General features: G+C 40.8%; 1 protein-coding gene across 1 annotated transcript; it reads right to left on the reverse strand.

The window, feature by feature from the left end:
• Window positions 1–13,986: 13,986 nt before the first annotated feature.
• LOC124612580 (solute carrier family 66 member 3) lies at window positions 13,987–43,518 on the reverse strand. The gene is made up of 4 exons (XM_047140865.1): window positions 43,171–43,518; window positions 42,870–43,092; window positions 42,493–42,613; window positions 13,987–18,482 (listed from the first exon to the last, which is right to left on the reverse strand). Exons 1-4 carry the CDS (start codon window positions 43,317–43,319, stop codon window positions 18,355–18,357), a joined length of 621 nt encoding a protein of 206 aa, XP_046996821.1. The 5' UTR covers window positions 43,320–43,518; the 3' UTR covers window positions 13,987–18,354.
• Window positions 43,519–60,948: the final 17,430 nt, after the last annotated feature.

Below are 60,948 nucleotides of genomic sequence, written 5' to 3' on the forward strand. Positions count from 1 at the left end.
GTGATCCCTGTGTTGTCAAGGGGCTACCAGCAAATGGGTACATTATGACCCCACCACAACAGACTGGCTGCTGTTCTGGATGTTGGGTACCGAGAAATCCAATACTGTCTTAAGCTAAAGAGGGCAGCGGACTATGGAAGTAGATGATGTACCCTGTAATGCGTCCCTGCCCACATAACGGGACTGCAGGAGGAGGTGCTGATCCAGGACAATATGAGGTGCAAAAGATCTAACCGCACACTGGATATACGGCACACCACGTAAGGCTTCCATCCCCAAATGGCCTGCACTTCAGATAATTTTGAATGAGGTGTAGATCAAATCCTGAAAAGCAACCATAACTGTGTCAGCCGAAAAGCGTGATACTCCTTTTAGTCGCCTCTTACGACAGGCAGGAATAACTTGCGCCTACTCTAACCCCCGGACCCGCAAAGCAAAGTACAGCGTGTGTTTGTAGCACCATCTCCCCTTATTATACCTCCGTGCCTGGAATTCCTCTGCAGCAATAATTATCCCATGTCAATGTGAGTGGTGCAGCACTGTTATGACTACCTGCTTGATGGCATGCAAAACAGAGATGGCTTGGAGATCCACTGATCAGTGACTGAGGTGAACACTTGTGAAAAGGCTCAGCTTGATTCTAGCAAAAACAGTACCATGAAAAAGCAAGTGACATTGTAGAAATAATTTTCTTAAGCTGGCTTTCTTGGGTTTCACAGACATTGTTGGGAGGGGCACAATTTTTGGAGCATATGCTCACTTCCTATGGAACCAACAGCAAACTTCAAGCCGATTTTTCACATACCTAGACTACTTTATTACGAGTTGTCAGTTTTCTGTATGGCAGCGAGCTCAGAGTGGAAGAAGATGACAATTGTTATCATTAGCTGATTAATGGGAACAATAATGACTATCAGCCTTTAAATGTAGCTGACTCCATTAAGACTGTCCTAGCCGCCTACAATACTTCGAACAAGTGAATTATTTGACATATGCATATTTCTTCATCTAAAGCCCGTCTTTTCAGAAGTTTTGTAGTCTTAAGCATTGATAAGCTGAAATATAACATTTTAGGATGCTAATAAGAGGTTTTCGCATTATCTTGAATTTATTTTTCGTAAATGTTGAAGTTAATAACACTGGTCTGCGTCATTTTTGTCAAGCTATTATATGCCAATTCTTTACATTTTGTGCACACTGAATTCAGAAATGCAGCTCACCTTGTTGAGTCAGGCCAGGCTTAGTTGGTATTTCACTTTAATACAATATATATGTTGATTATGGTTTGGATACAATATATATGCTGATTATGGTTTGGATACAACATACACTACTGGCCATTAAAATTGCTACACCACAAAGATGACATGCTACAGACGCGAAATTTAACCACTGTGATATGCAAATGATTAGCTTTTCAGCGCATTCATACAAGGTTGGCGCCGGTGGCGACACCTACAACGTGCTGACATGACGAAAGTTTCCAACCGATTTCTCATACACTAACAGCAGTTGACCGGCGTTGCCTGGTGAAACATTGTTGCGATGCCTCGTGTAAGGAGGAGAAATGCATATCACCACGTTTCCAACTTTGATAAAGGTCGGATTGTAGCCTATCGCGATTGCGGTTTGTCGTATCGCGACACTGCTACTCGTGTTGGCTGAGATCCAATGACTGTTAGCAGAATATGGAATAGGTGGGTTCAGGAGGGTAATACGGAACGCCGTGCTGGATCCCAACGTCCTCGTATCACTAGCAGTCGAGATGACAGGCATCTTATCCGCATGGCTGTAACGGATCGTGCAGCCACGTCTCGATCCCTGAGTCAACAGACGGGGACGTTTCCTAGACAACAACCATCTGCACGAACAGTTCGACGACGTTTGCAGCAGCATGGGCTATCAGCTCGGAGACCATGGCTGCGGTTACCCTTTTCGCTGCTTCGCAGACAGGAGCGCCTGCGATGGTGTACTCAACGACGAACCTGGATGCACGAATGGCAAAACGTAATTTTTTTCAGATGAATCCAGCTTCTGTTTACAGCATCGTGATGGTCGCATCCGTGTTTGGCGACATCGCGGTGAACGAACATTGGCAGTGTGTATTTGTCATCGCCATACTCTCGTATCACCTGGCATGATGGTATGGAGTGCCATTGCTTACACGTCTCGGTCACCTCTTCTTCGCATTGACGGCACTTTGAACAGTGGATGTTACATTTCAGATGTGTTACGACCAGTGGCTCTACCCTTCATTCGATCCCTGCGAAACCCTACATTTCAGAAGGATATTGCACGGCCGCATGTTGCAGGTCCTGTACGGGCCTTTCTGGATACAGAAAATGTTCGACTGCTGCCCTGGTCAGCACATTCTCCAGATCTCTCACCAATTGAAAACGTCTGGTCAATGGTGGCCGAGCAACTGGCTCGTCACAATACGCCAGTCACTACTCTTGATGAACTGTGGTATCACGTTGAATCTGCATGGGCAGCTGTACCTGTATACGCCATCCTAGCTCTGTTTGAGTCAATGCCCAGGCGTATCAAGGCCGTTATTATGGCCAGAGGTGGTTGTTCTGGGTACTGATTTCTCAGTATCCATGCACCCAAATTGTGCGAAAATGTTATCACATGTCAGTTCTAGTGTAATATATGTATTCAATGAATACCCGTTTATCATCTGCATTTCTTCTTGGTGTAGCGATTTTAATGGCCGGTAATATATATGCTGACTGATTTGAAAACAGTTTTGCATTTGCATGAAGTCAAAATTATGTTTATAAGATCACACATTAACTTCGTTTTATGGAAGAAACAATCTTTTCAAGGACTTTTGTGTGCGTTCTGCATCTGGAAACTCTGATTGAGGCACTAACAATAGTCCGCAAGCATGTTCACGTCCCAACAAGCAAGATACTTATCCTCCATTACACTAATATCTCTATGAAAGTGCTCATCCTGCTCCTTGCTGTAATCTTCTCAGTGGTCAGGGAGATAACCTATAAGAGGGCTGAGTTTGTGACTTAACATTATGCGGACCTGGTATCAGGGCAGATCATGCTTCCATAAGCATTGTAAGTACTGCTTCTTATCTGCCTGACTGTCCCATAGGCATAGGAAGCAAGGATATTTGGCACAGTCACCTTGTAGACCCTGCAGTATGATCACAACCTTTAAAAATAGTGATAATGTGTATCTGTGTATGGTATGACATACTTACCAAACTAACACATTAAGTATATAGTGTATTAAGTTCAAAAATATACCTTTAACTCTCCATATACCTTACTGTTGTGATGTTCATATTTCACAGCAGTTAACAAATGTTTCACATGACTGTAAATTTTACTCACCTGTACTGGAACTGGAGCAGTCGTATTCCATATGTGGAGCAGCACGCCTTTCAAACTTTTGCTTGATGAAACCCCAGATCACATAAGAAACAGATTGCCCGATCGCTTGGTCTAGTTGGCAACCCTTGTCAGGGAACGGCCACCAGGCGACAACAGCGTCACACCCTTACTTCTGGAATCAACCACTAGATGGCACTCCGTTCTGTGAAATATGTGGCAACATCGGCCGAATGCGTGCAGCTTTCCACTATTTAGCGTCTGTGAAGTACAGCTGTTTCTGACATACCGGTGGTAGTGGATTGAGTCGTCATACCGAGGACCTACGAGTATATCAACTGTGGAGGGAGTAGACGAACAAATCCTGCACTAAAAATGTTCAGATTTCACGTCAAAGATAAAGAAAGGTTACGCGAATGGATTTTAAATTCAGGTAAATCAATAAATTAGTTACGAGTAAGACTTAATAAAGAGCCATATGCATTCGATCCTCTTTAAATTTTGTCGATGTTATATTCGATATAACGTGGCAGCCTTTCCTGTACAAGAATCATATCATATAATTTTTAAATGAAATCTTTGCTGCAATTTGGACTTTTTAAAACTGTTTATTCACTTCACCACTGTGATTTTGGGTGTAGAGGCATTTTTGTGTTCAATGTGAAAACTGAAACCAATATAACATATGGATAACAAGATGCAAAGAATAGTGTGGTAACATTTGGTAAACAATTTAAGAAGCATTACCTTACAAGACCTTTCCCTTGGTACTTGAAAATGGCTCTAGAGCCGAAATCGCAACAGTGAAAGAAATGAATAATAGCCGTCATCTAACTGCTAGATCATCGGTCCCTCTAAATCCTCGTATATACTAGAGCGAACGAAGTGAACAAGTGTAAAACCTCGTTTACACTGCTGCAAACGAGTATTCATAGATAATTCGCCAATGTTCACTGCCATTCATTTATACTTGTGAACAAGCGTTTATACTGGAATGAAGGGAGGAGAATAGAACGAGCATAACATGCAAACTATAGACGCTGCCTATTCTATTTTTTTTTTCTGTGCGCTAATAATCCTCACACAGCTTTCACTTGAAAACAACACTACTTATAGTAACAGGTCTGCGCGAATGCGGATATCCCCAGTAATAACTATGTTGCAGATAAAAGCGTACGTCTGTTACGAATATTTGCGGGTTATCTTTAAACTGTACAAAGTAAATTTTTAACATAATTAATGGTTTGCCGTCTGTGGCTCTTCAAAGTTGACACCGCCAGAATATGCTTGAAAACCACGCTTTCACTTGTATATTACTGCGTTGGCAGCCCCCTTTCAACAACAATCCAAAATTCATCGTTTTGTGCCACTCTTGTATCATTTACGCTAAGTTACATGCAAAGTAAAAGAATTTAAATTTGAAATGACTGTCACTGAAATATGTCCAGCCTTAATTCGCATCATAACCGAGTGCGGATATTGAAAACTTTCTAGTGTTAACCTGCATGTGGAGATCTTTTTTACCACCATAATCCGTATCAGAAGAGCTGTATAGCAAAGAGAAAAAGACGGCATGGAAGGCGAGTGTAACACCCTTGCGACTGCAATACAGTCTGCATTTAAACAGTAACTCACGAGAAATGTTTGTGTGTTACTTTTCATTTCGCATATGATTGTGAGAAATAAACTTGGTTTGTGGAATTACAGGAGCTAATCTACATTCTTAGATTGAAAATTCGGGAAAAACCACAGCCGATCATGAGCTACAGTCACCAGTGTGACGAATGCATTTCGCGCGCAGCGCTCTAGCCGAATGCAAATCAGCGTCATTCACGTCACCGAAGATACAGCGTTGCCAATTCCGCGACATGGACAGGTCAGTTAGCATTGTAGCGTCACTTGTGACATCTGTTGACCGACGGGAAAACTATTTTTATGGTTGCCTGTTCCGCCGTAAGGGCGGTCAATCTGTTTCTTACGTGATCTGAGATGAAACTATGAGAAGCCGCCATTCAGTAGGGATATATGTTATACCCACAGCTACAATGAGACCACCAATTTCATGCCAGTATACCAGACTAGCTGCTTCATCACTTCATGACAGTATATCAGAATAGCTTCTTCAATCTTTCTTAAATACTGTTGAAACTCTTCTTTACGATTGTGGTACCAATAGAAGGTTGTTACCGGACCTAACAATCTACTTTCCCAAAGATATTATCTGAGTAACTGGGCAGAGTGTTTGGATAAGCACAAATCTCATGTCAAATTATTCAATTCGGCTAGTGTTACAGGTTTTGGGTGGCATTAGTCTAAGGTGGCTTGATATAACCAACATTCCTGTTATTCTCTTCATACACATCATCATCATCTGGGCCATAAAAGCCACTCTAGTTATCTGGAGGGTTTTGGAAACGGAATTTCTGGTCCATGAAGCACTGTCTTGGTATTTTACACTCTCTATGTTCTTTTGGTTTACATCTGAAAGAAAAGGGGGATATACTCATTAAATTAATTCTGTTATAATGCTTACCCTAATTACTTTAAAAGGAATAAAGAGACATATTAAGCTTGTGAGAATAAAAATCATTAACTTACCCTGAAAATTTGTCATGCAAAAATAAGAGTCAGCAGTATAATCTCTTGTTTCCCACCAAGACCGAGACACTTCTGTTGCTTTTTGCTCCAGCACCGCAGACTTCAGGGCATGATTTGCAGCATACATGTGGTGCGAAGGGCTTGACCTCATCACCAATTTTAACTCCAAATTTTTAACTTCCTATGTGGCGTGATGACCTTACCACAAATGCAGCGAAAGCGTTCAGGGTGATTCTTGAACTTTCAATTCATTTTGTAACCATGTTGTTTTCACTCAGAGAGCTCAAGCCATACTACCCTGCAGATCGCTACAAGCTAGAAGCAAGGCCAGCTCAATTCCCATGTCTCTCTCCTACATAGTTGCCACCTCCATCTGACTGTACCTCTAGAGTCATTTCAAGATCTTAAATAAAGCACAGATAATTTGAAGTATCTGTTTATCCTTGTTAACTACATTTATTTGAATATCATATATTTAATGTAGCTATATGATACAGAAATAATTCTGTGTGCAATAATAAACTTAAAAATAATTTACATACTTAATAGGCTAATACCTACATATAAGGTACAGAAGAAATGTGACCTGATTGAGCACAGCGAGTAACATTTTTGAATTCAACATGCACTACATATAGATCACCTAAAGATCCATGACCTCAGAAAAAAGTTTTAAATGCAGACCCAGTAAAAAATATACAAGTGCAGGGTACTTAATTGTTGTAAGCAATATAAAAATCATAGTTTTTAAAATAAAAATAATGCTTTTGCAGAAAAAAAACAGATTGTTTGCAATTATATACACTCCTGGAAATTGAAATAAGAACACCGTGAATTCATTGTCCCAGGAAGGGGAAACTTTATTGACACATTCCTGGGGTCAGATACATCACATGATCACACTGACAGAACCACAGGCACATAGACACAGGCAACAGAGCATGCACAATGTCGGCACTAGTACAGTGTATATCCATCTTTCGCAGCAATGCAGGTTGCTATTCTCCCATGGAGACGATCGTAGAGATGCCGGATGTAGTCCTGTGGAACGGCTTGCCATGCCATTTCCACCTGGCGCCTCAGTTGGACCAGCGTTCGTGCTGGACGTGCAGACCGCGTGAGACGACGCTTCAGCCAGTCCCAAACATGCTCAATGAGGGACAGATCGGGAGATCTTGCTGGCCAGGGTAGTTGACGTACACCTTCTAGAGCACGTTGGGTGGCACGGGATACATGCGGACGTGCATTGTCCTGTTGGAACAGCAAGTTCCCTTGCCGGTCTAGGAATGGTAGAACGATGGGTTCGATGACGGTTTGGATGTACCGTGCACTATTCAGTGTCCCCTCGACGATCACCAGTGGTGTACGGCCAGTGTAGGAGATCGCTCCCCACACCATGATGCCGGGTGTTGGCCCTGTGTGCCTCGGTCGTATGCAGTCCTGATTGTGGCGCTCACCTGCATGGCGCCAAACACGCATACGACCATCATTGGCACCAAGGCAGAAGCGACTCTCATCGCTGAAGACGACACGTCTCCATTCGTCCCTCCATTCACGCCTGTCGCGACACCACTGGAGGCGGGCTGCACGATGTTGGGGCGTGAGCGGAAGACGGCCTAACGGTGTGCGGGACCATAGCCCAGCTTCATGGAGACGGTTGCGAATGGTCCTTGCCGATACCCCAGGAGCAACAGTGTCCCTAATTTGCTGGGAAGTGGCGGTGCGGTCCCCTACGGCACTGCGTAGGATCCTACGGTCTTGGCGTGCATCCGTGCGTCGCTGCGGTCCGGTCCCAGGTCGACGGGCACGTGCACCTTCCGCCGACCACTGGCGACAACATCGATGTACTGTGGAGACCTCACGCCCCACGTGTTGAGCAACTCGGCGGTACGTCCACCCGGCCTCCCGCATGCCCACTATACGCCCTCGCTCAAAGTCCGTCAACTGCACATACGGTTCACGTCCACGCTGTCGCGGCATGCTACCAGTGTTAAAGACTGCGATGGAGCTCCGTATGCCACGGCAAACTGGCTGACACTGACGGCGGCGGTGCACAAATGCTGCGCAGCTAGCGCCATTCGACGGCCAACACCGCGGTTCCTGGTGTGTCCGCTGTGCCGTGCGTGTGATCATTGCTTGTACAGCCCTCTCGCAGTGTCCGGAGCAAGTATGGTGGGTCTGACACACCGGTGTCAATGTGTTCTTTTTTCCATTTCCAGGAGTGTATGATGAATATGTATGTGCAATTACTAACACACAATGTAAGTAAACAAGTGTGTACAATAAATGTAAACTGTAACTCGTGTGAAAAAAATCACATACTTTTATTATGAGATCAGATTTACAAAATTTTACAGTATTATTATTTATAAAAGAAATATGAAAATGTAGTACACAAGAACCTTTTCAAAACTTTTCCAATGTAATGAATTAATTGTAGTGGCTTTTATAATAGTGAAAAAAATAGGTGAGAGTCATTTAGAAAATATAAATACTTGCGTGGCACTGGCTGCGTGGTTGTTGTCTTTGTGTCTCAGTGTCCTTGTGGTTTTTATATTGCATGATATTTGAAGATTTTTAACAAATTTATAGTTAGCTGGAGGTTGATTTAGCAATCTTAAACACTTTGGTAAGTCATGAGACAGTATCCATTCAGTTTAATTGATCTTCCAAGTCCTTTGCTGCTTCTGGCAGAACTACAATGACATTGGCAAGTCTCAACATTTTTATTTCTTTTACTTGAACACTTATCACCTTCCCAAATTCCTCCATGGTTTCCTATAGTGCTTCTTCTATTTACATTATGAACAATATAGTAGAGGGGCTGCAACTGTTACTCGCTTCTCAACAAGCACTTCCCTTTCTTATCCTTTGACTCTTAGAACTGTTGCCTGGTTTCTGTTCAAATTGTAAATAATTTTCCAAGCACAGTATTTTATTTTCACTACCCTCAGAATATGAAAGTGTATGTGGGCTTATTAAAAGAAAGTTACAAGTATGCATCAATTTTACATAACATAAGGTTGCTGAAATCTATTACCAAAGAGGGCTTTACAATCCACTGCCAGAAATAATAGCTAGTATCTCATTAGTTACAGTAAACACATTCCTTCCTCTAAGAACAATACAGTTATCATATAGAAGTCACATGAATCCATTATCCAACTGAATAAAATACACAGAACTGTTATGAACAATGGAAGGAACAAGGGTAGATCTGAGTGAATTCAAATGTATACTACTTAAAGCAAACCATATCACTAACTGAATATATTTGTTAAGCACACACAAATTTACATTAATGTGCAACACATGTATGTAGCAGAAAATTCAACTAAAAAAAATTCCGTCTGAATAGGCCCTGGAATGCCCAATGGTACTGACCAACTACCTTGTCATCCTCAGCCAATAGGTGTCACTCGACGCGGATATGGAGGGGTATGTGGGTCAACACACTCCTCTCCTGGCTATTGTCAGTTTTCGTGACCAGACCACCACTTCTCTATCAAGAAGCTCAACTGGCCTCACCACAGCTGAGTGACTCCTCATGCCCAAAGTGCTCAGCAGACTCGATCACCCATCCAAGCACAAGCCAAGCCTGACAGAACTTAACTTTGGTGATCTTTCGGGGACCACCACAGCAAGGCCATTAGCACCATGTGTATAGAACTTTAAAATAAACTTTGTTGAAAGAGATGCAAAACTACTTTCTGCAAGCAGTACTCTACAGCTCATAAGTATTTGGAAAAAAAGTCGTATCTCAAAACTGTCAAAAGGTACTAATAAAATAATTCTTTTTTCACTACCTGTTTCATTCTTCTGGTCATATTCACATAGCCTGAATAGCAACAGAGAGAACACATGAGATACATTTAAACAACTACCAATGCAACATTATGTATTGTACATCCTTACGAAAACTGCCATAACACAGTCACACACTCACATAAAATTATTCACAACAGCCTACATTGCAGGATCCTTACTGTGATTCCAAATGAAATAAAAGCCACTCTGCATCACAGAAGCAAGATAGAGAATGGAATTGACAATATGTACATTTGTATAGTGTTACCTGCCATAAAAATGTACTATCATGCTACTGACTGTATAAGAAAAATGAAAATTCCTGAATGGGACAATTCGTTAAATAAGGGAAAAGCAACTGCTCACTTATAGCAGACTGATGGTTGGTGCACTGACACAAGTAACAGAAAACAGAATTCACACAGTAGCTTACCCCCCCCCCCCCCCCCTCCTCCAGCTGCAGCAAGACTTAGCATGTAACATTGTGTTATGACAGTTTTCATGAGCATGTACAATACATGCAGTTACATTGATAGTTAAATATTAAATGTATCTCATGTTTTCTCTCTGTTGCTATTAAGGATAACTGAAGATGACTTGAAGATTGACACATGTGGTAGGTGATGCACATAGTCAATCACAGTAACTTTTTACCAGTCAGGGTATCTTTGTACCACTTGTTACTTTTGTTTCAAATGACTGGTGTTCCAAGTATTTGCAACATTTTGTATTAAATGAAATAGTTTTATTACCTATGTCATTTATAGTTAGTATTTCAATTGTCTTTCCTCCATCCTGCAAGCTCTTAGGCTTGTAATTGGTCTTTAATTGCAATGGCTGTGAAGGAAGCTTCTGACAACAGTGAATTGATTTTCAAAGTAAACCTGCACTGTTTGTTTTTAGTTTTTTATTAATATTTGATTTCCTTTCTGCATGATGTATATTTACTCAGAGCATTAGTTATAAGAAAATTATTGTTTTTTACAACTGGTTTAAAGTTAACCAGAATGACAGTGTATCTTTTTGTACCAGTATTAAAATCAAAATTTTACTTTAATAAGGCATAATTAATATACATTTTCACTTTCCCAAGCACTCAGTGGCTATAAAGGTACAATGTTATTAAGTCTGTTGCAATGTGTAATTTATTGTGTGTCCAGTATTTTCAAAAAATGGTAAGAAGTGGTACAAAATTATCCCAGTTGACTGTAGCAATTACAAAATAGCTATATGAAAATTAATTTAAATATGTTAGTAAGTTTTGTCAGTAAAAGTAACAACTCACTGAATAGTGGAGGTGTTGGGTCATTGACAAGCTCATAAACAAGGCTGACAGCTTTCCTAGCTGTGGAATGAATCCGGGACTGCAGTTCTCTATGTAGAATGGGGCGAGCGGGTAGTGTCAGATAGAGTGCGCAAAGGAAGAAAGGAGGTGGAGAATGAGATGGTTTGGTTTGGTGAAGGGCAGCTAATGGCTCAGAGGGACACAGCAGGTGTGTGAGATAGGGAGACAGGAAGGAAAGGTAGCAGGTACATAGGATAGGAAAGTGACAAATAGTGACACACACACACACACACACACACACACACACACACACACACACACACACACACACACACAGAGAGAGAGAGAGAGAGAGAGAGAGAGAGAGAGAGAGAGAGAGATGCAAGACCTGTCCAATTCACACACCCAGCACATCCTACTCCAATTTACCACCAGTGGTAGGGCCATATGTAAAAGCAGTCATGTCATATGCAGACCTGCTGCAATTTCTGGACCGCATGTTATATGAGCATGACCACCAATCAAGTCCACCAAAATGAATGGTCAGCAGCAAACTGTGGCCAAATACACAGTTGACCACCCAGTGGCATAATACACTGATGAGCACAATGTGCTCAGTTTCAGTGTCTGCTTGAACTACATAGATGGGAGTTATTTTCGTTCCCATAATCTTCCAGGCCTCAATCTCTGCTAACCCCTACCCCACACCCACCTCCACTCTACCACAGGATCCTAACTTCATTCATCCTGCATCCACACCCTCTTCCTTACAGTCTCCCCCTTCCTCTGTTTTGCCATTCCCTTCCAATTCACTCCTCATCACACACTGCATGAACTCACTGGTGCCAGTGTCCATGCGGCGTGCCTGTTCCATGCACCTTCTGTCTCTCCCCCCCCCCCCCCCCCCCCTTACACTTTCATCCACATTAATTTTCGATACTAATTGTGATATGCACTATATACAAATCTCAGCTGGGTACCCCAAGTGGCTGCAACTAACTATGATACATTCGGTATAGAAATCTTGCAGTTGTGGCATGTCTCTCCGCTAGGTGCCCCAAGTGCCACTTGTGTCGCTTAGATCTTAAATCAGTTCTGGTCATACACTTACTGCTGCACTCTTGAGTGGTCAGCCACCATTCCCCAAACCTCTTTCCCATTCCCTGGTTCCTTTTTCCCCTTGTCCACTCCACCTGACATAATCCCACCACACCATCCTACCTGCAGTGCCAGCACTGAGTATTCGGGCAGCACCACACAGGTGGGTGTGTATGAAAATTAATTTAGACACCCCTGAAGTACTGAATCAAAGGCCACATACTGGTTTTCAGTTACGTAGAAAATTTTTCATTGTATATACAGTGTCAAAAGTAAACAAAACAAATTCAAATCTGAGAGAATCATTCAAGTTCACCACTTCCATTTATGTTTTTGGTAAATGAGTTGAAGTACTTCGATTCACTGTCATTTCCGGGGCAGCTCTGTCTCCACTAAAAATAATGTTATGACAGCAACTTCAGTACCACTATTGTTCGTCCAACATTTACTCTCAAACTGCACAGTTCCCTGCAGTGACTGACAGAAGGAAATGTCCACAAATTTACAGAGATTTTCTGCAAGCATATCTCCAATTATATTACACTCCTTTATTATTCTCTTTGCTCTCAGCTACACAAACACACCTGCATACAGGTTGCAGTTACATGGCAACAAGCAGATCACTGTGTCCTTTGCTTGTAGCCAATGCATTGACAGTGTGTCACTTCTTGGCATGTTCTTTCAATCAAATTAAGAAGCAAAGAGCTTCCTTCCTCACACTGTCATCACATTGGATGTTTACTTTTTATTGTTACCTTTGAACTGCAAAATGCTGGAGGCTGTTTGACCTGTCTATTGTGACAGGGCACATTCTCTAGCAAAGTAAGTTGAATGAGAAGGAAGATTGAGTAAAATCAGTTCTTTCAAACATTTTTCAAAATTAGTCATGTTCAGCTGACCACGGTAATGTCCTTGGGTCAATTTGGCCTAGAACTGGAACTTAATTTCCTCAAAAATCCAGTCTTCAACCTGCCAATTGGCACTGTTAATCATTCGGCAGCATGTCCCCAGATTGTCACACCCACTACATATTCACATTGTCTGCATTTTCCACACATTAGATTACTACCGAGCAAAGCTCTGATTTTCCTCTTCCCTAATAGATTTCATGTGCAAAAGAAATCGACATCACCGTTCCACAGAATATTCCCACATTCAACTAAAACTGATCTCTGGTTTTGAATCTTTTTGTATGTGCAGCCCATTGATTTCAACCTTTTTCTCAGCAAGGTAGCACCCACCTTTTATCTTTCATGGCAAAACTGGTAGCAGTTCCTTACACTGGTTACAGCTTTCTGCACTGCATAAAAATCACCTATAGTATTTAGAATGACATTAATCATCATAATCCATCTCCAGTTCAATTTTTTCAATTATCCTATTAAGGGAAGGAAAGAGAAGTAAAATTGCATAGAAACTTTGGCCACATTCTGCAGTGACTTTTTTTTAAGTAAAGTAATTTAATGAGCCTTGTTATACTGGACAAGCTTTTACCACTATAAGCAGCAGCTCCTTTCCCCAGCAATGTAAGTTAATGTTACTGCTTTTCCACATCACATGAATCAGTCTAGTCTTGGCTCCATATAATTTATATTCCACTTATGGACAGAAGTGCTCATAGTTACTAACTCCCTAAAATGACTAGGCGGACACACACACACACACACACACACACACACACACACACACACACACACACACACAGGGGGAGGCAGGGGAGAGAGGAGGGGAGACGGGGGAGAGAGGAGGGGAGACGGGGGAGAGAGGGGGAGACAGGGGAGAGAGGGGGAGAATGATAATCCCCTATTTGTGATCTCTTTACCATATCGATTACTGGCAGTAGTACTAACATTTTTTTGCATTTCCTCTTTATTATTTGCCTTAAAATCAGGAAATTATATGATCTTTTTAATGATTTCTTTTGTCATACATCTCAATTCTTCCTTTAATCTAGTCAGTATATTATTCCCAATGCCCAGTTAAAATCAGAGTACAGAAAGCACCTTTCATAGTCTATAAACAACACAGTGAGGGTTATTTGGCGTAAAAGAGCATTTTTTTATTATTGTATAACAGGTACATATTGTCTTCACAAAAACAAATTCTTATGGAACTTGTTATAAAAAGGCAGGTACAGTGATAGGTTTAGCCTATCAATATATCTGATTGAAATCAAAGTTCATGATCATTAAAACTTGAAACATACATAAATTTAAAATTACAATAATTATCATGGAATCAGTTACTGTTCAACATTTCAGAAACAGTTCAAAAAATTGACAGACATTAAAAATTTGGCATTTAGTGGTAATGCTATGAAACTTTCGTTAAAACATTTTTTTGTTGTGAACATGCTATAAATTTTACAATATGATAATTAAGACTTTGAAAATTATTTATTTTCAGTGAACATAATCTTAAAGCCTTAATGCTCTTGTTCTTATGTTAAATAATGAGGTATGTGAAAACAAATAAATGATGACAAAAATAAAGATATTTTTCTTTCATTATGTACAAATGCAAAGTTCTAAAACAATTCTCTAAGTTCTTCAATAATGGCACAGGAGATTATTTATACACCATTTTCAGCTGAGGTAACGTAAGTTTAAATAAAACAAAGTAATCTATGACAACAATATGGGAAGTATTGACTATCCTTTCCATACTGTTATTCCATTCTAAACTTTCTACTGTTTGAAAGTACCCTATGAAATATAGGACAGAATAAAATCACCCATTTTGCCAACAAATTGTCTCGTACAATTTCTTGTTCAGCTACTGAATATGTGACCCAACAAAAATTCCACTGACCATTACATCATACAAATGATCACATTTTTAATATATAATGTAGCAAAAATTAAATGAAATAAAATGAACAATACCGAAGCATTACAATGCAAAGACACACAAAATCAGAAAAACAAGACGGAACATTAAACACTAATGTCCCAGTGACAATCAGGTCATTAGAGACAGCTGAAGCTAATAATTTTCAACTTAAAGTCTAAAATAAAACAAATTTTTGCAAACATAGGTTTGCAGCTGAAGTAAATTCTTAAAATAAGGACCATTCGACAAGCAACATTTCGAAGAGAGCATGACTAATTGTTGACTATACTAATAAAGTTGAAATGTGCAAATAGAAGATGATGTGTGCACGTTTTCTTGACTCCTCGTGGGAGAAGTGGGGGGATTAGAGGAAATAAACTCATTCTTCCATAAACACTGTCATAGGGGAGTCCAGGGATGTTCTGACAGGAGTAAGGTCCACCTTCTCCATGCAGTGCAGCAATAAAATAAAATGGGCTAATCTTTTGCATCATATCAAGCACACTCTGGAGGTAAAATTAACAGTGGTAATGAATGCTTCAGTATTTCATGTAATAAACAAAATAAAATTGCCTAATACATTGACAACATAAGCACAGATTAATGAAAGAAAAAGAAATAAATTTTCCACCTACGGCTACTACTACATTATACTGTTACAGCAAAGACTGATAACTGAAGAAAAGATTTTAACCGCACAACGTCTGTTTCTTGCCATTGATTACTATGGAGCCAAAGAGTTAAGAAACACACCACCATTTGAAGAAAATACTGTTTATAAAGCAGTACAGCCTGTCACAGCCATAATATCCCCTGGAGTGATCATTATAATAGCTACCTGACAACATGAAAACATGAACCTCATGGTCAACAAACTACTTTCTAAAAAGGAAACTGCATATCAGAATCTTGTGTGGTGTACTCTTTGGTATTGTCCAAGTGCTGTTAGTCTGTATTAGGTGAAAATAACAAGACGAGCACAATGTTAGTGTAATCTACGACCTACATGTCTATGTGGCATGAGCATGGAGTGTTAATGAGAGCACATTAATATACAAACTAGTTTCCAATCTTCTGTTTGCATAGGGAAATGAAGTCATTTGAATATTATTTGAACTTTTTATCTTTTATCAAATACTGCACAATTCTCTGAAGAGAATCAGGGTATAAATCTAGCTCCAGGCAGAAACATTTTGGTACCTTACACACACACACACACACACACACACACACACACACACACACACACACACAGAGAGAGAGAGAGAGAGAGAGAGAGAGAGAGAGAGAGGTGTCATTCCCAAATACAGAAATGAATCTACTTGATTGCATGCTATGGTGCGTACTTCTTCATTAATCCATTAGCCCCCTCAGCTTAAATGTGAAATTGTAAAGAAAAATAGAATGATTCCCTAGTATCATAATGATGCAATATGCCTTAAAATCAATGTTAACGTATAAGGAGATTCATAAAACACCTTATCAAATGGGCTGATTATACAAAAATATCATACAGTAAAATCTAAACAGCACAGCCTATCAAATGTCTTTTTATGGAGTTCTTGAGTGAACAGATGCTGCTTTATTACACTGCAAATTCTGCTTCGAGTTGACTGACATATTGCCAATGAGAATAACTTACTATGTGCACACTGTAACTTGTCACTTCTCACAGGTATACTCAGAGGTGAGGAACCAGTTAAAGTCCACCAATACTTAACAGTTTCTGATCAGTGCTAACCTTACACAGGTAACCCAGTGGCAGCTCGGGAAAAATTTTACCAATATGATACAATATTACAAAAATAAACAGAGTGTGTTTCACTATGTTGTCATGATAGGTGTGATTTGATATTGCTGTGACATTAGCTGTACCTAATGCTCTAAGATTAAGTATTTAATGATTCCCGCTATGTTTTCTTATTAATGCATTAGTACGTCCTATGCCTTTTACTCCCCTTGCACCCAATCCATCACTGTACCCAAATAAGAACCATGGAAAGCAAAAAGAGTGCATTATGAACATCACACCCAAAGATCCAACTCTTTTCATACAAATTCATATGAAATTTCTACATATTCTCGTTTTTAACAACTCCTGTAGCCTTTTGACTTACAAGGGTAATCATAACTGAACTGAATACATTAATTTTACTTATATAAATTGAACTGCACAAATATATTTAAATTATATAATTAATAGTTTAATGTTACGAGGAATGTGATAAAACAAAAAAAATGGTAGCAGTGGGAATCAAACCCGAGCTGACAAATTGTCAGTCAGTGTGCTTGTCCACTGCGCCACGGCACTGATATGACAGCCATTGCCCAGAAATCCCTCATACTGTAGTTGTCAATCTTTAGACACTGTTTACCCTTTCCTACATCCCATTCAGGTGAAATAGTTTAGAACTTTAAAGAGGCATCTACTGACTTCTATTCATGTAGTTTGAGCCAAATCAGTGACCTCCATCCCATGCCCTCCCCTTGTTAGATTTAAATTTGGAGTAGGCCTACCTAACTCATTCTCTCTCACTTTCTACTCAAAAGACCTACAGAAAAATTTCCTCTTTTAGCAGATCACCTATACAATTTGCCATGTTTCTTGCACAAGATTTTACATGCACTTTCAAAGAAAAATACTGACCTGGTGCTGTGAGCAATGAGACACCCTTAGTGGATGATGTCACATCAGAGAATGCACAGTCAAAAACACACAGCTGTATCCCCCTTCTCCGAGTTTATTGTAGTGCAACTGACCATCATTTCAACTTTTGACACTGGTTTCTGTTTACAGTTATCATGGAGAGTGTGCCTCGAAACATGGTTTTGTCCATTTCATTAGCAGACCGGCAAGCATTTGAAGAGAAAAGGCATAATTTTAGTGTGATGTTTAGTGTGCTGTAGCACATTAGCACATGATCACCAGCTGCCACTGTGTATGGAAGTACTTTGTAAACTGTAGCAATTACACTTGAGGCGCATGTTTGTTTCACATGCTGCCTGTACAGGAAAAGTAGTCCATCTATGAGACAGGGATCATTTACATCTACTTCTAGCAGCCCCCTCCTTCATGAAGTAAGTATCAAGTTACAGCATACATACATAATACAGCAAGAGCTAGAAAAACAGGAGAAAGGAACTCATTCTTCCTCAGGAAGTGGAGTCCTTCCTAAAATGGCAATGCTAAGGAAGCATTATACATCATTACTATCAGTCAGGCAGTGTGTTATTGCCAAATTGCTTTGACTCTGGTGATGTCCAGTCAGCACCGAGTTGGTAACCGATTCTTAGATAATTTACCTACAAAAGCTTATAGCAAATCCATATGGCAGGAATTAAGATTGTTCAAAACAGCACACTACATAGAAAAATTACTACTGTCTAAGATGTCTTTGGCTTCTTGTACACAATAGCAGCTACCATAACAGAACTGCTTAGTATCACAGATATAATAAAATTCGACAAAAGTGTAATGTCTGCCGAATCTAGGAAGATGGTGTATACACGTGCTGAAACAAGAAATTGTTGTTCAGTATATTACAAAATCATAAATATACGAATAATAGTATTAGCATGTAATGTTCCCATGATAATGACGACAACACAGAAAACTTCACCAACAGGAAATTTAGAAATAATAAAACTTAGTTATATAAATTTGTGTTTGTCACATAATTAAAGGTTTAATAATATTATGGAACTTGTTATCTAAGAACAACTTAGAAAAGAGTAACTGGGCTAACATCAGTAATTAAACCGCAAGGGGCAAAAACTGATGCCTACAGCTGCTGACATTCAGAATCATTGTCTTCATTTTTTACTTCTCTTCCTAAGCATAAGATGCAGTTCATCCTGTTGCCAACTGTTATTCTGACCACAATACATAAGTGGAAAACGAACTGTGTGTGTGTGTGTGTATTGTTTAGCATTTCTTTTATTCAACTTGCTATATAAATACAAAAGCTATTAATTGTTTAGCAAACATTTTGATGCTAACTCAAGGAGTACATGTTACCTAAGCTCATTAATGGTTCAGTAGTATAAATAATGTTCCTCTGTGAAAGACATTATTTGAATGGATACACACACTTTCACCATGTCCCCAGCTGTTGTCCTGTGACTTCTTCAACGTGGAAAACGCAAACATAGTATTCCCTGCTTACGGTTGCTTCTAGTACAGGAATTTCAACAGTGTCATACAGCCTAAAGTGAGATATCTCTGAACATGCACCAAAAAACTTCCAAAACAGCATTTGACACTCATTACACACCTACACGCATTACTGAAACTATGATTGTATTTATGACTGGACTGAGCATTTCTTGGTAGGGAGGACCCAGCATGTGATATTGGATGGAGAATCATAAACAGGAGTCAAAGCAACTTCAGAGATGTCTGACAGAAGTGTTTTGGACCTTTGACGTTTACATTGCACAATAATGACAATGCAGACTTCTCACACATGATGTAGTTCTCTATACTGATGTACTATCTGAAAAGATTCAGTCAAATCTTGTAAAGTTGTGCAAATACTCAGATGTGTATAAAGCTGTTTACTTTACACAAAAAAAAGCATAGCACCCTACAACTACAATATCGAAATTGCTTTAGTCAACTCATACAAATACCTGGGTGTAACAGTTTATAAGTCAGTTTATAAGCCAGTGGCATATTTTGCTTCTTGGTGAATATTAGGGGAATGCAATCAATCTACAAAGGAGATTGAATATAATAGAGGGAAACATACCACATGGGAAAAATATATCTAAAAACAAAGATCATGTAACTTACCAAACGAAAGTGTTGGTATGTTGATAGACACACAAACAAACACAAACACACACACAAAATTCAAGCCTTCGCAACCCACGGTTGCTTCATCAGGAAAGAAGCAACCTGATGAAGCAACCGTGGGTTGCGAAAGCTTGAATTTTGTGTGTGTGTTTGTGTGTCTATCAACATACCAACGCTTTCGTTTGGTAAGTTACATCACCTTTGTTTTTACATATACAAAGGAGATTGTTTACACAACACTAAAATTTCATTACATCTTAGGGTCAGTCCGTTGACCAATAGAATGACACAATTGTAATGTTACGCTCACCATTAACACTGAGTCCTGTCTAAACAATTTTAATAAAATTTCACTTTCTGTCTCTCTGGGTTTGAGTTTTTGTCTATTGTGATAAAAATATCACATCCACTTCCTATTTGCCTATATTTTTGATATATCTAATATTATATGAAAATGTCAATTTCTTAAACTATAATATGACTGGGTAGAGAGAAAAATCTACTCACCAAGCCGCAGCACAAGGAAACACATTTAAAAGTTATGGATCCTGCCATCCCTTGGTGAGTAGATTTTTTTTAAAATCTATCCAATTATATATAATATTATATGAGCTACATTACTATCTAGCACTACTCCACTCTTGGAGGCATTCTTCTTTGGTTATCACATTAATACTTCCGGCAGCTATCGTAAACTGCATTAGATGGAAAGTCGCCTCAGTGCAAAAAGAAAGAAAGAAAATCCTTTTTTTTCATTAAAAAAGACCTGAGTACTTGCCACACACAGCCAGCCACTTGGGTAGCAGCCTCTGATGCATAGTGCATCCCAGATTTACTCAGACAGACCCTCCAGTGCCACGTCTTTACAGCATAAGTACACTAGTTTGTCAGTGAACCTTCGACTTCCCTTGTTCAAGCATTCTACCTGGCTCAGAAGCAGAGAGCCACAATTAGTTTTAGGGTAATGTTGCAGACAGAGATTTGTTGGAACTCCAAGAACAAGGGTGGCCTTCTTCATCTACTCTGTCAGTCATTGTAATGAACCAAATACGACATCGAAGCCAAGACAGAAGTTGTCTGTTCCAATGAGCACAACATTCTACAACTAGTTACATTCTGTTCTCCCAATGGCTGCCAGAACAGACTCCTCCGCATGTTGACTGAGGCCTGAGAACAGCATTCACAATGGGGCTGAATTCTGATTGGCTTGGGATGTTATTATAGCCCTTGCAAGTGTACAGTACACTTTAAGAGGAAACCTCATCAAAGCGGCCAATAGATCACTGTTTTTTACAATCAGTTGCATCAACATCGACATGTATATTCTACAAATCACCATGAAGCGCATAGCACAGGGAACTTTCCCATTTCCCAGTTATAAGGGCTTCTTCCCATTCCATTCATGTATGGGGCATGGGAAGAATAGCTCTGTATGTGCTGTAATTTGTCTACTCTCTTCTCTGTGAGCCTGATGGGAGTGTTATGATGGAATCTGTAGCATAATCCTAAGTTCATCACTTGGAAACTGTTCTTGAAACTTTGTAAGTAGGCCGCCTTGTGACAGTTTTAGTCTACCTTGAAATATCTGCCAATTCATTTTTTAAGCAAGTCTGTGACGCTCTACCATGGGCCATACAAACCAGTGTCCATTTCAGTGGCCTTTCTTTGCAAATATTCAATATCCCCTGTCAGTTTTCCTTTGTACAGGTCCCACACACTGGTGCAATATTCTAGAATGGGTCACAGAAAACTGTTTGTAAGCAATCCACTTGCTTTACCTATTAGTAGCCCGTGTGATCATTACAGTTTCTATGCACACAAATTATTACACCCCGGTACCAGTACAGGTTGACTGATGCCAATTGTGACTCCGATTTTACAATCATAGAATATTACTTAATTCAGGATTTTTTATGAAGTGCATAACTTAACATTTCTGTACATTTAAAACAAGTTGCCAATCCTTGTACCTCTTTCAAATCTTGCTAAGAACTGACTTACTGTTTGTGCAGCTGTTTTTAGACGATAGGGTAGTTCATCACAGACAACTCCACCATCTGCCAAAAGTCTGAGATTAATTTTAATATTGTCTATCAGGACATCAATATACAACAAGAACAGTGTGGGTCCCAACACACTTCCAAGGAAAACGCGTGGATTTACTTCCACATCTATCAATAACCCTTATCCAAAGGTGACATGTTGTGTCCTCTGTAGCAATAAATTCTCAATCCAGTCATATATTTAGCTTGATACCGCCATATGATAAGTGTCGGTGAGAGACGGTGTCAAATGCTTTACGGAAGCCAAAAAATGCTGTATCTATTTGGTTGCTTTGATCCATAGCTTTCTGAATGTTTTATGAGGAAAGTGTGTGCTGTGTTTCACACGTCCATTCTTCTCATTCTTCTCACAACCCGTACTGTCTGACATGGATCAGGTCTTACTGTTTGATATTGTCATTGGCTGCAACTTGATTCCCAGTAGGCATAACTTATTTCTGCATAGAGTGGGCATTTCAACTCAGCTTAAGGAAGTGTTTCCAATGACTGAACAGACCAACCCTGACATAAAATATGTGCCCACACAAATTACACTGAGTGGTTGGAGGAGGGAGGGCTGTAATTGACAGAGCTTTCTTGCTTCTCACTTGGCCCCTTTGTGGCAGCAGCGTTGTTCTTCAAACAAATGGACAGCTGTGGATGTCGTGTTCCTCCACAGTAAACAGTCCACAGCACATGGTTCCATGTTCATATATTTATATCAGCTGTTTCACGATGTGTTTCAGAAGGTCCTTAAAATGCTTCAGAGGGGTTCCATGAGGTCTACTGCCATAGCAGAGTTCGTCATACAGCATTTATGCGGTGAAGACAGCGTAACCACTCAGTTGATGAGTGAAGATGGTTGCCTCATTTCTGTTTGGATGCGCTTTCTCAAGGAACACGCTGTTGGTCACATGGTCCTCCTACTTAATGTTCAAGACGTATCCAATTTCGTGTTGGCAGAAGCACTCAAGTTCTTTGATACTACAGTGATAGCGTGCCCAAATTCACAGTCATTCAAGAATGTGCATGTGATAATACCATGTATACAAGTTTGGTGTGCAGTTTCAGGTCTTTATTCATGAAGACTATGCATTCACTGTCCAAATGCTGCATGGATTGCCCCAATTCTTTTATGAACATCCTGTTCACAGGTACATGTTTGACATACCTCAATGCGTGTGAGATCAGAATATGTGTGAAGAGTCTACAGCAAATGGATGTCAATGATATCGGGCAGTAGTTTTGTGGATCACTTCTGCTACCCTTGTTGTACACATGACGACCTGTGCTTTTGTACATTCACTATGTCCAAGTTTTTTGTTTGATGGGTCTGTGGTATATCAGGGTTAAAATACGAGTTAACTCAGCTGCAGTTTCTGTATGGGATGTTACAGGAATTCTGCTAGATCCTGGAGCTTTGCTTAATGTTAGCAATTTCAGCTTTTATTAAAAGGAAAGTTGCCACTCACCATACAGTGGAGATGCTGAATCACAGATAGGCACAACAAAAAGACTGTCACAAATAAAGTTTTCAGCCAGTAAGACCTTTGTAAAAAATAGACGGCACACAGACACACGCACACGCACACGCACACACACACACACACACACACACACACAAACACACACACAAATGCTTCAGTTGCCTGAGACTGCAGTCGTGTGTGTGTGTGTGTGTGTGTGTGTGTGTGTGTGTGTGTGTGTGTGTGTGTGCACACACACGCGCGTGCGCACGGGAGCGGGGTCATCAATTTTTGACGGAGGCCTTACTGGGTGAAAGCTTTATTTGTGACAGTCTTTTTGTTGTGCCTATCTGTGACTCAGCATCTCTGCTATATGGTGAGTGGCAACTTTCCTTTTCATAAAAATGTTACATTCGATCCTGAATTTTTCCAGTGTTCAATTTCAGCTTTTAGTTGATGAATGGTATTGGCTATTTCAACTAAAATTGCTACTGGTGGATGTAAGCTAATTGCTTCATTTCAAGACCAGAAAAAGACAGGAATAGTTCATCACTAACCAAGCTTTTGAACATCAATATTGAGCAAGTACAGAGTTCAACACGCTGCTGAACACTCACAAGAGATGCAACTCTTGCATACAGTATATGTGCCACAGTGTGGTGTACGCGATCCAAGCGTGCTCCAGTGGCAGTTGTCTTGCAAATCACACAGGTTAAGAAATGGATGGTTGGCAAATTCCTATGTTCACTTTATCTGAGCGTAAAACTTTATAGGGATATGAAATGGAATGCTCACATAGGCTCCAATGCCAGACTTCAGTTCACTGGTAGAATACTGGGGAAGTGCAAGTGCAATCAGTCAACAAAGAAAACTGCTTACAAATCACTCGTGAGACCCATTCTAGTATACTGCTCAAGCATATAGGACCCATACTAAATAGAGCTAACAGATGATATTGAACATATACAGGGAAGGGCAGCATGAATAGTCACAGGTTTTTTGACCTGTTGGACAGCGTCAGAGACGCTGAAGTGGCAGATTCTTGAAGACAGATGTAATATATCCTGAGAAAGTCTACTAACAAAGTTCCAATAATCAGTTTTATATGATAGCTCTAGGAATATACTACAACTCCCTGTGTGTTGCTCACATAGGGATCAAGAGGACAAGACTAGAATAACAAAGCATGCACAGAGGCATTCCAGTGATCATTCTTTCTGCTCTCCGTATGTTAATGAAACTGAAAGAAACCCTGACAACTTCTAGCATGGGACGTACCCTCCACTGCCATGCACTTCATGGTGGTTTGTAGAGTACAGCTGTACATGCAGATGTACATATTACAACACATTTTGTCCCTTGTCCATATGCTAGTCATTTTGTTCTGTCTATAGCATGTATAAATAAAAACTTCAATATCCATGAACAGGTTACAAGGCAAAAAGTAAAGTACCATGTCCAGTTAATAAGGACATCAGCTCATAAAAGTTCCATTTCAAACAGTGTATACAAATTTATAATGGTTCTCCACCTAAGGTAAAAAGTATTTCATCTTTCTCACGTTTTAGTAAAACCATAAGGTCATCCTTACTTGATCACTATTCCTATTCAGGAGCAGAATCTTTATTACATGTGAAATACAATACTTTAAACAAGAATGAGCAAAATATCTTACTCCAAGTAGTGCAAACTGCCTTGCAGATAAAACTAACCGACAAACTCAATACTCAGAAAGAACGCACTTATTTACATAACATCAATCATTATTGCCCTCTGCTAGGCACTTTATTGAGAATAGCACAGTAATCACATTGATGTAGATCATAGAATATATTTCTATTAAACTGATAGAATGGTATCAGAACCTACTAGAAAATGTAAAGGTTAGTACAAAAATATCTGAATCCAGAGAGGCACAAACCACCAACACATAACCCATTATCTTCAATTCTGCGTCTCCAGCCATCATGCTATATCGACTATGAATGAGCTACAACCATACTTTGCGTCTTATCTCCTCCTCAAAGCTTTATTCGTTGATATGTTGTTATCTGGCATTTAATCATAATGTACTGTACCAAGAACAATGTGCTGTTGCCTTGAAACAGCATACTTTCACAATATGCAAATACAGAAACTCTTTAACCATTAATATGGCATTATATATTGTTTTACTGCAATAGATCATATAATTAACAACAGGTTTTTGAGAGATCCTCCATTTGCTCTGTACGGATGAGAGTTGGTGTTACGACATAGGTGGAGTTCTTCCACCTGACTGGCCTATGTTCAAACACGTTCACAATCTCTGACCTGCTAAATATTGTTTTGCAAGTTCTGAAAGACTATACAACTTTTTTTTTCCCATGCTATGATGTCAGAAACTCTAGTCTATATTTGAATACATGGCCCATGTGCCAATGACTGAAGGACCACAAAAACAAGTTGTTGTTGTGGTCTTCAGTCCTGAGACTGGTTTGATGCAGCTCTCCATACTACTCTATCCTGTGCAAGCTTCTTCATCTCCCAGTACCTACTGCAGCCTACATCCTTCTGAATCTGTTTAGTGTATTCATCTCTTGGTCTCCCTCTTCGATTTTTACCCTCCACGCTGCCCTCCAATACTACATTGGTGATCCCTTGATGCCTCAGAACATGTCCTACCAACCGATCCCTTCTTCTAGTCAAGTTGTGCCACAAACTTCTCTTCTCCCCAATTCTATTCAATACCTCCTCATTAGTTATGTGATCTACCCATCTAATCTTCAGCATTTTTCTGTAGCACCACATTTCGAAAGCTTCTATTCTCTTCTTGTCTAAACTATTTATCGTCCACGTTTCACTTCCATACATGGCTACACTCCATACAAATACTTTCAGAAACAACTTCCTGACATTTAAATCTACACTCAATGTTAACAAATTTTTCTTCTTCAGAAACGCTTTCCTTGCCATTGCCAGTCTACATTTTATATCCTTTCTACTTCGACCATCATCAGTTATTTTGCTCCCCAAATAGCAAAACTCCTTTACTACTTCAAGTGCCTCATTTCCTAATCTAATTCCCTCAGCATCACCCGATTTAATTCGACTACATTCCATTATCCTCGTTTTGCTTTTGTTGATGTTCATCTTATACCCTCCTTTCAAGACACTGTCCATTGCGTTCAACTGCTCTTCCAAGTCCTTTGCTGTCTCTGACAGATTTACAATGTCATCGGCGAACCTCAATGTTTTTATTTCTTCTCCCTGGATTTTAATACCTACTCCGAATTTTTCTTTTGTTTTCTTTACTGCTTGCTCAATATACAGATTGAACAACATTGGGGAGAGGCTACAACCCTGTCTCACTCCCTTCCCAACCACTGCTTCCCTTTCATGTCCCTCGACTCTTATCATTAGATTCAGCAATTCTCATTGCTATAGTATACTATCACCCAACCAGCCAACAACCAAAGTCAACAAAGTGCTAACATCAGCTTACAAATCAAAAGCCACAGGCAGCAGAAGTACACTTTAGCAGCCTCAGAAATATCAACATTCGTGTCAAAACATTTACTACCTAATGGCAATTATTGTTGCTAATAAAAAATAATTTAGGATGAATGGTGAAATTCACAACCACTACATTAAAGTAAAAATAATTTTCACATCTACTTAGCCCCCTCCATAAACCATGGACCTTGCTGTTGGTGGGGAGGCTTGCGCACCTCAACGATACAGATAGCCGTACCGTAGATGCAACCAAAACGGAGGGGTATCTGTTGAGAGGTCAGACAAACGTGTCGTTCCTGAAGAGGGGCAGCAGCCTTTTCGGTAGTTGCAGGGACAACAGTCTGGATGATTGACTGATCTGGCCTTGTAACACTAACCAAAACAGCCTTGCTGTGCTGGTACTACGAACGGCTGAAAGCAAGGGGAAACTACAGACGTGATTTTTCCCGAGGGCATGCAGCTTTACTGTATGGTTAAATGGTGATGGCATCCTCTTGGGTAAAATATTCCAGAGGTAAAATAGTCCCCCATTCGGATCTCCGGGCAAGGACTACTCAAGAGGACATCGTTATCAGGAGAAAGAAAACTGGCATTCTGCGGATCGGAGCGTGGAATGTCAGATCCCTTAACTGGGCAGGTAGGTTAGAAAATTTAAAAAGGGAAATGGATAGGTTAAAGTTAGATATAGTGGGAATTAGTGAAGTTTGGTGGCAGGAGGAACAAGACGTCTAGTCAGGTGACTACAGGGTTATAAATACAAAATCAAATACGGGTAAAGCAGGAGTAAGTTTAATAATGAATAAAAAATAGGAGTGCGAGTAAGCTGCTATAAACAGCATAGTGAACGTATTATCGTGGCCAAGATAGACATGAAGCCCACGCCTACTACAGTAGTACAAGTTTATATGCCAACTAGCTCTGCAGATGACGAAGAAATTGAAGAAATGTATGATGAGATAAAAGAAATTATTCAGGTAGTGAAGGGAGATGAAAATTTAATAGTCATGGGTGACTGGAATTCAAGAGTAGGAAAAGGGAGAGAAGGAAACGTAGTAGGTGAATATGGATTGGGGGTAAGAAATGAAAGAGGAAGCCGTGTGGCAGAATTTTGCACAGAGCATAACTTAATCATATCCGAACTAAGTTAATAATTGGCTCCTTCTACCGACCCCCAGACTCCGATGATATAGTTGCTGAACAGTTCAGAGAAAATTTGAGACTCAACAAATAAATACCCCATTCATACGGTTATAGTTGGTGGGGACTTCAACCTTCCCTCGATATGTTGGCAATAATACTGGTTCAAAACCAGTGGTAGGCAGAAAACATCTTCCGAGATTGTCTTAAATGCTTTCTCCGAAAATTATTTCGAGTAGTTAGTCCACGAACCCACGCGAATTGTAAATGGTTGCGAAAACACACTTGACCTCTTAGCCACAAACAATCTAGAGCTAATAGAGAGCATCATGACTGACACAGGGATTAGTGATCACAAGGTCGTTGTAGCCAGGGCTCAATACCGTTTCTTCCAAATCCACCAGAAACAAACGCAAAATAATTTTATTTAAAAAAGCAGATAAAGTGTCACTAGAAGCCTTCCTAAGAGACAATCTCCATTCCTTCCGAACTGACTATGCAAATGTAGACGAGATGTGGCTCAAATTCAAAGGTATAGTAGCTACAGCAACTGAGAGATTCATACCTCATAAATTGGTAAGAGATGGAACTGATCCCCCATGGTACACAAAACAGGTCCGAACGCTGTTGCAAAGGCAACAGAAAAAGCATGCTAAGTTCAGAAGAACGCGAAATCTTGAAGATTGGCTAAAATTTACAGACGCGCGAAATTTGACACGGACTTCAATGCGAGATGCCTTTAATAGGTTCCACAACGAAACATTCTCTCGAAATTTGGTAGAAAATCCGAAAAAATTCTGGTCGTATGTAAAGTACACAAGCAGCAAGACGCAGTCAACACCTTCGCTGCACAGTGCCAATGGTACTGTTACCGACGACTGTGCCGCTAAAACGGAGTTACTGAACGCAGTTTTCCGAAATTCCTCCACCAGGGAAGACGAATGGAATATTCCAGAATTTGAAACACGAACAGCTGCTAGCATGAGTTTCTTTGAAGTAGATACCTTAGGGGTTGCGAAGCAAGTCAAATCGCTTGATACGGGAAAGTCTTCAGGTCCAGATTGTATACCGATTAGGTTCCTTTCAGATTACGCTGATACAATAACTCCCTACTTAGCAATCATATACAACCGCTCGCTCACCGATAGATCTGTACCTACAGATTGGAAAATTGCGCAGGTTGCACCAGTGTTTAAGAAGGGTAGTAGGAGTAATCCATCTAACTACAGACCTATATCATTGACGTCGGTTTGCAGTAGGGTTTTGGAGCATATACTGTATTCAAAGATTATGAATCACCTCGAAGGGAACGATCTATTGATACGTCATCAGCATGGTTTCAGAAAACATCGTTCTTGTGTAACGCAGCTAGCTCTTTATTCACATGAAGTAATGGCCACTATCGACAGTGTATCTCAAGTTGATTCCGTATTTCTAGATTTCCGGAAAGCTTTTGACACCATTCCTCACAAGCGACTTCTAATCAAGCTGTGGGCCTATGGGGTATCATCTCAGTTGTGCGACTGGATTCGTGATTTCCTGTCAGGAAGGTCGCAGTTCGTAGTAATAGAAGGCAAATCATAGAGTAAAACTGAAACAATATCAGGTGTTCCCCAGGGAAGCATCCTGGGACCTCTGCTGTTTCTGATCTATATAAATGACCTGGGCGACAATCTGAGCAGTTCTCTTAGGTTGTTCGCAGATGATGCTGTAATTTACCACCTAGTAAGGTCATCCGAAGACCAGTATCAGTTGCAAAGCGATTTAGAAAAGATTGCTGTATGGTGTGGCAGGTGGCAGTTGATGCTAAATAACGAAAAGTGTGAGGTGATCCACACGAGTTCCAAAAGAAATCCGTTGGAATTCGATTACTCCATAAATAGTACAATTCTCAAGGCTGTCAATTCAACTAAGAACCTGGGTGTAAAAATTACGAACAACTTCAGTTGGAAAGGCCACATAGATAATATTGTGGGGAAGGCGAACCAAAGGTTGCGTTTCATTGGCAGGACACTTAGAAGATGCAACAAGTCCACTAAAGAGACAGCTTACACTACACTCGTTCATCCTCTGTTAGAATATTGCTGTGCGGTGTGGGATCCTTACCAGGTGGGATTGATGGAGGACATTGAAAGGGTGCAAAAAAAAGGGCAGCTCGTTTTGTATTATCACGTAATAGGGGAGCAGAGTGTAGCAGATATGATACGCGAGTTGGGATGGAAGTCATTAAAGCAAAGACGTTTTTTGTCAAGGCGAGATCTATTTACAAAATTTCAGTCACCAACTTTCTCTTCCGAATGCGAAAATATTTTGTTGAGTCCAACCTATATAGGTAGGAATGATCATCAAAATAAAATAAGAGAAATCAGAGCTCGAACAGAAAGGTTTAGGTGTTTGTTTTTCCCTCGCGCTGTTCGGGAGTGGAATGGTAGGGAGATAGTATGATTGTGGTTCAATGAACCTTCTGCCAAGCACTTAAATGTGAACTGCAGAGTAATCATGTAGATGTAGATGTAGGTGTAGAACACTTGGTTCAAGAAACATAAAAGAAGGTTGTATACATGGAAGAATCCTGGAGATAATAAAAGGTATCAGATAGATTATATAATGGTAAGACAGAGATTTAGGAACCAGGTTTTGAATTGTAAGACATTTCCAGGGGTAGATGTGGATTCTGACCACACTCTATTGGTTATGAACTGTAGATTAAAACTGAAGAAATTGCAAAAAGGTGGGAATTTAAGGAGATGGAACCTGGATAAACTGACTAAACCAGAGGTTGTACAGAGTTTCAGGGAGAGCATAAGGGAACAATTGACAGGAATGGGGGAAAGAAATACAGTAGAAGAAGAATGGGTAGCTCTGAGGGATGAAGTAGTGAAGGCAGCAGAGGATCAAGTAGGTAAAAAGACGAGGGCTAGTAGAAATCCTTGGGTAACACAAGAATTATTGAATTTAATTGATGAAAGGCGAAAATATAAAAATGCAGTAAATGAAGCAGGCAAAAAGGAATACAAAGGTCTCAAAAATGAGATCGACAGAAAGTGCAAAATGGCTAAGCAGGCATGGCTAGAGGACAAATTTAAGGATGTAGAGGCTTATCTCACTAGGGGTAAGATAGATACCGCCTACAGGAAAATTAAAGACACGTTTGGAGAAAAGAGAGCCACTTGTATGAATATCAAGAACGCTGATGGAAACCCAGTTCTAAGCAAAGAAGGGAAAGCAGAAAGGTAGAAGGAGTATATAGAGGGTCTATACAAGGGCGATGTACTTGAGGACAATGTTATGGAAATGGAAGAGGATGTAGATGAAGATGAAATGGGAGATACAATACTGCGTGAAGAGTTTGACAGAGCACTGAAAGAACTGAGTCGAAACAAGGCCCTGGGAGTAGACAACATTCCATTAGAACTACTGACGGCCTTGGGAGAGCCAGTCCTGACAAAACTCTACCATCTGGTGAGCAAGATGCATGAGACAGGCGAAATACCCTCAGACTTCAAGAAGAATATAAGAATTCCAATCCAAAAGTAAGCACGTGTTGACAGATGTGAAAATTACCGAACTATCAGTTTAATAAGTCACAGCTGGAAAATACTTACGCGAATTCTTTACAGACGAATGGAAAAACTGGTAGAAGCAGACCTAGGGGAAGATCAGTTTGGATTCCGTAGAAATGTTGGGACACGTGAGGCAGTACTGACCTTACGACTTATCTTAGAAGAAAGATTAAGGAAAGGCACACCTACGTTTCTAGCATTTGTAGACTTAGAGAAATCTTTTGACAATGTTGACTGGAATACTCTCTTTCAAATTCTAAAGGTGGCAGGGGTAAAATACAAGGAGCGAAAGGCTATTTACAATTTGTACAGAAACCAGATAGCAGTTATAAGAGTCGAGGGGCATGAAAGGGAAGCAGTGGTTGGGAAGGGAGTGAGACAGGGTTGTAGCCTCTCCCTAATGTTATTCAATCTGTATATTGAACAAGCGATAAAGGAAACAAAAGAAAAATTTGGAGTAGGTATTAAAATCTAGAGAGAAGAAATAAAAACTTTGAGGTTCGCCGATGACATTGTAATTCTGTCAGAGACAGCAAAGCACTTGGAAGAGCAGTTGAACGCAATGGACAGTGTCTTGAAAGGAGGATACAAGATGAACATCAACAAAAGCAAAACGAGGATAAAGGAATGTAGTCTAATTAAGTCGGGTGATGCTGAGGGAATTAGATTAGGAAATGAGACACTTAAAGCAGTAAAGGAGTTCTGCTGTTTGGGAAGCAAAATAACTGATGATGGTCAAAGTAGAGAGGATATAAAATGTAGACTGGCAATGGCAAGGAAAGCGTTTCTGAAGAAGAGAAATTTGTTAACATCGAGTATAGATTAAAGTGTCAGGAAGTCGTTTCTGAAAGTATTTGTATGGAGTGTAGCCATGTATGGAAGTGAAACGTGGACGATAAATAGTTTAGACAAGAAGAGAATAGAAGCTTTCGAAATGTGTTGCTACAGAAAAATGCTGAGGATTAGATGGGTAGATCACATAACTAATGAGGAGGTATTGAATAGAATTGGGGAGAAGAAGAGCTTGTGGCACAACTTGACTAGAAGAAGAGATCAGTTGGTAGGACATGTTCTGAGGCATCAAATGATCACAAAATTAGCATTGGAGGGCAGCGTGGAGGGTAAAAACCATAGAGGGAGACCAAGAGATGAATACACTAAGCAGATTCAGAAGGACGTAGGTTGCAGTAGGTACTGGGAGAGCTTGCACAGGATAGAGTAGCATGGAGAGCCGCATCAAACCAGTCTCAGGACTGAAGACCACCACCACCACCACCACCACCACCACCACCACAACAACAACAACAACAACAACAACAACAACATCTACTTAGCTTAACCATGTTTTACGATAGAGTTTATATTCTTGTACGAAAGTCTCAAAGTTACATCTGCTTCTACATCCATATTCTACAAACCACAATGAAAAGCATCGGGAGGGTACTTCTTCCTATTCCGTTCACATATGGAGTGTGGGGGGAATGACTGTTTGAACACCTCTGCATGATCTGTGTTCGCAATCCCTACAAAGAGCATTTTTGGATGATTTTGAAACTTTGTAAGTAACTTTTCATGGGATAGTTTGCATCTCTCAGGATAGTTTTCATCTGTCTTCAAGTATTTGCCACTCCAATTTTTTCATCACTTCCATGGCAACTATCTCATGTGTCAAGCAAACCTTTGACCATTTGTGTTGTTCTTCCTTTTATATTTTTAATACACCCCATTTGTCCTACTTGGTACGGGTCCCACAAACTTGGGTGGCACAAATGCTTTGTAGTCAATCTGCATTGTGGACTAATGGCATAGCTCTAGTGTTCTACCAATGAACCAAAGTCTGCCACCTGCTTTACCTACAACTGAGCCTATGTGATTATTCCATTTCATACCCTTACAATTTGCTACGCCCAGGTTTTTGTTTGAGTTCACCAATTCCAACTGTGACTCACCGATCCTGTACTCTTAGGAAGCACATTTCTTCATTTTGTGAATTGCACAATTTTACATTTCCGTACATCAGAAGCAAGTTGGCACACTTTTCACTATTCTGAAATCTTATCAAGAACCGACTGAATATTTATGCAACTATTTTCAGACAGTATTTCATTACAAATAACAGAGTCTCTGCAAGAAGTCTGAGGTTGCTATCAATACTGTCTGCAAGGTTGGTAATACACAACACAGCTAGGGGCCCAACACACCTCCCTGGATCACATGTGAGTTACTTCCCTTCTATTAATGACTCTCCATGCAAGATAACATACTGCATCCTCCCTACCAAGAAACTGTCAATTCAGTGACAAGTTTTGTTTGGCACCACAATGTGACTGCATTTTCAATAATAACTGCTCTCGACAAGTCAAGAAATACTTCATCTACCCGGCTGCTTTAATCCATGGCTTTCAGAATGTCACGTAAGGATAGGGCAAGTTGGATTTAACATGAATGAGACTGTCAGTTGATTGGCATGGGGAATATTCTGTTCATAATACCTAATTACATTTGTGAGCAGAATATGTTCTAAAACTGTACAACAAACGGATGTCAAGAATGCTGAGTGGTTGTTCTGTGAGCCACTTCTGCTGCCATTCTTTTACACAGGTGTGACCTTTGCTTTCTTCTAATCACAGGACATGGTTTTCTGTTCAAGGAATCCATGTTTTATTGTGGTGTAAAGAGGGGGCAAATCTGCAAGAAATTTGGTACAGAATATTAGCCTTGTTTCATTTTAGCTATCTTAGCTGTTTCTCAATGCCACTGACAATAATAACAATTTTACTCATCTTTGCTGAGGTTCTTTTTTTATGGGCATTTGAAAATGGAGTCCAGTATTTCTGCTTTTGCTTTACTAGCTTCAATTTCAGTTCCTGCCTGGTCCATGTGTATCTGGATACAAACTCTGGTGGCATTAGGAGCCTTTACAATATAGAAATTTCATTGAGTTTTGTGACTGTAGCACACAGAGGGTCCCTCCCACAATGAGCTTTTCTACTAAGTGCAGATAAAATGGGTGAACCAGAGCTCCACTGACAAACTTTCAGAGGTTGCTCAGGGATACCTTCTGAATATTTTGTTATGAAGGATTCATGATCTCTGGTGGCTCCTTACAGGGTAGTATTGTAATTACGATTTGCTCAGTTTGTTACCACTATCAAGGACACAGTTCAAAGAAATACCACTAGGACAGATGGAAAAAATTTCTGATGTTGTTGCAATCGAAGCAGAACAGCTGTTTGTCAGCATAGTGTCATCATGCCACTCTTCCACAGCATCCATTGCACCCGTACACAAGGTACATATTGGCCAGCGCTTCATCAGTACACCCATCCACAGTACTGTTGTATATAACTGTTGATGCACAACTATCGTTACTGGAAAATAAAAGCCTTCAAATAGAACTGAGCAATACTGAATGCAAACTTGAGGGCAACAAGTTAAAGAGGGCATTACTGTTGTCTACAGCAGGTATTGTGAGTGAATGGGAACAAGACACACAGCACATACTGTCAACATCTGCACTGCTATGCATTATTTTTAGTGCAATAAAAATACAAAACTAATTGGGGCAAGAAACCACGTTAAATACAACAATTCTGTAACAACCTGCTGGTGACAGTGGGTCTATATACCAAAATAAACAAACGTATCCTTGAGAAATATTTGAACATTTGTCGGTGGAGATCTGGTTCAACCCGTATTCAATGTTTCGTCAATTATTCTTCTAAACTTGGGGCATAATTTTTCTGCATGCTCCTATTCCAAGCAAAATGTTTCAAGTCCCTCATTGAGATATGACACTACTACTTCTCTGACAAGTTAACTGCACATATCACTTTTTCGGGTCACCAGAAGCATCTGATACCACCCGTCGGCTTTGACCTGTGACATAAGTCTGTTGTGATGTGTGACGTCACAAAGTTCAGTTTGCAAGTGTCATGTGTTTGTAGATGTGTGTGTTTGTAGGTTGCGGGTAAGGTTTTGTTGTTGGTTTAGTGTGCGCTTGTGATGTGTTGGTAGGTGGCGGGTCATTGCAGTTCGGTGGTGCTCTCTGGTGGGGTTTGAGGGTTGTGTGGTGTGTGTCGTATTTGGTTCATTTGAGTTGTTGACGTTGTCGGCTGTTGTGGTTATAAGTGAAGATTAGTGGCATATTGTACAGTGAGTTGATGGTTTAATTTTTGGTTTTTTCTATGGTAATGTAGTGTTTAATGTGGTTTGTTGTGTTAGAAATTTTGAGATTACTTTTTTTTTGTCCTCGTCAGGAATGGATATGACCGATAAAGTGCGCAGTTTTCGGCTGTGGGGTATGATGGGTGACACTGATATGATGGTCATCAATTTTTTGCAGATTTTTGGATTACTGGCCAAGCTGGTGAAGTGCTCTGTATGTGGCGAGTATATGAAGTTAACGAAAGTTCCGGCGTCTCAGACCAGGGACGGCTATATGTGGAGGTACCGGCGTGACAATGTTTGGCGCTCCATTCGCCAGGGTACCTGGTTCGAGAAGTCTAGGTTGGGCATGCGTGAAATTGTGTTGAAGAGTTACCATTTTTGTTATCAGTCCTCACACAGTTTTTGCGCGCATGAGGTGGTTGTGAGTGAGTGAACTGTCCTTGATAGGTATTCTTTCTGTCAGGAGGTTTGTTAAGAATACATTAAATACAGGGGTAAGTAGGGTGGACCTGGAGTAAAAGTTGAGACTGATGAGTCACAGTTTGGTAGGAGGAAGTATGGGAGGGGTAAGCCTGTGGTTGGTTTATGGGTGTGGAGGGCTGTGGTATCGGGGTCTGGTTCTTCTGAGTGTGTGTTTAGGGTTGTGGAAAATCGTACAAAGAGGGAGTTAGTGGGGTTGATTCAAGATTATGTAGAATAGGGAGTACAGTAGTTTCTGATGGGTTTGTGTCTTATAGTGGGTTGGGTCGGGAGGGTTACAATCATTTAGTTGTTAATCACGATGTAGAGTTCCAGAATTATGAGAGTGGGACCTGTACAGATACTAGAGAGGGGTTTAGGGGGGGCTGTTAAATCTGTAATAGGGAGGGGGAAGAGGCGCTCTTCCAACTTTCAGGCTCATTTAGCTGAGTACTGTTGGTGGAAGAGTGTCCCTGAGGGGTACTGTACTTTTAGGGTTTTCTTAAAGGGCTGTTAGTAAGATGGCTTGTGGATGAGTGGTTTTTTTTTTCTTTTTTGGTTTTGATTTTTGGGGGTGTGGGGGTGGAGGTTGGGAAGTTAGTTTGGTTGTCGTTTATTCTGTTGGTGTGGTCTTGTGTGTGTGTGTGTGTGTGTGTGTGTGTGTGTGTGTGTGTCCGTGTCCGATCTAGTGGGCAGCACCAGAGCTTTCATGTGGTGAGTTTTCGTTTTTTTTCTTCATGTTTTTAACTGGTTAGATGATTTATGGATCAGGCGTCGGGGGGTGGGGGCAAGGGAAGTGATAGATTCCAGATTTGGTGTTGTCTTGTGGTTTTTGAGGTAGTGATGATTGTGGAAGTGGTGGTAGGTTTTGGGGTTTATGAATTGGTATCGATACTTTCCGTTGACCTACATAGGTCAAGAGAAGTGTTCGTTTCCAGATTTGGTGTTCTCTTGTGGTTTTTGAGGTAGTGATGATTGTGGAAGTGGTTGTAGGTTTTGTTTATGAATTGGTATCGGTTGTTTCCGTTGACCTATATAGATCAAAGGAAGTGTTTGATTCCATTGGATATTGTATCTAGTTGATTTTGCGAATGTTGTGGTCAGTTTATTTTACTGGTTTTCTCATTTGGTTCAGTGGCGTGTGTTTATTGTTAGTTTGTCCCCACCCAAAAACCCCCAATTTCCTCTGCTTGTCCCATTAGTTTCATTATATTATAGGAGGAACATGTGTTTGATGGTTTTTTTATCTATTTTCATGTTTGTTGTCATGTTTACATAATGACATCATAGTCACAATATGGGAGTTATTGTGAATGGTCGTTTCCGCCATACTGGTGACGTCATTGGTCAAAGAAGACGGGTGGAATCGGACATTTCCATTAACTTTTTCTACTGTTTTGGCTGCCCTTTGCACTTTGGTAATCACTGTTTCTTCAATGTTAATATCAGTTTCAGTGTGCACATCCTCACAGAGGTAAGATCTATTTGTTGCCAATAGATCAAATATCCCCCCCCCCTTCCCCCATGAACCATGGACCTAGCCGTTGATGGGGAGGCTTGCATGCCTCAGTGATACAGATGGCTGTACCACAGGTGCAACCACAACGTAGAGGTATCTGTTGAGAGGCCAGACAAACATGTGGTTCCTAAAGAGGGGCAGCAGCCTTTTCAGTAGTTGCAGGGGCAACAGTCTGGATGATTGACTGATCTGGCCTTGTAACACTAACCAAAACGGCCTTGCTGTGCTGGTACTGCGAACAGCTGAAAGCAAGGGGAAACTACAGACGTACTTTTTCCCAAGGGCATGCAGCTTTACTGTATGGATAAATGATGATGGCGTCCTCTTGGGTAAAATATTCCGGAGGTAATATAGTCCCCCATTCGGATCTCCGGGCGGGGATTACTCAGGAGGACGTCATCATCAGGAGAAAGAAAACTAGCGTTCTGCGGAATTGGAGCGTGGAATGTCAGATCCCTTAATCGGGCAGGTAGACAGAAAATTTAAAAAGGGAAATGGATAGGTTAAAGTTAGATATAGTGGGAATTAGTGAAGTTTGGTGGCAGGAGGAACAAGACTTCTGGTCAGGTGAATACAGGGTTATAAATACAAAATCAAATAGGGGTAATACAGGAGTAGGTTTAACAAGGAATAAAAAAAATTGGAATGCGGGTAAGCTACTACAAACAGCATAGTGAACGTATTATTGTGGCCAAGATAGACACGAAGCCCATGCCTACTACAGTAGTACAAGTTTATATGCCAACTAGCTCTGCAGATGACGAAGAAATTGATGAAATGTATGATGATATAAAAGAAATTACTCAGGTAGTGAAGGGAGACGAAAATTTAATAGTCATGGGTGACTGGAATTCGAGAGTAGGGAAAGGGAGAAAAGGAAACATAGTAGGTGAATATGGATTGGGGGAAAGAAATGAAAGAGGAAGCCGTCTGGTAGAATTTTGCACAGAGCATAACTTAATCATAGCTAAAACTTGGTTCAAGAATCATTAAAGAAGGTTGTACACAAGGAAGAATCCTGGAAATACTAGAAGGTATCAGATAGATTATATAATGGTAAGACAGAGATTTAGGAACCAGGTATTAAATTGTAAGACATTTCCAGGGGCAGATGTGGACTCTCACCACAATCTATTGGTTATGAGCTGTAGATTAAAACTGAAGAAACTGCAAAAAGGTGGGAATTTAAGGAGATGGAACCTGGATAAACTGACTAAACCAGAGGTTGTACAGAGTTTCAGGGAGAGCATAAGGGAACAATTGACAGGAATGGGGGAAAGAAATACAGTAGAAGAAGAATGGGTAGCTCTGAGGGATAAAGTAGTGAAGGCAGCAGAGGATCAAGTAGGTAAAAAGACGAGGGCTAGTAGAAATCCTTGGGTAACACAAGAATTATTGAGTTTAATTGATGAAAGGCGAAAATATAAAAATGCAGTAAATGAAGCAGGCAAAAAGGAATACAAAGGTCTCAAAAATGAGATCGACAGAAAGTGCAAAATGGCTAAGCAGGCATGGCTAGAGGACAAATTTAAGGATGTAGAGGCTTATCTCACTAGGGGTAAGATAGATACTGCCTACAGGAAAATTAAAGAGACCTTTGGAGATGAAAGAACCACTTGCGTGAATATCAAGAGCTCAGATGAAAATCCAGTTCTAAGCAAAGAAGGAAAAGCAGAAAGGTGGAAGGAGTATATAGAGGGTCTATATAAGGGCGATGTACTTGAGGACAATGTTATGGAAATGGAAGAGGATGTAGATGAAGGTGAAATGGGAGATACGATATTGCGTGAAGAGTTTGACAGAGCACTGAAAGAACTGAGTCGAAACAAGGCCCTGGGAGTAGACAACATTCCATTAGAACTACTGACGGCCTTGGGAGAGCCAGTCCTGACAAAACTCTACCATCTGGTAAGCAAGATGTATGAGACAGGCAAAATACCCTCAGACTTCAAGAAGAATATAAGAATTCCAATCCCAAAGTAAGCACATGTTGACAGATGTGAAAATTACCCAACTATCAGTTTAATAAGTCACAACTGCAAAATACTAACACAAATTCTTTACAGACGAATGGAAAAACTGGTAGAAGCCAACCTCGGCGAAGATCAGTTTGGATTCCGCAGAAACATTGTAACACGTGAGGCAATACTGACCCTACGACTTATCTTAGGAGCTAGATTAAGGTATGGCAAACTTACATTTCTAGTATTTGTAGACTTAGAGAAAGCTTTTGACAATGTTGACTGGAATACTCTCTTTCAAATTCTAAAGGTGGCAGGGGTAAAATACAGGGAGGGAAAGGCTATTTACAATTTGTACAGAAACCAGATGGCAGTTATACGAGTCGAGGGACACGAAAGGGAAGCAGCGGTTGGGAAGGGAGTCAGAGAGGGTTGTATCCTCTCCCCGATGTTATTCAATCTGTATATTGAGCAAGCAGTAAAGGAAACAAAAGAAAAATTTGGAGTAGGTATTATAATCCAGGGAGAAGAAATAAAAACTTTGAGGTTCGCCGATGACATTGTAATTCTGTCAGAGACAGCAAAGCGCTTGGAAGAGCAGTTGAACGCAATGGACAGTGTCTTGAAAGGAGGATATAAGATGAACATCAAAAAAAGCAAAATGAGGATAATGGAATGTAGTCGAATTAAGTCGGGTGATGCTGAGGGAATTAGATTAGCAAATGAGACACTTGAAGTAGTAAAGGAGTTTTGCTATTTGGAGAGCAAAATAACTGATGATGGTCGAAGTAGAGAGGATATAAAATGTAGACTGGCAATGGCAAGAAAAGTGTTTCTGAAGAAGAGAAATTTGTTAACATCGAGTATAGATTTAAATGTCAGGAAGTCGTTTCTGAAAGTATTTGTATGGAGTGTAGCCATGTATGGAAGTGAAACATGGATGAGAAATAGTTTGGACAAGAAGAGAATAGAAGCTTTCGAAATGTGGTGCTACAGAAAAATGCTGAAGATTAGATGGGTAGATCACATAACTAGTGAGGAGGTATTGAATACAATTGGGGAGAAGAGGAGTTTGTGGCACAAATTGACAAGAAGAAGGGACCGGTTGGTAGGACATGTTCTGAGGCATCGAGGGATCACAAATTTAGCATTGGAGGGCAGTGTGGAGGGTAAAAATCATAGAGGGAGACCAAGAGATGAATACACTAAGCAGATTCAGAAGGACGTAGGTTGCAGTAGGGACTAGGAGATGAAGGAGCTTGTACAGGATAGAGTAGCATGGAGAGCTGCATCAAACCAGTCTCAGGACTGAAGAACGCAACAACAAGATCAAATATATTCCCTCATAAGGGGGATTCCAACGTACCAGTTCTAGCTAGTTCTCATAGAGAGCATTTAGTAAAGTCTTGTCACACCCACCACTAACAGAACTGTAATGATCCCAAGTGATTATTGGCTATTGTAAGATAATTACAGTATGACTAGTAAGTTTTGTACTAGATAATGGAGGATTTCTCTTAAGTTTTTTGTTACATCTGGGTTGATTCAGGTGGTCAATACAAGAATCCAGTTATAAGCTTATGCCCACACACGATACTGAGAACTGCACAAACAATCTCACATGCAGTTTTAGTGTCCATTTACTTTCTCATCTACTACAACAAAGTCCACTTCCATTCCCTTTTGATATACACTTAAATTTTCCCCAAAACTCTTGATGCCACCCATTTTGGTACCCAATATTGTGTGAGCTCCACTATGTTTTAGGAGCATATCAAGCTTTAGCATTTTTTTTTTTTTTTTGTGAATGTTTCAACAGTTAATGTACGCTTCGTCAGTAAATGAATGCTTCGGCAGTTAACCACCACGATTTTAGCACTTGTCTGTGAAGGATGAGGGAGGTATTTCTTTGGATTTCACACTGATACTTTTGGTCTCCTACACCTATCTTTATCTGGACGGAATAATCTACAAATCCTTTTTGTGTACCCCATACACTGTCAGTTACCTGGATAGCAGCCTCTGTTGTGTAGTGCTCGAACCTGTTCTCAGCTCAATGGCGTAAGTACAAGACGTCTGAGCCTAGCTTGTCACGGAACCTTCGCATTCTCTAGTTGAAGCCTTCCACATGACTTAGAACTAGCTGGCTATAATCAGTTCTAGGAACAATGCTGCAGACTATGAGCTCTGTTGAAACTCTGTGAGCAAACCTTTTGTTCTGAACCTCTTCTGCCAGTCGCCTGAATGATTCAAGCACGACCTTCCTCTAAACCCAGAAGAGAGCTATCATTTGTCCCAACATGCACCACAATCCATAATTAGCTGCATCCTATTCCCTCAATGGCTGCACTAATAACATCTTCAACATGTTTAATGAGGCCCCAAGCATACATATTGAGTGCAACTAGTGTTCCTTTCAATCCCTTGCTGCCATTTCCCTAAGAGATACTATCACCACATGTCTGAACATTACCAGTAGCCCTCAGGCACAAATTTGGAAATATCCAAACATTCAAAGCTTAAGTAAAAGAGTACCTTACTAATCACACCTATTACAATTTACTAAAACTTCTGGGCTCAGTGATGTACATTCCAGTTAATATTAATGTTCACTCTATACAGGTTTTCTTATATATAAACAGACACTGTTCTCTGTGAAGTTATGTAGATGCTTAATATGAAGTACTGAGTAAAAACATTCACTGAGGGAAAGCAATTGATTTTATTTCCTGAGTAATTGTCGTTCTCCTGCAATTTTTCTTGTGGCCTGAAACAAACTGCAGGACACACAACACGAGAAGACCAGCTGATACGTATTTGTATCACTAAGTGTGTGACAACGTAATGTTATATTGATGATTGCTCATAACACAGCATAGCGAAATAGTAACTTGAGAGCATGCCATACTTACTGAGATTAGTAAATGCGGAAAGAAACCAGGTCAAAACGCTAACGGAAGCTGCGTTCTTAGTTCTTAAAATTTCCAGTAGTTGGACAACTTTACTCGAGGCTGAGACAGGAGTACAGAGTGGCTGCACAAAAATATATATACATTTTTTTAAAATTACAGCTATTCACACATATCAAAATTAAAGTTGATCTAGCTATATTTAATGTAGAACAGCTGATAAGAATTCTTAACACGTTGTCAAATGTTAAAAACATTCATTGATCATATTGTTTTGTATTGCTATGTTCATACACAATTACTAGTAATTCCGCCTGACTAATGCTATAAACAGAAATTTGAAACTAATACAAATATGTGTAACAAACGTTAAGACTTACGACTAAAATCGACAAAATCGTCTTTGGTAGTACGCCGGTAAGAAAAGCCGATGTCAATCCTAAATAAATCCCGAATATTGCGAAACTCAGCGTGTTCACCATATTCTTATACTTCAGTACCAAATAAATTAAAATAATTTCTTGCACCAAAATTATTGGATATTCCATGTACGATAGCAATGCATAATCGTTACAAAAATTGTAGCTTGCCATAATAGTATAGCTGAAAATGAAAATAGTTTGAAATCATAATACAGGAAATCTATTTCATCGTATATTGCACTATACTTCAGTCCTATACCTTGTCAGTTCCAAAAGTAATCCATACAGGTTAATGCCAACAGCACTCTTAACTTTCAGCAAATTTAAAATTTGTGGTATTTTCAAAACAAGGCACAAAGTGATGGTTATAATACTCAGGACGTCAGATATAACGTATAATATTTCCATCTTGAATATTGCCGCTTCTGTTTACCGCGATTTATCTTACGTTATTACGTTTATCGGAGAAGTTCTTAACACATAGGTGACATACAACGACTACGCATCGCATCTTTTGGCTGCATTTCAAGGAGGACTGGTACACAATGGTCCTTGAGAATGCCGCCAAACGAGTTCACAATCACACCGCATTGCCGGTTTGTATTAAGTGTGCAGACTAAATTCAGTGTAGGGGTGGGGATAGCCGCAAACAAGGATCAGTCTGAACGAACCAATCGGAGTAGTAGCTACTGCTCACGTTGGGAGGAGGGCAGTTTGAACTTGGGCACAGTTATTGGTATGTTTCTACTCTCCGTGAGCCAGGGGCGCGTGACATAGTAGGCCACGACCTGCCACTGGCTCTCAGGAAAACGAAAAACTTGTGCGTAGTCGGGTGGTTTTCTTTCAAGAAAATGATTTAAAAGTCGATATTACGCAGGATTTTATCAGGCTCAAACTTTTTAATGGCTACTGTACTTACAAGTCGCCATTTGTCTGCCAATATAGGTATTAAAAATACTTCATCCCCACCCCCTGCCAGTTTGATCCCCTTCATCCTCACCCCCCACCCCCTGTCAGTTTGATCACGGAACAAACTATCGTACGGGCACACTTGCCTTGGGCCTCTGACATCTGGTGTTTCTACAGGAACAGCTTCTTTTTAAAGCATCGCAGACTGCAGATTTTATTTTTCTATATTTTATATCTCTACAATAGCCTGCGCAAAAGAAAATTTGCACGTTTATAGCAGATAATACGATGTTTCACAACGCGTCTGCAGTATTGGAATATTTAGTAACTGTTTTGCTGCTTCGTTAGCACACTGAAAAAAAAGTGAAAGTGTGACCTACAGACAAGCTCTGTCTGACTTTGTGCCACTCCAGAATGTTTAGATTCGTTGCCAACCAATTGTTGTATGCTTCTGATGGTAGAGTTCGAAAGTGACAATGAAATTTGCACTTCGTACAATCTAAAGAGCATGAAACACAGAGGGAAACTGGAACAAATGGGACAAAATAGATTTAAAGAATGTTCAGAATTGTTCAGTTTATACATTGTAACCTGTCATGATTATGTCTTGGAAAATGTCATGTGGGTTTTACAACACATATACTGTGCACATCCTCCTCCACCCTCTCTCTGAACACTTTCTCCTTCCTTCCTGGCTCTGTACCTCCTCCTCCACATATATATATATATATATATATATATATATATATATATATATATATATATATATATATACCCCTCACTAGACCTTCCATCCGCCCCTCCCCTCCTCCTCCTTCCCCTCTCTCCATTCTCTCCCCCCTATCCCAGTCCATCCCCTCCTGCCCCACATCTCTTCTTTCATCCCTTCCACTCCCCCCCATCCCCCCACCCCCCGTCCCATCTGTCTTTCCATGCCTCTCCTGTCCTCTTTCTCCCTGTCCATACCCTCCTCTATCCCCTCGACCTTCCTGCAACCATGTCCAATCACATGTCTAGCCTCTGCAAAACAAGTTGATAAAGCAAGCCAATACTACTCCCATAACACACCTATTGTGCAGGACACTCTACACATCAGGGAACTGAAAACAGTTATTTTGCCCCTGATATATAGATTACCATGTAAAGCAAATCAATATCACAGGCTGACACTACTCCAACATGCCTCTCATGCAGGGCAGCCTACACATTGGAGGCTGAAAAAACACGTTTCTGCCACTATCCATACTCCTATTGGAGCTAGATGGTTGTAAACCCTAAGAAGCTCATACTCACGACGTTCGCTGTTTGCATTCTAGATTTGGTTGAAATTGATTCAAGGGTTTGGTTTGTGTAAACAATGTACAAAATGTAACACATGAGTTTGGTTTGTAACACATATGCATGACACCTAATTTTGCCAAGTGCTCTTATGTTAATGGTGAAAATATTAGCACATCACTGTATTGTTCTAGGATGCTTTGTGCATATATAAACTGCCAGGTCACTCTTGTAGCTATTTGACATGCTCAAATATAAATATGTTCTTGTATGCTTGGTTTTAGATATGGGTGTAATAACAGTATTGTGCATTTTAGGTTATGTAATGGTTACTAAATGTTTTGTTATCTCTAGAGGTCTGAAGATGGTTTGATGGAACTAAAAACAGTCACAAAAAAAGGGAGGAGGTGGCAGTATCATCAATTTGTGTTTATTCCCAGTCTTAAATGCCACAGATCATTCTACCATCAATTACTCTCTACCCAGGTCTGTCCTATACATCTACCACCTTGTACCACTTGTCTGTCATAGGTAGTTCCTATTTTAGAAAAGGCATGGACATTGTGTGGAACAGCTATATTATCCACCAACTGTACCATAATCACTGAGCAGTGTTCTGTGCAGTCTAATTGCAATCTTGGTTATTCAGTTGCCGAACATTCCACAAACAACAACATAAGTTCAACAGCTGCTCCAGAATCTGTGTAATGTGGATCTGTCCTTTCAGCATATCTGATGTTCTCATAATCCTGATAGCCTAAACCTCCACTATCCCTCTTCCCTCTGCCTTATCCTTTCACTCATCCTTTCCTGTCTTTTCTAGACCACTACACCTATTCAGACCTTGTAATCAGCTTTTTCTCAAAGTTTCTTTCACACCTCACATCCCTTGCCCATTCTCTCCATTTTACGATAATCATGTTTTTCATTTCTTGTTTTGTTACCACCACTGAGAGCCACCTATTTCCCTATCTCCTGTCTCCCTTTACCCCCCCTATCCCCTCCTACCCTCACACACACTTACTTCCTCTACATCCTCTCCTGTCAGCAAGGAAAGCATAAATAGTTAATGTATTAACTAACTGTCACTGCCGCTGATGGAGTCACAGGTTGTTGCATTTGGGGACACATGCACCACACATTAACCAGCCGTCAATAAATGGCTGACTCTTCTTTTGTTCATATTTTCATACTGGCTAAACTAAAAGTGGCTAACTAAAAGTTAGCCACTCCATTTCATTCCATTGTCACAGAACTTACCTGCTCTCTGTCTTGACCACTATAACACTATCCCATCTCTAACGACTTTGTCATTGATAAGGCATTAACTTCTATTCTTCCTTTTTATCACTATTACTTGAACATCAAAATCACAGGTATTTCCTGCAATTTTCAAGAAAATAAAAAAATTGGACTGTATGATGGATTTACCCAGTCTCTCCATGCAAAGAACTGTGACAGTTTTGGAATACCATACACAGTATCCGTATGGGCATCTCATGCAGCAGACAAACTGGTTGTGAAAACATTTGTCCTGAAAAGCGCAACAAATATTTTCAATGTATCAACAGAGACATTAGCCTTGATGGCATGTGTCCTCAAAGACAAAATTCAACAGGTTGTGGCCATTTCTGTCCACAGAAAGGTCACCAAAATTCGTCACTGTCAAGTCTTTAATTTTTTTTCCTTGATAATGAGTGTGCTTCATGCCATTCCATAGACTTCACTTATCATCCTTTGTACAATATACCACTTTCAGAAAACTATCTCCATAGCAGCAAAAATGTTATAAATTGTATCCTGGACAAGGAATTGAACTCAGTGCCAGTACCTTTTGTGGACACAGAGCTTCAATTTAAACTATGCTTAACTGCTTCACAACCTAACTCAAAATTCTTTGAATATGTCATTTATTTCCCCTTCAAAAGCCACAGTAGTGTAGTATTTGCCTTAAACACAGTCTTGGGAACATCTTTTATTCTGTTTATAAACATCTTTTATTCTACAAACAGTACCTGTATTTTGACAACTGCCATTCCTTCCACATCAAAAAATCCCTCCTATACAGCCTGGTCACCCGGGGGTGGCATATTTGAAGTGCAAGAACTCCTGTGGCCAGTATGTCAAAGGTCTCACCAAGGCCTTCACAGATGCACCATCCACCGGACCTAGTTCATAAACAGTTTTCTTGTGCCATTTCCCCATGCACCTCCAATCCTCCCACCAACCCCAAGGAGCAGCTACAAAGGGGTACCCTTTCCATCACTCAGTATAATCCCGGACTGCAACGACTGAACCACATCCTTCATCAGGGCTTTGATTATCTACGATCATGCTCTGAAATGAAAGGTATCCTACACAAGATTGTTCCCACCCTTCCTACTGTGGTGTTCCATTGTCCAACAATCCATCACAACATCCTAGTCGATCCCTATGCCATTCGCAATCCTAACCCCTTGTTATAAGGATCATATCCCTATGGAAGACCCAGGTGCAAGACCAGCTCAATTCACCCACCAATGGCTTCCTATTCCACTCCTGCCATAGACTTATCTTACCCCATCAGAGGTGAGGCCACCTAGATGAACGGCCAAACTGTGATCAAGAGCAAAGTTTCCTTCCCTGCTCGGCCCTGTGGCAGCACAATATGCAGCTGAACATAACATGTTTGATTTCAATGGCTGCTTCTCAATCAAGGCCATTTGGCTCCTCCCCTACACCACCAGCTTTTCTGAACTGTGCAGGTAGGAGTTATCTTTACAACACATTCTCCACTCCAGAAATTATCCCTCCCTCAATGTACTGTAACCTGTTGTCCCCACATCCTCCAACCATCAGTTTTTGCCCCCTCTGTCCTATCACCTCCTCCCTATTCATGTCACCTCACCCTTACTGTGTGCCAGTTCAGGGTTTTCAGTACTTCTATGATATTCACCCATGGGTCAGACTCACCTATGACCATTCACACCTTTCTCCTTCATGTGTGTTTTATGTCCCCCATTGTCCCCATTTAGCATGAGTTGCACAAGTGTTTTATAAACAATTTACTTTTTGCATGGAGTGCATTTTCTCACTATCCTACCAATGAACCAATGTCTACCAAAGTTTTACTCACAATTGAGCCTATGTGATCATTCAATTTCGTATCTCCACAGATTGTTGCATCCGGGCCTTTATATGAGAGGATTTCTCCAAGTTGTGACTCATAAATGTTGCAGTCATAGTATACCACTTTTCTGCATTTAGAGAAGTGAACAATGCACCTGCCCTTCTTTTCCCCTTCCCTGATCCTCTCCTTTACTGCTTCCCACCCCCACCTCCCATCCCTACCCCTCTCACCACCAACTCCCTGTCCCACAGCCTCCCAATGCTGTGCCCTGGCTGTATTCTCATCTTGCCATCTAATCACTGCACAGTCCACCAGCAGCGTTCTCCTCTCAACCCCCCCCCCCCCCCCCCCCACCTACTCTGCTATTCCTCCTCCTTTCCCAACCCACTTCAGATTGCTGCTTTCGTTCAATGTGAGAGTTGTATTGTGGTCAGAGCTGTCAGAGACAGTGGTCATGTGTGTGTGAGGTGTGCTCGCTTGTGTGACTCTGTGTGTTTTCTGATGTAGGCTTTGGCTGAGAGCTAAATGTATAACAGCTTTCTTGTTGTGCCTATCAACAACTCAGTGTCTCACCTTTACAGTGAGTGGCAATCTATCCTTTTCCTAGTATTGTCAACAATACAAGTTAAATGGTATGCTAGATTGGAACTCAAACCAGGAACACCTGCCTTTAAGTCCACGAGGCAAACACAGATTAACATCTACACTCCTGGAAATTGAAATAAGAACACCGTGAATTCATTGTCCCAGGAAGGGGAAACTTTATTGACACATTCCTGGGGTCAGATACATCACATGATCACACTGACAGAACCACGGGCACATAGACACAGGCAACAGAGCATGCACAATGTCGGCACTAGTACAGTGTATATCCACCTTTCGCAGCAATGCAGGCTGCTATTCTCCTATGGAGACGATCGTACAGATGCTGGATGTAGTCCTGTGGAACGGCTTGCCATGCCATTTCCACCTGGCGCCTCAGTTGGACCAGCGTTCGTGCTGGACGTGCAGACCGCGTGAGACGACGCTTCATCCAGTCCCAAACATGCTCAATGGGGGACAGATCCGGAGATCTTGCTGGCCAGGGTAGTTGACTTACACCTTCTAGAGCACGTTGGGTGGCACGGGATACATGCGGACGTGCATTGTCCTGTTGGAACAGCAAGTTCCCTTGCCGGTCTAGGAATAGTAGAACGATGGGTTCGATGACGGTTTGGATGTACCGTGCACTATTCAGTGTCCCCTCGACGATCACCAGTGGTGTACGGCCAGTGTAGGAGATCGCTCCCCACACCATGATGCCGGGTGTTGGCCCTGTGTGCCTCGGTCGTATGCAGTCCTGATTGTGGCGCTCACCTGCACGGCGCCAAACACGCATACGACCATCATTGGCACCAAGGCAGAAGCGACTCTCATCGCTGAAGACGACACGTCTCCATTCGTCCCTCCATTCACGCCTGTCGCGACACCACTGGAGGCGGGCTGCACGATGTTGGGGCGTGAGCGGAAGACGGCCTAACGGTGTGCGGGACCATAGCCCAGCTTCATGGAGACGGTTGCGAATGGTCCTCGCCAATACCCCAGGAGCAACAGTGTCCCTAATTTGCTGGGAAGTGGCGGTGCGGTCCCCTACAGCACTGCGTAGGATCCTAAGGTCTTGGTGTGCATCCGTGCGTCGCTGTGGTCCGGTCCCAGGTCGACGGGCACGTGCACCTTCTGCCGACCACTGGCGACAACATCGATGTACTGTGGAGACCTCACGCCCCAAGTGTTGAGCAATTCGGCGGTACGTCCACCCGGCCTCCCGCATGCCCACTATACGCCCTCGCTCAAAGTCCGTCAACTGCACATACGGTTCACGTCCACGCTGTCGCGGCATGCTACCAGTGTTAAAGACTGCGATGGAGCTCCGTATGCCACGGCAAACTGGCTGACACTGACGGCGGCGGTGCAAAAATGCTGCGCAGCTAGCGCCATTCAACGGCCAACACCGCGATTCCTGGTGTGTCCGCTGTGCCGTGCGTGTGATCATTGCTTGTACAGCCCTCTCGCAGTGTCCGGAGCAAGTATGGTGGGTCTGACACACCAGTGTCAATGTGTTCTTTTTTCCATTTCCAGGAGTGTATATTAGATGTAGGTGTTCATAGCCAGTGAACCTCTGTGAAGTGCATGAAAGAAGGTACTTTTCATTGTTCCACATACTGTGGTTCTTCCTACTCTCAATTACTTGTGTGTGGATTATCCAGTTTGCAGATAATCGTGCATCTAAAAAAAAGTGCAACATTTTTCTCTAGCAAACAGCAATAAACAATCTGCCACATGACAATAAGTGCCATTTCCACCGTTTAAATGATTGCTGTGTGACAATACAGTACTATTTGCATTGTTGTTGACCAACCTGTTCCATGTAAATTGAAAACAAACTTAGTTTTCTGATGTTAATTGGGTTGTAAGCGTCAATGAAGCAAGCTATAAAGTTTATAAACGATATGATGGGGAAATGAAAGATATGTGTGTTGACATTAAAACATAAATTAGAATTAATTAGAAGACTTGAGAAGGGGGAAACTACTGCAAAACAAAGAGCAGATTATGGTATTGGAATGCACACTGCTCAGAATGTTAAAAAGAATATGCAGAAAATACAGGATTTTGTCAGGAAATGAGATTTTAATTCTGGACCATTTGCACAAAAAAGCATGAAGAGATCTGCAGTTGATGAATTAGATGCTGCTCTTTTGCAATAGTTTAGCGCAATGTGTGCCAAAAAAGTTAACATTTTTCATGAAGCTCTAGGATTAGAGGGAGAATTTAATGCCTCACCTGGTCAGCTAGCAAGATTCAAATGTCACAAGATTCACAAACGTACTGGAAAGGACAGCAGCTTAGTTCAAATGTTGCAGCAGCTGATTCTTTCTGCGAAGAATTCCAGAAATCTGTGGAAGAAGAGAATTTCACATCATACCAAATTTATAATGCAGACAAAAGTGGTCTGTATTGGAAATGTCTATGTACCAGAACTTTTGCTTTTAAGAGCAGAGTTCGTGATCCTGGGTGTAAGTCATCTAAAGAATGAATTACAATTTTATGCACCACTCATGCTTCTGGGAACCACGAAGTTAAACTGCTAGTGATTGGGGGGGGGGGGAATGAACATTCAAAGGTATTGTAGCCATGGATCTCCCTATGCATTATTACAACCAGAAAGGAGCATAGATGGGTAGTGAAATTTTAAAAAACTGGTTCTACATTCATTTTGTACTACAAGTTCGGTGACATCTAGAAGAGAAAGGACTACCACACAAGGCTGTTCTATTGCTTGATAACGCCCCTTCATATCCTGATGAGAGGATTCTCATATCTGATGATGGTCTCATGGTAACTTTTTACCTCCTAGCATGATGTCATTATACAGCCAATGGACCAAGAAGTAATTGCATTGGTAAAACAGCACTACTGGGTTGGTCTACTGAGAATGCTAACTGAGGATGGTTTGACAGCATTCTGGAAGAATTTGACAATTCCTTATGCCATAGACCGGATTTCTGATGCCTGGCAAGAAGTCAAGCCACATACACGTCCGATCATGGAGGAAAATCCTTCCAGAAACAGAAGAAAGTGATTTTCAAGGATTTAGTGGTGAAAAAATAACAACTGCACAAATAATGAACCTGGCAAAAGGTTTAAATGACTTTGAAGAAGTCTATGAAGAAAACTTGAATGAGTGGTTGAAGATTGATGAATGTAAACCTGGCTTCCAGTACATGAGTGATGCTGAAATTGTGACCACTGCTTCACAACAAAACAAATAAGAAGACAGTGAATGTGAAAGTGAGGATGAAGACAGTGACTTTGTCATTCATTATACCACACTGCAACATGCTGATACTCTTCCAGATTACATGGGTTAGTAGGAGTTTCAGTACATTGACATTACTGCTGCAAGAAAAATTCAAAATGTATGTTAAAACATGTCAACCCCTCCCAGAAGCAGACCAACATCATAGACTACTTTAAGAAATAAACAGGGCTACAGTACCCATGCACAGAACTTGGATTAACTTTCAAACTAAGAATGCATGTTTGAAAATATCTCAATTATTCATGTTTATCAATTATTTGTGCCTCTTCTCCACCTCATTGCCCCAATTAATTGGGAGTATACTGTATGTGTAAAGTAACATGCTTACATTTCATATAGGGGTAGATGATGTATGACTTTTAAGGAATTACTTGATATATTTTATACTTCATTATGTTATCATGAATTTGTGACTGTGTTTACTTCTTGCCAATCAGTGTTCATATCTAGCACTATTTGGAATAATTAGATACCTTGTAAATAACAATGCTGGATGTACTATTTCATTTGCGAGATTACAATAATTTGGAATTTCATGTATCTGTTAAAGCAATAATTTCTAATCCAGGAAAATAACAGTTCACTCATGACACAGTTTTTGAAGAAAACAAGCAAAATAATCAAACAGAAAGTTCAACAAAACCACTGTGTAATGTCATGACCAATTGTTCAAATTATACATGTCTCAGAAGATGATAATCTTTAACATGGTTTACAAGGCAGTTGGTTGTATCAATTAAAGTAACTTTTAGCACTGAAAATCTTGTAAATGTTAGTAACCAAAATAATAAACCATTTTAGCATTAATTTACAATTTTGGTTCAAAATTAATACTTAATAATATTTTTGTATAAAAAAGAAATTGTATAAGAAAACAGTGTCAAATATTTTCTTCAATATTGTAAAATTTAGTATCACATGAGTTTTTTTGTGAAAAAATAATTTTTCATGACAACTTTACAAAAGTGTTAATAGGCCTACTAATAATAAACTTCTCATCATGAATTGTTAACTTTTTTTATATAGAAGGACCAAAGCACTTAGTCATTTGGGAGTCATTAAGTCATCATTGAGAGAGGTGGAAGTTGCAGTTTATTTGGCATGAATAAATGAAGAAAATTGACAGGTTATGTATGTTGGACCTTTTTTTTTTTTCAAAGAGTAAAACCATCAAGTTTGCTAATGAATCCAGAAGAAACAAGAATGTTATAACCCTTTGATTCCTGCAGAAAACGAGAATTACTAATAGCTTGATCAACAATGATGAACACATTTAACATGTTAACTATCAGTGTAAGAGTACAATGCTATGTGTGAAATTATATTTAATGTTGTGTGTTATATGTGAGCAAGAACATTACATATGGAATACAGGAAAGACAACTGCTTAAAGGCCTCTGTGTGCACTATAATTATCCTAAACTTATGAGTACAGTTCCCATAGAAGCAGTACATAAAATGCAATGGTATATAACCAGATTCCTCACTTAGTACCAGTTCTTTAAATTTTTTAAGTAGGCTTTTGCAGAATAGTTGACATCTATTTCCAGGCATCTGCCAGTTCAGGGTTTTCAGCACTTCTATGGTATTCACCCATGGGTCAGACTCACCTATGATCATTCACACATTTCGCCTTCTTGTGTGTTCTATGTCCCCCATTGTCCCCATTTAGCATGAGTTGCACAAGTGTTTTATAAACAATTTACTTTGTGTATGGAGTACATTTTCTCACTATCCTACCGATGAACCAATGTCTACCCAAGTTTTACTTACAATTGAGCCTATGTGATCATTCCATTTCGTATCTCCACAGATTGTTACATCCAGGCATTTGTATGAGAGGACTTCTCCAAGTTGTGACTCATAAATTTAGAGAAGTGCAAAATTTCTGTTTCTGAACATTTAAAATAAGTTTCCAATCTTTGCACCCCTTTTAAATCTTCTCACAATCTGACTGAATATTTGTGCAGCTTTTTTTCTTTTATTAGGCTGTACTTCATTACAGATAACTGCATCATCTGTAAAAGGTCTCATGTTACTATTAATAATGTCTACCAGGTTATTAACACATTGACTGCCTCGAGGCCACCTCCATCTACAACAGAGCATTACGACTAACATTATAGATAACTGCATCATCTGCAAAACGTCTCATGTTACTATTAATAACGTCTACCAGGTTATTAACACTGCCTGGTCTACCATTGCTATGCGAGCAGCAACCAACATGTTAATGTATGATATGAACAGCAAGGGTCCCAATACACTTCCCTGGAGCACACCTAGAGTTACTTCTGCATCTGCTGATGACTCACCACCCAAGGAAAATACTGCACCCTCCTTAGAAAAAAATGCTAAAATCAGTTACAAATATTGTTTGGTACCCCTTATGATCATGCTTTTATAAATTGGTGTGATACTGAGTCACCTGCTTTTTGGGAGTCAAGATATACATCTGTCTGACTGGTTTGATCCATGGCTTTCACTATGTCATTTGAGAAAACTGTGAGTTGAGTTTCACAGGACAGATGTTTTCAGAATCCATGCTAGCTGACATAATGGAGGTAATTCTCCAGCTTACTGTTACTAACCACAAGTTATTATTTATTTCCATTGTGCATTTCAGAAATTTAAACCTCCATCATCAGGTGGAGTTTTATGTAGGTTAATATGATGTGTTCACTGTGTTACAATTTTGGAGTAACCTCTGGAACTGTCTACAGTGGTCATAGGCTCCTTTTTGTTTTCGCATAAACTATTACCCTTTATAAACACTGAAGGAGCAGAGATAGCATCTAAAATAAGTGCTAAGTACATACACTAATCAGCCAGAACACTATGACTGCTGAGCTACTATCAGTAGGTGCATCGTGTCTGTATGTAGAATTGGGAAGGTGCACGATCTATCTGAGTTTGACTGAGGGCAGGTTGCGATGGCCCAGGCACGAGCACTTTGGCAACTGCACGACTTTATAGGTGTTCGAGGAGTGCTATGGTGAGTGTCTTCAACATGTGGAAAAACCAATGAGAAACCACATCCAGACATGATGTGGTTGGGCAGCCACCCGTCATTACAGATGCTGGACGTCACAGGCTGGCCAGACTGGTAAAACAGGATAGGTGGCAAATTGTGGTGGAACTAACATTATAGTTTAATGCTGGGCAGAGTACAGGTGCATGTGAACACACAGTGCACTGAACACTCCTAACAATGGGCCTCTACAGCCAACATCTCATGCATGTGCCAATGCTAACACCACGACATTGGTAACGACGACTGAAATGGGCACGTGACCAGTGGTGCTGGACACTAGCGCAGTGGCAGGGTGTTGCACGGTCTGATGAATCCCAATACCTTCTTTATCATGCTAATAGGAGGGTGCAAATCCATTGTCTTCCAAGGGAACAACTCCTTGACACCTGTACTGAGGGACGGAGACAAACAGGCGGCGGCTCCAGTATGCTCGGGGGAACATTCAACTTGGCATCCATGGGTCCAGTGGAGCTTGTGCAAGGCACCACGAAGGCCAAGGAGTATCATACACTGGTTGCAGACCACGCATACCCCATCATGGTGGTCACGTTTCCCAATGGCACTGGCATTTTTCAACAAGATAATGCACAATGTTGTATTACTCTATATTAATTCCCCCACTGTGAATAAGGTTTAAACCTGTGAAACAAAGTGTGGAAATTAATGACTGTGACTGGCAACAATAAACTTGAAACTTCCTGGCAGATTAAAACTGTGTGCCGAACCGAGACTCGAACTCGGAACCTTTGCCTTTCGCAGGCAAGTGCTCTACCGTCTGAGCTACCCAAACACGACTCACGCCCCGTCCTCACAGCTTTAATTCTGCCAGTACCTAGTCTCCTACCTTCCAAACTTCACAGAAGCTCTCCTGCGAACCTTGCAGAACTAGCACTCCTGGAAGAAAGGATATTGCGGAGACATGGCTTAGCCACAGCCTGGGGGATGTTTCTAGAATGAAATTTTCACTCTACAGCAGAGTGTGCACTGATATGAAACTTCCTGCCAGATTAAAACTCTGTGCCGGACTGAGACTCGAACTCAGGACCTGTTAGTTCTGCAGGGTTCACAGGAGAGCTTCTGTGAAGTTTGGAAGGTAGGAGACGAGGTACTGGCGGAATTAAAGCTGTGAGGATGGGGCATGAGTCTTGCTTGGGTAGCTCAGTCGGTAGAGCACTTGCCCACGAAAGGCAAAGGTCCCGAGTTCAAGTCTCGGTCCGGCACACAGTTTTAATCTGCCAGGAAGTTTCATATCAGCGCACACTCCGCTGTAGAGTGAAAATTTCATTCTAGAAACAATAAACTTGTTGTTTCAATTGACACCAGTAAGTCACAATAAAGCTTAAGCAAAAATGCTTGGCTTTAAAGGTGATTCCATCAGATATACCTCATTTTGCTTGAACTCGCAACATGTGCTGAGATTCTACAACAGATCGACATCAATTACATTGGATGACAGTTTTGTGGATCATTTATGTAGCCCTCCTTGTCGGTAGGTGTGACACAATAGACTCTGATAGGCGTTCCATAAATATGTCATTGTAGGTTTAGTATTTACAAAGAAATTTGAAGCAACTGTTATCTGTCAGCTGACCATTATTTATTTTGTTTTTATTTATTTACCTACCAGGTTCTGTGGGACCACAAAAACTAGAACTACTTGGTCATGGAATGAGTCAGTACACGGTTTTCAGAATGTTGATTAAAAAATTTAAGAATTAATAAAATATGAGAAAACTGAGTGTATAAGAATAAATAATGCATTACATAAAACAGGTCTCAAGTGCTGCAAGGAGCCCCTGTACAGAATAGGAGTGTACTGCAAGGAAACCTTTCAACTTCAGTTTGAATACTTGGCGTTTCTCACCAAATTCTTTCAGTTCTGCTGGAAGCCTGTTGAACATTAAACCTACTGAATAGTGCACATCTCTCTGTACAATGCTTAAAGAAATGTTATAAAAGTGTATTTTGTTTTCCTGTCTAATGTTCACTGAATGAATGTAGCAGTTTCTACTGAATGAGTCAGTACTGTCAACAAACAACAAATCCCATTATGGAACATATGTATAAGGACAACAAAGTTAGAATTCTGAGATACCTGAACAATGGCCTACAGTAAGTTCATGAACTGACACTGCAGATCAGTCTGGGCAGTGTTACTCTAAAATAGAACCTCATACAAGGCAATGGAGTGTAAGCAAGCAAAGTAAACAAGCCTTAATCTTCCAGTGTCAGAAACTGTGGAGATCACTCTTATAGTGGAGACAGTAGCATTCAGTTTCCGCACAGGTCTTGAATGTAACACTTCCAAGAAAGCCTTTCATCTACCTTCAGTCCTAATAATTTAAAACTGTTGACTTCACTGACTGTTTGACCAACACTACACCTTGTTATTACACTGGAAACACATCATGCACTGGAAAAACAGAATGTGGCTAAAACCATTACTAGCTTTTGGATGAATGCTTTTTCAAGCTGCAGCGCGCCCCGCCACACACACACACACACACACACACACACACACACACGCCTGGATGAACAATACCACGACTGCAGTTCTGTGGAGGGGGGCTGCATTGGGTGGAGTGGGTGAGGGGAGAAAGGAGGCAGGGAGAGGGAGACAGGGCGTGTGTGGCTGATAGCTCGCAGAGAGGCACAGCAAGTGTATAGGGTAGGAAAGCAATGCATGGACACTAGCATCAGTTAGTTCATGCAGTGCATGATGACAGTGATGTGGGGGAATGGATTGGGAGTGGTGACAGAACAGATGAAGAGGAGACTGTGGGGAACAGGGTCATTGAGGTGAGAAGGGAGATGGATTCAAGGGAACGATTCTGGGATGGGCCTACGAATTTGTTACCCTCCTCATCACAATGGCACTTGCACATCCATCTTCTATATATGTCCCAAAACCTATAAACCTAACAATCTTGGATTCCCCATCGTAGCTGGTTACTGTGCTCCCATTGAAAGAATCTCCACTCCTGTAGACAACACCTTCAACCAACTGCCTGTACCTTAGCCTCTCATATTAAAGATAAGAAGCACTTCCTCCAATGACTCTTAACCATTCTCATTCCATTACCACCTGGATCACTACTTGCACTGTTGATGCCACCTCCCTATACATCTACATATCCTATGTCCATCACCCTGCTACTATTGAACACTACCTCTCTCAATGTTCTTCTAACTCAAAATCCTTGCCCTTATTTCTTGTAGAACTAACTACGGTAATTACATCCTCACACAACTACTTCTCTACTGAGGGGAACAAATCTGTGGCATGGCAATGGACACCGGCATGGCACCCTCCTATGGCAGTCTGGCACTGGGGCATTTAGAGGAAACCTTCCTTACCTGCCAAAACCACAAACCCCTTGTCTTGTTCAGGTTCAATGATATCTTCACAATCTGCACATAGGGCCAGGTCACCCTATCCTCACTGCTCCACAGCCTGAACACCTTTTCCATTCGCTTCTTCCTAAGCCCAATGTACCACCTTTCTCAGCACCGCCCTCCATCTCCCTGATGGCTCCATCCATACTGCTGTTCACATCAAGCACACTAACCATCAACAGTACCTGCATTTTTGTAGGTGTCATCACTTCCTCACTAAAAAATCAATCCCATATAGTATGGCCACCCACGGGCTTCTGCAGTGATGAGAATTCCCTTGTTCAGTACACTGAAGGTCTCACTAAGGCTTTCCCCCAAGCCTAGTCTCCAGACAGATTTCCTGTGCCATATCCTCACATTCCTCTAATTCTCCCTCCACCTCCAAGAACCAGACTCACCATCACCCAATATCAACGTAGACTGAAAGAATTGAACTACATCCTTCGCCAGGGCTTCAGCTATTCATCATCATACCTGTAAATGAGGAACACCCTGCCTACACTCCTTCGCTTCCCTCCTAAAGTGAGTCCATCCCTAAGCCACATCACATCCAATACCTTGACACATTGGTCATATCCAGTCCCATAACAGTCTTATCCTATCCAATCAGAGGCAGGGTCACCTGATAGCAACCCTGACATACACCAGTTCTGCTGCAACTTCTGCACACCATTTTACATGGCCACGACCACCAACCAACCACCCAGCCAGCCATACAAATGGCCACTACAAAACTGTGGCCAAGAACAGAGTTGACCACTCAGTAGCGGGACATGCTGGGCTGCTTTCCCTCGGCACCAGCTTTTCTGAGCTACATTCCTTGTAACACGTCGTTCATTCCTAAAATTGTCGTGGCCTCAATCTCTGCTAACTACCTGCCCCGTAAATCTCCATTTATCCTCCTTGTTATAGGTTTTCTGTGATTTCCCTAAACCCTTAAGGTGGGTGCCTGGATGGTTTCTTTGAAAGGACACAGCTAATTTCTTTCTCTCTCTCTCTTTCCCCCATTCAAGCTTGGACTCATTTATTATTACAGTGACATAAGATATTAAATCATTATTTTATTTCCTTCTGTTCATCTGAAATGATTTGAAAAAACAACAGAATATTCAACAAAAGCTAATAATTACAAAAACAAAATTTTGATACATCATTATTCACAGTCAAAAGAATCTTTAACATTCATACAGTACCAAGGGTGTGTCAAGCCTCCAAATAAGTCTGAAAATGGTTTCTCACTGACAGTCTTCATTTCTAGCAGAGCCCTGTTGCTGAACAGTTGCAGCTGCCCCTTTCAAACAAATATGTATACAACCAGTTTCATGAGTTGGTAGATGTTTTATAACAATGGCATGAGAGACATTTCGGACTTGCCTGGTGGATATGGTCAAATAAGGCTCTCAGCTCTGCTGCCAGACCACATTTTGTGTCTCCTGTAATATTTCTTTGAGGCAATAGCTAGACATCACCAAGTGGAGACTGTTGGTTTCTGCTGGCAAGTAGCAATTGCCAGTGTCCACACCGTGGTGGACTGCTCATTTAAAAGTCAAGTTGCTTGCAGATAGAAGACAGTAGTGTGTTCAGGGCACCTCCTGCTGGGAGTCAAGCTGCGACCTGCACAGGCACCCGTAACCAATGCTGCTAAGTGTTGCAGTGGTTGGAAGCCAAACCAAAACTGATAGAAAAAAACCTCCACAACATCGTTGTGTAACTGTCATTGGGAATTGCTCTTTTCCTTTGTATCTAAGAATGGTAGTTGCAGGACTCCATGCTGCGTTTAACTGGAATATTGTGTCCCGATTTATTAGCTTATCTGCTGTGCAAATATGTATTGCCTCCTTTATCACACAGTCACAGAAAGATGAAACTGAAGATATAATCTATGTCTTTGTGTATATTATGCAGACCCCTGTATTAAGACAATGCTCTGCCATTGCTGATTTATTCAGCTGGCCCAGACTTTTATGACAATGGCATTCATCCAGTCAGTCTTGTACTGAACGACATGCCTGGCCAATACATGTCTTTTCACATTCATAAGGAATCTCATATATACCATGTTTCCTGAGGCCAAGACAGTCTTTGACAGGTCCAAACCAATTACTGTTTTGCTGGGGGCTGAACAACACATTTAATGTTGTGTCTGCTACAGACCCTTCCAACACTTGAGGAACTACCACCAGAGTATGGCCAGGAAGTCATGATGGTGGCTGCAACCATTTCTCACTTTGTACTGCATAATGAATCATCTTTCAGAATAGCCAAAATGTTGGAAAAGCGTACACAGGTGTTGAAGCTCACCCAGCAGACTATCAGGATCAGGTGATACTTGCTTTGTAAATCAGAGTGTGGAATACACTGTCACATTGTAAAGGGTACATATAAGTCTGTGTGAGTGTCTCAGCGTTCTGTAAGCCTTCCCTTATATAAAAATGTACAGGAAAGG

Source organism: Schistocerca americana, chromosome 4 (genome assembly GCF_021461395.2).
Source record: "Schistocerca americana isolate TAMUIC-IGC-003095 chromosome 4, iqSchAmer2.1, whole genome shotgun sequence".
Classification (NCBI taxonomy): domain Eukaryota; kingdom Metazoa; phylum Arthropoda; class Insecta; order Orthoptera; family Acrididae; genus Schistocerca; species Schistocerca americana.

What these genes read in the sequence shown, in the direction of transcription:
- LOC124612580 (XM_047140865.1), bottom strand. Translation starts at nt 43,319, where the DNA reads ATGGAAATATTATACGTTATATCTGACGTCCTGAGTATTATAACCATC. An exon ending in TTACTTTTGGAACTGACAAG is followed by an intron (nt 43,093 to 43,170) that starts GTATAGGACTGA and finishes TTTCATTTTCAG; the next exon opens with CTATACTATTATGGCAAGCT. An exon ending in TTCCGCATTTACTAATCTCA is followed by an intron (nt 18,483 to 42,492) that starts GTAAGTATGGCA and finishes TTCTTGTTTCAG; the next exon opens with CACGTGTATACACCATCTTC.